Source organism: Alexandromys fortis, unplaced genomic scaffold (assembly GCF_014885135.2).
Source record: "Alexandromys fortis isolate MF-2015 unplaced genomic scaffold, M_Fortis_MF-2015_v1.1 scaffold_159, whole genome shotgun sequence".
Classification (NCBI taxonomy): Eukaryota; Metazoa; Chordata; class Mammalia; order Rodentia; family Cricetidae; genus Alexandromys; species Alexandromys fortis.
This window is the reverse complement of record NW_026068031.1, coordinates 2,964,795-3,035,821: the sequence shown is the minus strand read 5'-3', so window position 1 is coordinate 3,035,821 and position 71,027 is coordinate 2,964,795. Positions and strand designations below refer to the sequence as shown.

Below are 71,027 nucleotides of genomic sequence, written 5' to 3'. Positions count from 1 at the left end.
AAAAGCATGTGGAGGCTAGAAGGTCAGAAGTTGATGAGGTGACGTCAGGTCTCATGCTCAGTTTATCTCTATCTTGTTTTTGAGGCAAGTTGTCTCACTGAACCTGGTGCCGAGTGGCTAGGCTAGGCTGCTTGTCCGGGAGCTCTCTGGACCTGTCTCTACTTTAGCACTAGAGCTACAGATGTGTCTGTCACTAGGCCGTGTTCTCGATGTGGGTAGCAGGGACCTGAACTCCGCCCTTATGCAAGTACAGCAAGCATTTTTCTGAGCTCTCTCTCCAGCCCCAACACTAAAGAAGAACTAGATGTGGCCTTTGCCCTGGCTGCCCTTTTGAGCCTGGAGCGTTCCCATAGCTTTCCATAGTCTCAGTTGGTCACATCGCTCTTTCCCTGGCCAGAAACCTGGAGTTGTTCTGTCTCTTCTAGTTAACCACGAACTCTTGCATCCTTAGCCTCACTCACAGCTACCCCTCCTCAAATTTGACTTCCTCTCCATCCTTTCTGCCACTCCACATCCTTGTCCTCTCCCTCCCTCCCCATTAACATGCTATGGGTTCAGTGTGTGCCCCCTTATCATTCCCTGTCCGGAGCCTGGGAGCCCTCTCTTCTAGATCTTTACACAGTGGGTAGTGGGTTATTGTGAATTCTCAGCACACTGTCTTTTCCCTCCTACCTGACTATGTGCGGATCCCATTCTCCAGCTCACCCTATCAACCCTTCCCAGCTTCTATTAACCACAATATTCTACATTCAGAGCAGCCATTTTTGAGCTCCCATATATGAGATAGAGCATACAATATTTGATTTTCTGATTTATCTTGTCTGAATTATTTTATTTACACAGTTATAGGCATGAGCCTCCACACACAGCTATATAATACATTTTTTCATGTATTCATCTTTGGTTGATTTCTTACCTAATTTATTTTAACTAAAACCAAAGCCACAATAGTCAACCCCTCCACCTTTTCTCTAGACAAGGTCCCACTACGTAGCTCTGGTTGGCCTGGAGCTTATTATCTAGATGGGGCTGGCCTTGAACTCACAGCGGTCCACTAGTCTCTGCCTCTCTAATACTGAACTTAAGGATATACATTATATCCAGCCCAGTAGTCTCAGTCTTCTCCCCTCCAAAGTTTGGTTTTGTTTATGGGTCTGTATGTGCAAATTTCTCCAGAGGCCTGAAGAGGGTGTGGTTTCCTCTGTGGCTGGAGTTACAGGAAGCCGTGTGACTTTTGTGAGTTGTCTGCTATGGGTCCTGGGAACCAGACCTCAGTCCTCTGGAAGAGCAGCAAGTGCTCTTTATCTACTGAGCCCTCTCTCCAGCCCTCACCAATCATCTCTCAACAGGGCTCCTCTTCTTCACTCTGGCCCAGCTCTCACTCCTCCCTTTCTACTCTCTGCTGCCATCCAGAGTGCTCTAAAACACAGGCAAGGCCATGGTAAACCCTGATATGCCCGTTTTTGGCTCATCACTGCCAGCCTGTAGGTGTAGGAGGCCTTCTCACCACACCTGCTCTTTTCCAGCCACCGAACCTGCTGGCTTCCTCTCCCTACCACCATCCACGCCACTGCTTTCTTTCCTCTGCGAGGAATGAACACTTCTCCCTGTCTCACCTAAATGACCCCCATCTAACCTTGGAGACCCATCGCCCACGTCACCTCCTACAAGAGACTTTCCTAGTTCCCATCACCTCGGGCTAGAGGTTCCCTGCCCCCGACAGCTGCACAGCATCCTCCGTTCTATATAAACCTCGTGTTTGTTCGTCTGTACTGTACACTCCTCCTCGTAGCAGGTGCTACTTCCTGTCTATTTTTGTATCCTGAGAAATGGCCTGAAGTAACTGCCCAAGACACGTTTGTTGTGGAGGGCTGAGTGCGTCTCCAGCAGGTGCATCCCCCATTCCAGATTCTAGAAAGTATTTTCTTTTAAGTTTTGCCTACATGTATGCTTAGGCACACTTGTGTGCCTGGTACCCAAAAAGGCCAGAAGAGGGCGTTCGATCGTCTAGAACGGAGTTACAGACGGTTGTGAGTTACCATGTGGGTAACTCATGGATCTAACCCTGGTCCTCCAGCAGAGCATCTAGTTCTCTCTCTCTCTCTCTCTCTCTCTGTGTGTGTGTGTGTGTGTGTGTGTGTGTGTGTGTGTGTGTTTTGAGGATTCCTCTGTGTAGCCTTGGCTATCCTGAAACTAGCTCTGAAGACCAGGCTAGCCTTGAACTCTAACATTTGCCTGCCTCTGCCTCCTGAATGCTGGGATTAAAGGCGTGCACCACCATGCCCAGCTGCATCCAGTTCTTTTAATCACTGAGACATTTCTATGGCCCTAGAGAGTCTTTTCTTGACAGGGAGTTTCTATACAGTATAGTATAACACGCTCCCTTGCTCGTGACTTCTGTCATTCATTCATAAGGTTATCTGCTGAGTACCTACTATATACCAAGCAAGGGGATATGTGGATGAGCAAGACATACATAGTCCCCACTCCTCTGGAGCTCACAATCTGCTGAGGGAGAAAGACACTAATCAAGGAATCACACATATATAAATAGAGACTGTGATAAGCACCCCGAGAGGAAGAGCGTGGAGCAGCGGAGTGCAGATAACCAGGGAACCGAAGTCTAAGCTGAGGATGTAGGGACAGCCTCCCCGAGGAAGTGGCCTTTAAGCTGTGAGCTAAAGCATGAGAGCGGCGCTTCCCAGGAACGTGGCTGGGAAGTGGAGGAGTGATGAGAACAGGAGCTGGAAGGCATAAAGGCCCCGAGAAGGATGTCCTTGATATCTGCTGCTGCCTAAAGCACCCCCAAAGCACAGTGGCTCAGGCAACCGTGACCTAAACCACTCCCAAAGCACAGTGGCTCAGGCAACCGTCACCTCATCTACCCATGACTTTGCAGGGTCAGACACTTTGGCAGCCCTGACTGGGTGTGCTCATCCACTCCGTGTGGTACCCTACAGGGCTCACCTGGCAGCAGATGGGCAAACCCAGAGAGCCCGAGATGCTCTGTTCACACACCTGGCATCTTACTGATGACTGAGAGGATGGCCTTGGTTCTGTGACCTGGAGCCCCTGCTCACATCACACATGGCCTCTCTGGCACAGTGGCCACAAGCAGTCCAGCTACTAGAGGACAGCTCAAGGTGCCAGTGAGCAAAACGAAGGTGAGGGACGTGCAGCCTTCTCGAACCTAGTCTTGAAAGTCACACACCCACTACGGCCATGTCCTGTGCTTGAAGCAGCCTCAGCCCTCAGACCAGAGGAGGGGCATGGATGGAAGCTTGCTGTGGCAAGTATCAGAGTACTTGCTGCTAAATCGGGCAACCGATTTGTTCTTCTGTTGTTCCTTCTCTCTTTGTGATGTTGGGGATTAAACTCAGGTCCCGCGCCTCAGATCCTGTGCCCGTTAGACCAGCACTCTGTCACGGAGCTCCAGGGTCTCGTGTATCCCAGATGAGCCAAGGATCTTCTGAACTTCTGATCCTCCTGACTCCACCACCTCTGCAGAGCTTGGATTACAGCATTAGCACACCTGGTTCCTGCAGCTCTGGAGTGTCAAACCCAGAGCTTCACGCATCCCAGGCAAGTGCCTTGTGTACTAAAGCACATCAGCAGCCCCTTGATTTGATTGACTTTGAAGTTTTTACAATATTCAGTTTATTGGGGGTGGGAGGCAGGGATGCCCATACCATAACTCATGTATGGAGGTCAGCTGACAGCTTTTAGGAGTTGTTTCTCTCCTACTATGTAGGTCCCGGGATTGGACAGAGTTTATCAGACTTGGCAGTAAGTGCCATCTTGACATCCTACAGTTTCACTTTCAAGAGGAGGAGACTACAGTATGTTTGAGAGCTGTGCGAGGCAGGCGTGATGGTACATTCTCGTATTCCCAGTGCTCAGGAGGGAGCAGCCCAAGGCTAGGAGGGTAAGGCCAGCTTCAGCTACACAGTGAGTGTGTAAGGTCAGCTCGAACCATGCGAGATCTCCAGAAACCAACAACGAGAACAAAAGGCTGTCGTGAAGTGTGGGGCGCGGATGGAGACAATCGTGACGGCCATGATCAATTGTGTCAGGCACCGAGGTGAAACAAGCAAAAAGCTAGTTCGATTTTCCGCTACTCAGTCCACCTCGCCCTTGTTCCCACACCTGGCTTTCTCCCCTCTCTGGCAGATGTAGTGAGCCGCAGCTAATGAGAACAAGCTCACTTAGCGGCTCTCGGGCTTACAGGCCAGAATTCATCAGTGCAGCCTAAACCTTTTACAACAGCTGCCATAGTCACAGCCCTTAACAGTTGGCCACACGATTTAGGTGTTGCTGTTTGGAAGACGGTGCGGTTGGTGCCTACGAAAGATTTTACCTTTTCCCTGGAGTGTACTTGCTCCAGTTTAATCTTCTGCCTGACTAGGAAGTCCTGGCTTTTTTTTCTGGGTTTAAAGCGTCTCCCAGCTGGGCGGTGAAGGATCTCTGCGGGTTCGAGGCCAGCCAGGTCTACAAAGCAAATTCCAGGAGAGCCAGAGTGTTTCTCCTTTAGCACTGGGAGATGGTGGTTGATAGTTCAGGACCCTCGTGGTGGCTCTGTTCTTATTGGAATCCAGGCCTTTGAAGACACTCCAAATCTCTTCATCTTTTCTTTTCCTTTTTCTTTCTGTCTTTTGTGTGTGTGTGTGTGTGTGTGTGTGTGTGTGTGTGTGTTTGTGGTTTTTGAAACAGGGTTCCTCTGTTTAGTCCTTGCTGTCTTGGAACTCACTCTGTAGACCAGGCTGGCCTCAAGCTCAGAGACCCACCTGCCTTTGCCTCCCAAGTGCTGGAATTAAAGGAATGTGCCATCTTCAGCATGCTCCTTATCTTTTCTTAAAGCTCCAGGTCCCCCTCGAATCTCTTTTGAGTGTAGGAACTACAGGTCTGTGTCACCACATCTGGCTCTAATATGTTTTAAGATAAAGTTCAAAGAGCTGGCCCTGGTAGAACTTGGGAGATAAAGGCAAGAGGACAGCAAGCTTCATGCCAGATTTGGCAACATATCTAGGCCTGTCTCAAGAACAAGCAAGGGGGCTGGGAGGTGGATCAGTGGGGAAAGCTTGCGGCACAGGTGAGGACCTGAGTTCAAATCCCCAGAACTCAGAACTGTTATGTATGGCTGGATGCTGTGGCACATGTCTATAACCGCAGTATTCCTACAGGGCCGTGGGCGGTAGACACAGGAGAGTCCTGGAAACTCCAGGGTCAGCTAGTGTGATGTATACAACCACAAACAAGAAAATGACCATTTGCGAACAGGGTGAGAGCGAGGACTGACACCCAAGCTCGGCATGTCACCACACACAGATGGACACACATATACACACCAAAAACAGAAATAAATTTTAAAACAACAAAATTAAACATACAAAACATCTGCTCAGATTAAGATAAGTCAACTATAGCTGTCACCATCTTACATTGTTCTAGTAAAAGTTGTCTCTAGAAAACATTATATTGAGTGAGGTAATCCAGACCCAGAAAGACAATTATCACATGTACTCACTCATAAACAGTTTTTAAACATAAAACAAAGAAAACCAGCCTATAAATCATAGTCCTAGAGAACCTAGACAACAATGAGGACCCTAAGAACAATGAGGACCCTAGGAACTTCTGAACTTCCTGTCCCCGGGTCCCAATTGCTAGTGTTACAGGTGTGTGCCACAATGCCCAAAAGACTGAGGAGGGAGGAACAGAAAGTTCAGGGGTAAACTGGACAGCCCACTCTCAAAAGAGTGCTAGGTGGTGATGGCGCACACCTTTGATCTCAGCACAGGGGAGGCAGAGGCAGGTGAACCTCTGAGTTTGAGGCTAGTCTGGACTACAGAGTGAGTTCCATGACAGCCAAGGCTACACAGAGAAATCCTACCTCAAATTTAAAAAAATAAATAAGAATACAGAGCTGGGGGCGCAGCTCAGTGGTAGAGCTCTTGCCTGCTATACTTAAGGTTCACGCTCCAGTTACATGGGGGGAAAAAGTTAGGGCTAAGACTAGCTTAGTTGGTGATTTGCCTAGCATGCTCAAGGCCCCAAGTTTGATGCCAAGCACCCCATAAACTGGCTGCACCCTATCCTAGAACCATAACTAATGGAGGTAGAATCCTCTGTCTCACACTGTGAAGGCTGTGATCCTCTGCCCAAGGACACTGAGGCTCAGACAAACAGCAATACCTCGTGCAGGTCACCAACATCCAGTGAGGTGGTGGATTCCAAGTTTGTCCTCGGCTCTCGGCTCTCCTGAGGGCTGATCTGTCTCTGGTTTGCGCTTACCTCTGGAATGTTTTCCTACCAAGGAGCCAAGATGAAAAAGTGAGGTGCTCACTGAGCCCCTTCCTTGTCATGCCCTGAAGCAGCTGTGAACAGCTGGCAATGAACCAGCCCCTCACGCATCAGGAAAGGCCCCTGAAGCTCGGGCTCCCTTCTCTGAGTGTCTCCTTCCCCTGGGATCTTGGCATTGACCCTCAGTGGTTCTTCAGGGCCTTCGTGCCCCTCCACCCCGGCTTTCCTAGCTGTTGCTGGCAGTTTGATGTGACATTCACAGGCTGTCACAGCTGGAAGAGAAAGCCCTCCGCTGACACCACCCCCTATTGTTATGCTCCCATCAGAATTACAGAGTCAAATGAGCACTCAGAGCAGTTTGGTTCCTGGCACGTGGTTAAAAAGCTCAGTAAGTATGAGTTATTGTTCTTCTCCCAGTAGAATTCCGGGGAGCGAGGGAGCTGAGATGTCACAGTCAGCCCCTCCTAGCTCTCCCATACATTTTCTGAGTGAGTACAGCTACTGTTGGTTGCTTTGTGTGATCACAGGAGGCTGCAACTGGACTCTGGGGGATCCCTGGAGAGTTTCCTGTCCTTGGTCTGTGTTTGCAAAGCCCCAGCCACAGGTCTTGGCTAGTCCTCAGTCAGAAGACAACACCAAGGGCTTGGCATTCTCAGAGACGCCGCCTTCTCCCTAAAACTCTTCTTTCGGAGGATCCAGACTCACAACTCCACCTGTGTAATTTATAGGGACTTCAGAATCCCAGCCCTTCTTGTGCCTTTCCTCTGGAACAGATCATACACATCAGCACATGTGTGCACATATACATACACACTTACAGACTCATATGCAGATATGCAGGTACACTAGCAACCGCCCCAGAGTCTAGGAGGCACACACAGCCCATGTAAGACCAGGTAGCTGAGATGACCGAGAGAAGTGGCTTGATCTCCCACCCTGAGGACAAGAACACCAGGATGCAGACCTAAGCATCAGGCCCAAAGTCCCAGCCAGGCCAATGGCACAGAAGACTTGGTGACCTGTTAGCCTTTCTCCCAGTCAGAGTAGGGTCCCTGGGATGAGGCCATAAACTCTGCTAGTAGTTGGAGAGGTGGGTGGAGGAACAGACACAAGCTGTGTAAAGATCCATGACTCTGGGCCGCAACCACCCGCCAGGGACTTTTCAGAAGTTGAAATATAGGTAGGAATATGGGCAGGGAAAGGCTTTAATGTTGTGCTCAGCCACCAAATCCGGCAGGAGCTCATAACCTTCGATGGATTTTAGGTAGAAATACAAAGCCCGTAATTTTTTTCCTGATTGAAAAACAGTATATGCTCATTGTAAGTAAGTAGATAAACAAATGTGGGAAACAATAAGAAAACAAGAGCTCCTGGGCTTCCACTCCAGGGGCTAATCACGGCTGACATTTCGGTGGAGTGGGGATGGCTGCACGCACCGATTGCTTTTCTTCCTTCTCATTGGCATGGCAATGAGCATTTCCCCGAGTCATTATTCTTTGTGAGCCCGTTCGAAGGCCCTTGTACCGCTGGATTGTGTGCCATCATTTACTGAGCTCGTTTCCGACTCTTAGACAGTCAAATGACTTCTCGTTTTCCCACTGTGGAAAAATCACAAATCTTTGTGTGTGAAAGGTTGTAAAGCCTTGCTTGGGGCTGGGGGGCTGGGAGGAGAGCCCTCCGAGCGCTAGGAAGGAGGGAGTCCAGAAAAGGCCAGCTGTGGCCCAGACTGCAGAGGCTCAGCTGGTGTCAGCTTGACTAGAACGGGGAATGAGCTGAGGTCAGTTGCCTCTGCCTGCTTCCGGCTTGCAAATGCCCTTCCGGTCTCCAGGCTTCTCTCCATCCCCTTTGGGGGGAGGGGAGGGCATGAGAGGGAAGGGCAGAGACTGGCCAAGGTCTCCTGGTAAGGTAGAGGTTAGGGCAGGGGTGAGTTTGATGCTTATAGCTGCCCTAAATGCCCTGGGCTGCCCACTCCTCCTCAAGGCCCCTGCACACTTCAGCTGCATGAATAGTGACACCCTGGAGTTCCTAGGCCCAGGGGCTATCCATTAAGACCAACTGAGGGTCCTCCGGGAGCTCCCTTCTCGGTTCCCAGAGAGATGGGTAGGGATAAGGCACAGCTGAACCCGGGAAGTCCACGCTAACTTCATGGCTCTGCTGCCTGCCTGCCTGCCCCAAACAGATCTTGCCTTTCCCTCGCCTCTCTCAACCTGCCCAGTGGGCAATGGCAGGGAATGATGACGGTTACCTCACTGACCTCTGAGAATATTCACCTATCCCATACTTTGACAGGGTGTTCAAAGAGGGGCTCCCTCCTGAGGCTCCATGGGGCTATAGAATCATAAAATGTGGCCCTCTGTGGCCACTTCCTGCAACCCCTCGTGGCGAACCTAGGAAAACGGAGAGGCCAGAAGAAGTCTGTAGTCCAGGAATGGACTCCCAGGGAGGAAGGACGAGGCCCTGTCTTGTGATTGGAACCTGTCTCCCAGCCTAAGCTCCATGTCCCATCACTCCACTACGAAGGTTCTGTCACAGCTGGGTGACAGCCACGTGGAAGTCATAGCAGAGTGACATAAAAGCTGGGTCCTCAGGCACGTGGCAGCCCTGCAGCCCAGTCCACATGTGCTCTCTGTGCGTCAGGAGTTGGACCGCTGGACCACATGCCCCTGTCTGTTGTACTTTGTGGTTCTTTCTTAGACATTCCTTTTGCTTTGGGTCCAACGCAGCCACTCCCAGGGGCTCAGCACCATGGCAGCCTCTCTTCTTTCCTTTGTCCTCACGTAGGCATCGGCCCATGTCCTCCCCAGTGATGAGTCAGTCGGGGCAGCCGGGCAGCCTTTGGACATGCCCGCAGGGCCCTGCTCTCGTCCTGATGCCCCACTCTTCCATGTACTTCCTCTCTGTCCTCTAACCAGGCGTTGTTCCTGGAGCCATTTCATCTCAGGTGACTCCGGAACCATCTTTGTAGCATCCACCTAGGTCCCCTGGGGGCAGAAGTAGAAAAGGCTCTTTCCCAGGCATTGACTGAGAACACTTGATAGGGCCTGGTCCTGGGGTCCCACAAACTCAGCCCTGGGAGCAGGAATCTCTCCCTACACTTACTTCCCACCCGTCTTGAGCAGGGTGGCGGCTGGGAGGTCAGAAATGGCCCTAGTGGGTGAGGACAAGTTCCGCAACCCAGAAATCAGGATTGCAGCCTCCCTGGCTAGAGCTACGGCAGCTTAGTGGTAAAGAGCACTTGCTGTTCTTCCAGAGAACCCATCATCCACACGGTGACTCAGAGCCATCATAACTCCAGTTCCAGGGCATCTGACACACTCTTTTGGTCTCTGTGGGTACCAGGGAGGCATATGTTGTACATGCATATACGTATCATACACATATATAAGTCAAAAAAGATTTTAAAAAGGACAGCAGCCTCTACTCATCTATCATCTACGGGACCCTGTCACCTCAGCCTCTTTCTTCTTTGGGTCCTCATGGGATGGGCAAGGATTATCATCTGCTTTTGTTTGTGGGTTTTGATGACAGTTTCTCTGTGTAGCCCTAGCTGTCCTAGAACTCACTCTATAGACCAGGCTGGCCTCGAACTCACAAAGACCCACCTGCCTCTGCCTCCCGAGAACTGGGATCAAATACGTGCACCACCAGCAGCAGCATCTGATCTGACTGGATAGTGAAACTCGGTCGTGAAGCTCACCGGAGTTATCAAAGTCAAGGTGGGGTCCAAAATCTGCAGACCAAAATCCAGGGCAAGTCACACCCAAACCACCCTTATCGTCACAGAAGTCTCTGAGGCCGCTGCCCCTGCCCCCATATCTGTCCCTCCCTAATAGAGTGCCTGAATCTATCTGTTGGAGACACACTCCGCGGCTTTTCCTCTTTCTTCAGCCAGCCTCCCAGGCAGTGAGTAGACAGCTGGCTGAAGGCAGGAAGGCAGCCCTCTGGTGCATCCCTAATCCGTGCCTGGAGGGTGAGTGTACCTCCAGCTGGGGTGCACAGATGCAGGCCTCAGCACCCTTAGGTGCCTTAGGTCTTGCAGGAACTTTCCAGTTTCCCTTGAGGGCAGAGTAACCTAAAGCACACTTCCTAAAACTACATTGGGGGGAGGGGGAGAAAGTACCCTCCCCTGGCAAAAGCTGTAGTCTTAAACATAGCCTCTGTGCCAAGCTGAGCGCAGTCCTGCTTGACTTGAGAATAAACCCCTAGTCCTGTCTGCCACCAAGACCTGGTAGCATCACCTGTCCCCTTCCCTCCAACTCCACCACTGAGTTCCCAGTATCTCTGTAGTTCAGGCAGACCATGCACTTTATAGTCCTCCTGCCTGAGCCTCCCAAACAGCTGGGATTACAGGTCTGTATCATCAGGGAGTTCCCAGTATCCTCAGTTTACCAGATACTTGTCTACCGAGCCAGTTCCAGGACAGCCAGGGCTACACAGAGGAATCCTGTCTCAAAATAAATAAGTATTTAATTTTTTCATATAAAAAAAGCAAGCCAGGCAGTGGTGGTGTACGTCTTTAATCTCAGCACTCAGGCGGCCGAGGCAGGTGGATCTCTGTGAGTTCGATGCCAGCCTGGTCTACAGAGCAAGTTCCAGGATACACTCCAAAGCTACTGAGAAGCCCTGGCTCAAAAAAAAAAAAAAAAAAAAAAAAAAAAAAGACATTGTAGTGCTTTTGTAAATGGAACAGACTAGACCCTGTCCAGTCCACTCTGCATGCGAGCACCATTCATGCTGATGTTGTGGTCCCTTAGACCTTACCGGGACTACACATTTGGCCCTCGCTCGCTCCTCTGTCTGCACCTGGAGTCACACCAGCCCCCGCCCAGGCTCTCGTCCCCGCCATCCTTTGTCCAGCCACAGGATCTTTGCAGAGAGTCCTCCCTCGGTGTGAAATAAACTCTCTGGTGCTGCCACAAGATGCCCAGTCGGTTTAAGAGGAATAGAAGCTTGTTTTGACTTTTCAGAGGCTTCAGCCTAAGATCTACAGGCCCTGACACTTTGCCTGTGTGGGGAGGCTGCCAGCATGGCAGACAGCCTGCAGTAGAGAGAGCCGCTCCCCTTGTAGCGGTCAGGAGCCTGAGTGGACCCAAGAGACCAGCATCCCAGCAATCTGCTTCAAGCCACACCCCGGGACCTAAAACCTCCCACCAGCCTCCATCTCTTAAAGGTTTCCACCATCTTCCGTACACCAGAGGACTACTAAGCCTATAACACAGCCTTCCTAATGCTGCGACCTTTAATACAGTTCCTCGTGTTGTGGTGACCCCCAACCATAAAATTACTTTGTTCTTACTTCGTAACTATAATTTTGCTACTGCTATGATTCGTTACACAAATATCTGATACACAAGATATCAATACGCGACCACGGGGTCGCGACCCACAGGTTGAGAACCATGGCTTTAACACCCAGGCCTTTGCAAGGCATTCAGATCCAGCCTATGGGTTACCGTTTCCCCCACTTTGTTAACTGCCTTCTCCACGTCTCAACACAAAACCTTTCCTGCCTCCCTGTCAGGTCCGTGCGCTGCGCTTCTCCAGGATAGACACACTACTCTCTAGCTGTCTTCTGCATCTGGATTAAACTCCTGAAGACGAGCAGACACGCGTCTCCCTATCCCCTGACTTTTGCCTCTCTCTCGGCTGTATTCTTAGCATCCGGTACAGCGCCTGGCATATAGCGAGTACTGATTAATCATAGGCCAAGTTAGGAAATGAGAGGATCAGCTTTCTGAAGGGAACGCCACTACCACCCCCACTTCACAGACGGAGAAACTGAGGCACCGAGCAATAGCCAGCTCCAGGTCCCTCAGGTGACAGATGGCAAAGCAAGGCTAGGGTCAACTTAGAACACAAAGTTCACGTGTTTAACCACTCCAGGCCATGTATCCAGTGGCCTGGCCTCCATGACTACCTGTCTTGCTTGCTCTGACAGGCTCTGTGAGGACTGAGTGGCGGACCGGGACTCCCCTCCCTGGCAAAGGCAGACAGAACCATGGAGAGACTGAGTGAATTACAGAACCCACTGCTGCCAAGGAGCCCTGCCCACCTCCACAGTCCCTACCCCTACACGGAGGCCCCATCCAGCTGGTCCTGCCAAGAAAAGCTTTATTCCTACCTCCTAGGAGGTGCTGGTCCTGCTCGAAGCCACCAGCTCCTAGACCCAGGGTCGCTGCAGCTGGCCGTGGAGGCTTGGTATCGGCCTCGCTGCCTCCTGGGAAAGGACAAGGTCAAAGAGCCCAAAGCAGGCAGCTGTGAGACCAGCTTCACCGAGGCCAGGGAGCCCCCACTAGGGCCCACGGAACAGGGCTCAGAACCAGGCCAAACGGAGGAGGATGTCACCATCCACACTGTGTCCTATGGGGTCCAAGAAGAGCTGCAGGGCCAGGAGGATAGCCAGGAGGAAGAGGTAAGTAGAGTTTTTAAACTGTAAATTCTAGCTGGTTGGTGCTGGTGGTGCACGCCTTTAATCCCAACACTCGGGAGGCAGAGGTCAGCCTGGTCTATAGTGGGAGTTTCAAAGATAGACTCCAAGGCTACACAAAGAAACCCTGTCTCAAAAAATAAAATAAAATAAAATAAAATGTAGATTCTACGCTGGGCATGATGGGACATGCCTTTAATTCCAGTGCTCAGGAGGCAGAGGCAGGAAGATGAGGAATCTGATGTCAACATGGTCTATCTAGAGTCCTGCACACACAGTAAGATTAAGCTCAAAAAAGAAAGCACATTTGTGTCAAAGCACTTGAGAGGTACAGACAGAAGGTTCAGAAGTTCAAGGTCAGCTCTGGCTACTTGGCGAGTTCAAGGCTAGCATGGACTACAAGGTACTCTATAGCAGAAGAAGGAGGAGGAGGAGATGGAGGAGGAGAGGGGATAGCATTAGCTTGGGTTAACTATTTATCGACCCAAGTGATAAATAGCAACCATTGAAACAGCAACGATTAATCGCTTGAAAATACTTTATTTGGGTGGCTGATCAAGCTTCCTCTCTGCCTTTCTCCCACAAGGTATTATAGCCTGGTTTTCCGATATCGCTCTGTGCAATTTAATATGTTTTACAAGACGATTTATAAAGTGACAGGGTCTTTCGCTGTGAGCCCTTCCATCATTTGTTAACTTGATCGCCTGATCTTTGGGCATTGAGAAGGCCTCTCACCTTCCCGTCTTCGCTGGGCTCTCCCTTGTGATAAACATCTCTGGATTCAGAGACTTGCATTCTTCCACCGTGAGAAATAATTCCTAAAGTACTCTTCCCTGGGTCACTGCACAGGCTCTTGAAGCTGGGCGATGGTGGTAAAAACAAAACAAAACAAAAAAAAGAGCAGCTTCCACTCTCAACAGCAGAGAAGCTTGCTCTGTGTGTGCCCATTGGATATTGCCTGTTTGGTTGTTGCATTTTTTTTAAACTGCATTATTTATTTATTTACCTATTTATCTATCTATCTATGTATTTGCTGTATGTATGGTCACAGCCATAGATGTGGGAGTCAATTATCTCCTTCCTCCACGGGGACCCAGGGACTAGTGGCGGGCCAAAGAACCCTGCATTTCAACTCTTATCGGTCTGATGGGGTTTGCAAGACCCTGACTTTTGCCACCAAACCCCACTCTCTTGCAGAGTGACGGGACCTCAACAGAGAGCGAAAGCGAAGACACCTTTGTCACCCTGCCTCCCAGGGACCACCTGGGGCTCACCCTCTTCTCCATGCTCTGCTGTTTCTGGCCCCTGGGCATCGCTGCCTTCTACTTCTCCCAGGGGGTAAGTGTAGAGGGGTCTGGGTGGTGCCTCTCTGGCCTCTCACCTCTCTCAGCTGGAGGACTTGACACTCACCCGCAGGATGGGAAGGGCCTGGGGGACTGGGCTGTTTGGTTGGACGTGGGGAATGTTGCCTTATACCAGCCTTTTGTCTCCCTAGACCAGCAAGGCCATCTCCAAGGGAGACTTCCGCCTGGCCAGCACCACCTCCCGCCGGGCACTCTTCCTGGCTACACTCTCCATCGCTGTGGGGGCCGGTCTCTATGTGGCTGTGGTGGTGGCTCTGGCCGCTTACATGTCCCAGAATGGCCATGGCTAGTGGCTAGTAAGGACCCTCATCCTGGCTCTCCTGGCCTACCAGAGGGAGGTATAAGGCTTGAAACTGTGTACTCTATGGAGAGCCTTGACCCTGAAGAGAACCCGTGAAAACAGCGTGTTAAGGGGAGGCCTCTCATTCTGCAGTCTACACAGTCCTCTTGCTCACTGCTCGGCGTCCCAGAGTAGGCCGGTTGCGGACGGGAAGCAGGAGAGGCAGGGTTGTCCAACAGGCCTCGCCCAGCCTACTCTGCCCACTCCCCACAGGGCCTCTGTCCCACAGGCAGCTCAGATTCCACTTGCCATCTTTCCCACAGAGAAAGAGCAGCAGGTTCGAGGGAGGAAAAAGAATGCCCAAGGAGTGAAGGGTGTGGTCAGTGTTTGTAACCCATAGGGCTCTTCACTGTGTACATCTTGAGCAGCTACCCAGGCCCCCATCATGATGCCCAGGATCCTCCAACCAGGAAAGAAATACATGGACCCCCAGCCATTCCTTGCTCCTCCTGTCTCTGGGTACCATATATCTTCCCTTGTTGGTGCGGAAGATAGTCTGTAGTGTCTCCTAGGGTGGGGATGACCCGGGAGAACTCTGTCCTAAGGGCAGGTTGCTGGGGCTTTTCCGTGCCAGACAAAATCAAGTGTGGTGCCAGAGAGGATGGAGGCCTGGGATCCTGCAAGACCACATAGCCCCCCTCACTCACTGTACCCCAGTTCTTCTCTCTACCATCCCTTCTAGGCTCTGCTGGGAGGGCTCTGAGTTGGTGCCCCCCAGCAAGGGAGACTGGGGAAGGATATTGTTACTCCCCAGCTACTGAGTGCAAGACCCTGGACTCAGGCTTATGGGGAAAATGTGAGAAATGTAGACAGAAGAGGGACACACAGATGTGGGCTGTGCAGCAGTCAGCAGTGCTCAGGAGGAGGCATCTCCTGAGCAAAGTCTAGAAGGACCACCAGAATCCACCTAAGATTTGTTTCTATGTAACTCTCCATGCTGGCAGACAAGGACATGTTAGAGCCTCCCATGGAGGTTCCCAGGCTGTTCCGATTCGGCCTGGACTATCCAGCCTGGAATAATTTTTTTTGCAGCCATTTCTAAACCATCCATCAAAGGCAGGAAGGCCAAGCCTTTCTATCCACTCATGATATTTTCCCATCTTTGAATGACGGGGCAGTGGTGGTAATGGTCCCCCGAGCACCTTCACTGATAACTGCCACTCAGGACTGCTTTCAAGCCCCACCCCCACCCCAAGGCACTAAGGAATGACAGTTTCAGTGACTTTGAGAGCAAAGGACCCGGTCCAATGGGAAGGCAGGCCCGCTGGGATTCAGGCTGCAGGACTATTGTGCACGATCTGGGGAACCTGGCAGTTTCTGTGCTCTCATCCCACACCCTCCCCATCCCCCTCACTTCAGGTGTTGCCCACGCTCCACTCCCTGCACTGGCAGTTGACGTCCCGGTACTGTCTCTATTTATCCTGACAATAAATTTTTCTGTAACACCTGGTGCCATCTGGGCCTCTGGCTGTCCTGTGCCTGTACCCCATGCTGACCTTCACCATCCCATGTCTGTTGTCTGGATCTCCACGTGGGCCTCAAGAAAAGAGGCCCGAGGTCAAAGATACCCTAACACTGCTCGGCCTGGAGTGCCTGGGTTGTAGGTTGATGGATTGCATTTGATTGATGCAAGGCAAGGTGAGATAAGATGCAGGCCTGCAGAAAAAGCTCTCCTAGGTGCAAGAGCCTTGGAGGTAAGGAAGGGAACCAGCGTGACTACATGCTACACAGCTGCCTGGAGCTACAAAGGTAGAAAGAGTACAGCATGCCAATGGTCCCATTCCCCTGCTATCCCTTTTTGGCTCCCCCACATCTCTGGTCCCCAAAGCTGCCACTGGGAAATGTGGAGAGGAAGTTATCCGTGCCGCAGGTTCTAGCCTCGGCTCCAAATTCCCAATAGCCTCTCAGTCCTGGGCCCCTGGAAGAGGAGCTGGCCTGGTATCAAAGTCACCGTGTCTAGAAGGCCCTGAGGAAATACTTACGCATGCCCCACATCCTATGGATATCCACATATAAGACACAACTCTGTGTCTGTATACACAGCCTCGTGTACTGCATGAACGAGAGAACTTAGAAGAGAAATTAGCATGTAGGGTGTGTTTGTGGGAAGGTGGGGGGGGGTGTCTGGGAATAGTGAGAGGTCGGCAGTCTAGACCAACCCAGGGTAGAACCAGGGAGCTCTCCAGGGTCGACACAAGAAAGTGCAAATAGCCAGGTCTTGCTGTCCTCTCATCTGTCAGTCACTGGTTGTGGGCCACCCAGAAATGTGACCTTGAATGAGCCGGCTTTCTTCAGCTGAGGCCAGCCCCTATGTGGGCCATCTGAAGGTCCCTGGGGTGCCACGTCATCATACCCACCACACTAAGCAGATGTGCCAGCATTCGCCCAAATCCCTCTGCTCCCTCTGCCCCCTCAGCGTCTATCACTTGGTGACAGATGGCCAGAGACAAGTCAAGCTGAGTACTGGAGGTGATGCTGCTTCACTCAGAGCCTGGTAGGAATGGGTGGATACGTAGCTTTGATGTCTTGCCCCTTGGATGGGAGATGAGGCATATTGTCCGCTAGCTCCCGGCGGTCCCCAGTAGGACCTCTTCTTTTCCATTGCCGCAATCCATTGGTAGCTTGGCCCTCAGTGGCTCCCTTCCTCCCTCTCCTTCCCATTGCTCTACTGCATCGCCTGAAATGGCTCTCATTGGACGTTTCTCAATGTTAGCTCTGAGGGAACCCAAACCCAGACACACACACACCACATTCACATGCATATGTATGTGCACCATATGTGCACATATTTGCATGTACACGCACCTCCACATAGGCCCAGTCGTGCAACATGTCTGCATGTCTCACGTGAACCCTCAAGAGGCGAAGATGGAGGCCTGAAAACTCTCATCCATATCCGCCCACCCTGAGGCATCGTTCCTTCTCCAGGCTGGCACAAGGCCCCAAGCCTAACTAGGCTGTCTGCCCCACAACCCAGACTACACTCACTTCCTTCCCCGTCTTCCAGCAGGCTGTTCTGGGCCTTGAGAAGAAGGAAAAGGAACCACGTGACTTCCTGGGTCCTCCCTCCCTCTTTTTCTCCCACCCTCCCTCCCTTCTTTCCTTTCTCTCTTCCCTTCTCCCTAAAGACAGAGTCTCAATATGTCTCTCAAGCTGCCTCATATAGGCACACGGCACCCTTACCCGGTTTTAGTATTTTCAACCCTAGTCTTGGTGTCCCCTCCCCCAACACATCCTTTTCACTCCCATGCCTACCCTTATATACAAATTTAGGCTCTACCAAAGATAATGGGAAGAGAGGAGGGCCCTGGGGGCTTCCCACTCCCCCTGCTAGGAAGGGCCTGTTCCGTGGAACCTGCCCTTGTCCTCAAGTCCTTGGAGCATAGGCACCACATCCCTGTTCTGGAAGAGGTCTGCCTCTGGCATGCCTGGGGCGCTTTAGTCCTCCTGCTTCCTGGCTCTGCCTGTGCCTCCTGCCTGAGCCCCAGGGCTGTCGGTTCCTCCCCTTCAGGCTGGTTCCTCTGGCTGGCAGAGAGACTGGGGGGTGGGGAGGGGGGCTGGGGCAGTCCCCCGGGTAAAGGTGCCTGTGATGAGCTGCAGTGCCAGCACATCTGTGCAAATATTACCAATTATTTTCCTCACTATAAACACCCAGCAGGAAGGCAGGGAAGCAACCAACCCAAACTGTTCAAAATAGAAACAGAAATAGCTGCACAGGGAAGTCGGGGCAGCTGGCAGAGAATTCAGGGTCTCCCTCCCCAGTAAGAACACTACCTGTTCTTACTGCACCTCAATTCCATCTTGAGGTTTTCTGAGGGCCAGGAAGGACAAAGACAAGAAAGCCCTTGCTTAGTGGATGAGGTATCTGGCGGAGGCTGAGGGAGACTAAACAAAGAGGCAATGAGGATCCAGGGGCTAAGGCCACCTGGTCTGTGGTTGGCGGCTGCCAAGCAACTTCCTGCCCTAAGTGAGCCACAGAGCCACGGGTTCCATGTGGGAAAGAGGGAAAAGTATCTTTTTATTGTACCCCAGCCCAGGTGAGAAAGCCATTCCCTATCCCCACTGCCCCAGACCAGGCAGGAGGGTAGGGGACTGGGCCAAGTAAGAACAGTACCCGTCCTCATTCTACAAAAAGACATTTTTCTGAAGACTAGGAACCAGTTCCCAGGACCCCAGCAGCTTTCTCTAACCTGCCCTTTCTGTGAGCACGCTGGCGGACACCAGGTCTTCACGCAGTCATGCAGACTGTCAAAATGGCGACATACTTCTGTACCAGCTAATACTGGCTCTGTCCTTACAAATGTTTCCCTGGCTATAGACCCGGGACCCTAGTTCTCTCCCTACCCTGGAGATCAGGAGTTAGCAGGTAGCACAGTAGCCTCTGCTCCAAATGTATAGGTCCATGTCTGAGATGCCCTGATAGTTAGTTAGCCATCTACCTGTCCCTGGCCGCAAAGGCGCCATGGGTCTGTGTGCTCACAGTCTCTTCCTCCCTACAGCAGTTCCCCAGGGAGGAGCTGTAGGAAAGCCACACCTCCACAGACCAAGTATTCTTGCTGTTTTTAAAGTTCTCAGCCCGGGTCCCAGACTGGCCAGGCCTGAACCCCAATCCAAGGTGGGGTGAAGGGCAGTGCTGCCACAAGACACCAACCAAGTCTTCGAGGGCGTGAGTCTAGGAAGGTCCCCGAAGGAAGGAATCATAAGTGACCCTGCTGCAGATGATCGGGCTGTGGAAGAAACAACAGAACTCCAGCAAGGAGATGAGTTACCCAGTGTCGCAGGATGGGCTATGAACTAAGCCCTGGCCTCACTTCCCAGGCCCTGGTGCTGCTGACCTGAGCGGCTGATATTAGCCTTCCTGGAGGCAAAGAAAAGCCAGGGCCACCTGCTGCCACCTGCCTGAGCTACCGGTTTCTCCCAGTACAAAGGCTTCCCCCAGACAACCCCTCCCTAGGGCTGACAGCCTGGCCCTTTCTATTTCTGGTGGGTGAAGGCCCAGGGTGGGTGAGAGGTGACAACCTTGCTCCAGCCTGCTCCCAGGGGTTCTCACATCCCCTCTTGCACAAAGGGAGAGACTACTCTGGGCAGAGGAGTCCCCACAGAGAGACTCAGATGTTCAGAACAAAAATAAAAGGTGTTCATGCGGCCTCATTTGAATTTCCAACATCCCAGCCTCTGTCCCTGAAAACTCTCTCTCTCCCTCTCTGAAGAGCAAGGCTGGCTTCAAAGCCAGTTCCAGCTCTGCAGGGAAATGGCAGAAATTCCCAGAGAGGAGGGTCTCCCCAGGAGCATTCCAGAAGGAAACAGAGGGAGCATGGACCCTGTTTGCACCACAGTGAAATGCGGGTACATGGTATTCTGAGTACACAAAGGACCTCCCAACAAACTCTATTCCACAGAGGGAGCTGTTCCTATTCCCATACAGACAGGGAGACTGAGGCACAGCCTCTGGGAACCTATGGCAGCCATCACCCACTGTCTATATCCTGTCTGGCTGCTGTCACCCGACCCTGTCTGCGTTTCTGCTCTGAGGTTGGCAGGACCACAGAATAATGGAAAGCTGAAATCACAGCTTCTTGGAGACAGACTCCCAGCTCTAGTCACACCCCTCCTTCTGTGCATCCTTGGGCAATGCTTTCCCATCTGCAAAAATAGGGGTCCTGCCGGGCAGTGGTGGCACACACCCTTAATTCCAGCACCCAGGAGGCAGAGACAGGTGGATCTCTGGGAGTTCTGGTCTACAGAGCGAGATCCAAGACAGAGCTATACAGAGAAACCCTGTCTGGTGGGGGGTGGGAGATGGGAGCACGGTTTCTGGTAGTGTTTGTGAGTACAAGGAAGGCTGTGTGTTGCACATGAATGAACACCTATATGGCCCCTACAGCAGCATCCAGTGTTGTGCGGGATGGGATACACACTGTAATCAATCCCAGTACACTGGAAGCTAAGACAGGAGGATGGCTACAACTTGGAGTCCAAGCTGTCTACATGATGAGTTCCAGGGCAATCTAGACTCCAAATTAAAATAAAGGAAAAAGAAGTAAGTAAATGCTGTATGGAATTTCTTTGTTTGTTTATTTTTATTTTGTTTTTTGTTTATTTGAGACAGGGTTTCTCAGTGTAACTTTGGAGCCTGTCCTGGAACTCGCTCTGTAGACCAGGCTGGCCTCACACTCATGGAGATCTGCCTGCCTCTACTTTCCCAGTGCTGGGATTAAAGTGTGTGCCACCACTGCCCAACCTGTATGGAATTTCTTAACTTTTTGTTTGTTTGTTCTAGTTTTTCAAGACAGGATTTCTCTATGTAGCCCTGGCTGTCCTGACACTCACTCTGTAGACCAAGCTGGCCTTGAACTCAAGAGATTCACCTGCCTCTGCCTCCTGAGTGCTGGGACTAAAGACATACACCACCACTGTATGGCATTTTCATTTTAACTTTTTCTTTTAGGCACTGGGGGTGTAGCTCAATTGGCAGAGTGCTTGTGTAGCCCTGGGCTCCATCCCCCGTGGGGTTGGAGGAGGCATATGCCTGTAGTCCCAGCGCTCAGAAGATGGAGATAGGAGGATCTGAAGTTCAAGATTCTCCTTAGCTACATAGCTAGCAAGTTTGAGGACAACCTGAGCTACATGAGACCTTATCTCAAAAATATATACATATACATATACATATACATATACATATACATATACATATACATATACATATATCCCAACCCTCTCACCACCAGCAGACATTTCCCCAAATGGCCTCCATACTAGCGTTCTCCTTTCCCATCCCTTCCCTCCCATAGCCAGAGAAATTCAACTCAAACTCTAGTTGCCCAGATTCCTGCTGATCCCATTGGCAGCAAACTAAAGAGCAACCGCCTGGTTCCCTTCTTCCGGACCTTGCTCGCTCTGTCTCTCCCTGAGCCTAGAGTGCCCTGATCTGCCCCCATACTTCCTTGACTTGGTGCAAAAATCTCTTCGGCCGCACTCTCTGAAAACCCGCCCTTCCCCCACGCCAAGCTACCACCACATCTGTTCAAACCGGCGCGGCTGCCGACTACCCCGGCTACCCCGCAGCGTGGTTCTCCTGAAGGTGGGGCTTGTCTCTGAACTCAGCATCAGGTCTAGCTCCAGCCTGCCTTCCGTAGACACCGACTGCAGTCTCACCCACGGCCGTGTGAACCCTCCAGATCAGGCTCTTTCCACGCCACGTGGGATCTGAAAAGGAGCGTCTGGATGGGAAGGGTTTTTACAGTTCCCAGGAGGGTAAAGAGACCAGAGACAACAATGTGGACCCCTGGAATGCCCAGCCTGGGGAATCTGCACTCCTGACTTTCATCTGATGCCACAAAGGCCACCCCCTGGTGCTGTGAAGTCTGCACCCTGCAGGACACAAACAGAGACAAAGGAGTTAGAGTGACTGCTGGCCTCTCTTTGGTCTCCTGGACGATCCGGGATAAGGAGGTCCTCTACTCACAGCTCCGCCCCTGGGTCCTTCTGGGCCCCATTCTCCAAAGGAGTCAACTAGTGTGGTTGCCACCCACCGCTCCACATTCTTTTCTGAAACCAAGGCCAAAGCAGGAGCTTACCGCCTCCAACGACGTCTTACCTCAACCTCTGACTTGACCTTCTCCCAAGCGCCATTGCTTTCCATCTACTCAGATGCCTGAAGAAGCACCCTAACATGCCTCGCCACGGGCTACAACATGGATGAACCCCAAGGACACTGAGCTAGGAAAATCGGACATCTCAAAAAGACATCTGTGTGCTTACTTGTGTGAGGTTTCTGGAGTGCCGGACTCAGGGAAAGAATGTGGACTGGTGGCTGCCGGAGCCGTGGAGAGAAGGATGACAGAGAACTCATGTTTAATGAGGACAGCTCAGTTTGCAAGATGAAAAGCTGTGTGGATCAGTTGTATTGCAACATGAATATATTTAATATTGCTGAACTTTTACACTTAAAAAAATGGGCAATAGCTGGGAGTGGTGACGCACACCTTTATTCCCAGCGTTCGGGAGCGGAAGGCAGGCAGCACCGCTGTGAACTCTGAATTCTGTGAACTCTGTGAGTTCGAGACCAGCCTAGTCTACATAGTTCCAGGTCAGTCAGGACTATATAGAGAGACCCCGTCTCATAAGAGAGAGACAGAGAAAGAGAAAAGGATAAATCAGGGCTGGAGAGATGGTTCAACCGTTAAGAGCAATTAGCTGCTCTTGTAGAGAAACAGAGCTCAGTTCCCAGCACTCAAATCCAGGCATCTCCCAAATGTAACTCCAGCTCTAGGGAACTCTGCTGTAATTTTTTTTTTTTTTTTTTTGTTTTTTTGTTTTTTGAGACAGGGTTTCTCTGTGTCATCCTGGCTGTCCTGGAACTCGGTCTGTAGATCAGACTGACCTCAAACTCAGACTGCTGGGATTGAAGGCATAAGACACCATCAACTGGCATAAATATTTCTTTAAAGAAAGGTGTTCGTGGGCTGGAGAGATGGCTCAGCGGTTAAGAGCACTGCCTGCTCTTCCAAAGGTCTTGAGTTCAATTCCCAGCACAGCCACAGATGGTGGCTCACAACCATCTGTAATGAGGTCTGGTGCCCTCTTCTGGCCATCGGGCATACACACAGACAGAATATTGTATACATAATAAATAAATAAATATTAAAAAAAAAAAGAAAGAAAGGTGTTCATGGGGCTGGAGAGATGACTCAGCAATTAAGAGCACTGACTGCTCTTCCCAAGGACTTGGTTCAGTTCTCAGCACCCACATGGCAGCTTACACCCGTCTATAACTCCAGTTCTACGGGATCTGACACCCTCACACAGACATATGTGCAGGCAAAACACTAATGCACATAAAATAAAAATAAAAAAGAAAGGTTTGTTTACATGGATAAGGTCAGAAAAGCACTGACCCTGCAAGCACAGGCCCATAACCTCTGAAGCAAGAAACTGGAAAGTTCAAAGTTAGCTTGGACAGCTTAGTGAGGGCATTTCTCAAAAGAAAAAGCAAAGGGCCCTAGATACAGCTCAGTGGGTCAGAGTACCTAATACAAACAAGGCTGGCTCCATGCCCAGTATAGAGAAAAAAAAGACTGTAAATTTTGTGTGGTGTTTGTGTGTGTGTATGTGTGTGTATACTTGCATGTGTACCAGAAATTAATGCTTGTTTTTCTCAATTTGACTATAATGTCTGACCAACATGGCCCAGGAACCCTATGGGCTCAGCTTTCCCAGAGCAGGGATTACAGGCAGGTGTGCAAACACACCCAGCTTTTTATGTAGGTATTAGTGGATTTTTCTGTGGATTTATGTGGATAGTATGTGGCTGGAATTCAGGTCCTCAAGTCTGAACAACAAGCACTTTGCCAGTTGAGCCACCTCCCTAGCCCCTTGTTTTTAACTTTTGTTGTTATTGTTTGTTTGTTTTTGTTTTGTTTTGTTTTGTTTTGTTTTTTTTGAGTATTTCTCTGTAACAGCTCTGGCTGTTCTGGAACTCCCTCTGTAGACCAGGCTGCCCTCAAACTCACAGAGATCTGCCTGCCTCTACCTCTGGAGTGCTGGGACTAAAGGTGTGTGTCATCTTGCCTGGCCTCAAAAATCATTTTAATTAATGAGTGGTTGGGAAAGGGAAACTCTCCTGCTTCTCTCCCCGGCCTCCATTTAGTTTAAACAAACTTTTCTTTTTTTCTTTTTCTTTTTTAAAGTGTGCGTTGGTGTTTTGCCTGCATGTATATCTGTGTGAAGGTGTTGGATGCCCTGGAACTGGAGTTACAGACAGCTGTATGCTGCCATGTGGATGTTGGAAATTGAACGCAGGTTCTCTGGAAGAGCAGCCAGTGCTCTTAACTGCTGAGTTATCTCTCAGGCCCGCAACAAACTTTTCCTAAGGCAACCGCAGTAGTCAACTTTCCCTGAGTGAGGCTCTCCAAGGGTGCCCATTTCTCTTAGATTAAAAAAAACCACACTCCCCGGAAGTTCTCACCAGAGCAATCAGGAAGAGAAAGAAATGACAGGCATCCAAACTAGAAAGGAAGAGGTCAAACTATCGATTTTTGCAGGAAACTGAAGAACAGCAACAAGCTGTCAGAACAGATGAGCAAGCTCAGCAAAACTGCAGGATACAAGATCAACATATGATCAGGACTAACTGAAAAACATCCTCCAGAAGGCATGGGTATGCTTGTGCCTACTCTAATCCCAGTACGGAGAGGCTGAGACAGGAGGATTGCTGCTACTCAGGGAGACCCTACCCCGGCTGCATTGGCTGGTTTTTTTTTTTTTTTTTTTTTTTTTTAACAGGCGTCAAAGTCAGAAAGACAGCAGACAGAGCACAGGGGTAAAGGAGGAGATCCCCCGGATGTGGGGGTGGCTGAGAGGGGGAGTTTTGCATAAGGTGAGAAGGAGGAGGAGGTGCCCTGAGGTGACTTCAGATTTGGCACCTGGGACTTTGCTCATCACTCATCAATGACATTTGAGAGTTGCTTCAGGAGAGGGAAAGGGTGAAGATCTTAGCTGCTAGAGGGGGAGGCAGTAGGTGGGACTTCCAGGCAGGATGGGGCGGATTCCAGGCACTGACAGAGGCCCAAGGGGAAAGAGCCGCTAGGGTCAAAAGCCCTGGGTGGGCAGGGTGTGATAGTGGGGGCAGGAAATATCTAGCAGGAAACTCACTCACGCGCGTGCGCGTGCGCACACACACACACACACAAACACACACACACACACACACACACACACACACACACACACACACACGAACGCACACCCCCTGCAGCTAGAACCCAGGAGTTTGGGAGAAAGCAGCAAGAAGGTATTTCGTTTCCACTTTTGAGACAGGGTCTCATTTGAGCCAGACTGACCTCAGACTCACTCTGTAGCCTGATTCTATTGCCTCTACTCTCCAGGTGCCAGCACTGCCGGGTTGAACTGCCATGCCCAGCTCTGCCTACGTGATTTTTTTTTTTTAAAGATTTACTTCTTTATTAAGCATACAATGTACTGCTGGCAAGGAAGGCACCAGGTCTCATTACAGATGGTTGTGAGCCACCATGTGGTTGCTGGGAATCGAACTCAGGACCTCTGGAAGAGCAGCCAGTGCTCTTCCCCTCTGAGCCATCTCTCCAGCCCTGCCTACGTGATTTTCTACACAGCTTCCCGGCAGGCTCACAGCCTGCGAGTCGCCCCAGATTATAAACCCTGCAGCCACAGTCCACTGAGGCTTATGGACAGGGTCCAGACTCCTTACCTGCGCTGCCACATTCCCTGCCCTCTAACACACATTTTTCAAAGCCAAATATCATCTTCCCTATGTTCTGGGTGGTTTTGAACCCATAATGCCCTTCCTCTTCACCATCTGAAAATCTACCTCCCTCCCCTGGGAATCTTTAATTCTATTAAGCAAATTTAATTTAATTTTAATTAAGTCTTCCACCTGACACAGACTTCTAAGGTAAATGCTGTCATCCGCTATCACAGTTGGTGTGTCTGAGCCACTCAGTGGGTACCCAGACGTGACAGAGCCAGAGGACCAGTGGACCCATAGCTGGTCCCTGGTCATTAAAAAAATCCAAGTGGCAGCTAGTTAGGGAAGAAGCCTGGGGAGCTTCTGTTTCCCGGTATCCCCCCAAATATCCAGACAGAGCTTTTAGAAAGTGAGTGTCAGGGTGGATGCCAACTCTCAGCTTGAAGGAACTATGTCATTGGGAGACAAAACCCCTAGACATGGCAGTGAGGGGGTTTCCTAATTAGGTTAACTGAGATGGGAAAACCCACCCTGGCTGTGGGCAGCATCATGCCATAGGCTGAGGTCCGGACTAGATAAAAAGGCTAAATCAAGCTGAGCACCAGCCTTCATCTGTCTCAGCCAATCAGCTACTGACAATGTGAGCTCCGCTGATGACTTCTTTCCCCGTGATGGACTGGCAGTACCTCCAACTGTGAGCCAAAATACGTCCTCAGTCCTTGAGTGGCTTCTGTCAGGGATTTTGACGGTGTAAAGAGAGAAGTAACAAAGACAGGGACCTTTATTGGATGTTGGGCCATGTCCCCACCTAGTAGGAACATTAAACATGTGCTCATGCTCTTTAGTTTGGGGATAGAAGTCTCAGACAGGGGAGAATGAGGCATGGGCCTGGGTAGGGGCCCTAGGAGTGCAGGTGCTGTGTGTGTGTGTGTGTGTGTGTGTGTGTGTATGTGTGTGTGAGAGAGAGAAAGAGAGAGAGAGGGAGAGCTCCATCTCCAGCCCCAACAGATGTATTTGAAATTGAGTTGGAAATGTAACAAATAATTGACATAGACCATCTAAAAATAGACGAATTATGAAGATTTTATTTTTAATTGTGTCTATGTGTTTGTGGGTTTCTTGTTTGTTTTGTTGTTTTGTTTGTTTGATTAGTTGGTTGAGGTTTTTTGCAGGGGGGGGGGTGTTTTTTTTTTGTTTTTGTTTTTGTTTTTGTTTTTGTTTTTTTGAGAAAGGGTTTTTCTATGTAGCCCTGGCTGCCCTGGAACTTGTGTTGTAGATCAAGCTGGCCTTGAACTCAGAGATCCTCCTGCCTCTGCCTCCCAAGTGCTGGAACTAAGGGCTTTTGCCACCACATCCTGCTCTTCTGCATTTCTTTAAAAAAAATAATAATTTATTTTTATTTTATTTGCCTTGGTTTTTGCCTGCATGTATGTCTGTGTGAGGGTGTCAGATCTTGGAGTTACAGACAGTTGTGAGCTGCCATGTGGGTGCTGAAAATTGAACCCGGATCCTCTGGAAGAGCAGCCAGTGCTCTTAACTGATGAGCCATCTCTCTAGTCCATCTTCTGCATTTTATTTATTGACTTATTTATTGTCAGTTGATACATAAAAGTGTTCAGGTTTTTTATTTTGATATTGGTTTAGGAGACACAAAGTCTCATGTAGCTCAGGCTGGCTTCAAATTTCTGTGAAGCTGAGGCCAACGTCAGACCCTCCTCCAAGTTAGGGTTACAGGCAGACACTGCCATCTCCCCCTGGTTTTTTGTTGTTGTTTGTATAAAGTATAATCAGTCTAGTTTTTCTTTTGTTGTTCACACTTTTAGTGTCAAATCTGAGAATGTATCACCACATCTGTGGTTGTAGTTTTATAATCTTAGCTTTTACAGTTAGGTTATTGATCCATTTTGAGTATATATATATATATATATATATATATATATATATATGGATTGTGGTAGGAGTCCCAGTCGAGTCTTAGCAAGTAACTGTCCGGGTTAAAAAAACAAAAACAAAAGCATCATTTATCAAAACAAACAAACAAAGCAAAACAAAAAGAACCAAACTCTATTCTTCCTCTTGGAATGCTCTCATGACCCTTGTAAAAAACCTACTGGTTGTAGAGATACTCAAGGTTTGCTTTTAGAATCTCTTTTTATTTAAATGCATTATCATTGTTATTTATGTGTAGGGGTGAATCACAGGCAGGCTTGGTACCCTCCAAGGCCAGAATCAGGCATTGAATCCCTGGAACTAGAGTTTCAGATTGTTGTGAGGCACCCTGTGGATGGTAGAGATTGAACCCGGGACCTCTGGAAGAGCAGTCACTGCTCCTGACCACTAAGCCATCTCTCCAGCCTCTATTTTTGGAATCTGGATTCTCTTCCATTTACCTAGGATTTTTTTTAAAGTTATTTTTAAGTCGTTCCATAGTTTGTGTGTTTGTTTCCTTGAGGTCAGGTCTCCCTGTGGATCTGGGACTCACAGTCACCCTGCCGGGCCTCCAAGCTGCCGGGCCTCCAAGTGCTGGGACAACAGGTGAGTCCCACCACACACAGACTCCTTCATAGCTTCAAAGGGGAAAACCTTTTTTTCCAGTCTTAGCCTAGGCTGACCTCTAACTTAAGTAGCCAAGGATAACCCGAGGAACTCCTGCCCCTCCCCCCTCCCTCTTCTGAGTGCTGGGATTCCAGGTGTGCCGCCACACACCTGGTGATTTTCGTCCCTCATCACTACGCGCTCTTCGGTGGGTAAATCCTTAACCAGCTGCAGAAACTGACTTCTGGGTAGTTTATCTTTTGAATGTTGTTTTACTTGGATTGGTTTTTAAAATTCACTCTTCAGATTGTTCCGTGCTGGTATGGAAACGCAATTACACGGGTGTATTGATCTTTGTGTCAGTTTGGTTTTTTATTTTCTGTTGTGATGGAAATACCTGAGCAAAACAATTTAGGGAGGAAAGTTTAATTTGTTTGATTTTTGGTTGTTGGTTTTCGGGGGGTTTTTGCTTGTTTGTTTTGTTTTTTTGTTTTTGAGACAAGGTTTCCCTGGGTAGCCCTGACTGTCCCGGAACTCACTCTGTAGACCAGCTTGGCCCCGAACTCAGAGATCCTCCTGCCTCTGCCTCCCAAGTGCTGGGACTAACAGTACATGCCACCACGGCCCACCACTGCCTGGTTCATTTGTTTGTTTTATTTATTTATTTATTTTGACTTTGAGAGAGGATGTCGTGTAACCCAGGCTGGTCTTTAATTCACTATGCAGCCCAGGCTGGCTGGGAATGTCTGATTCTCCTCTCTCCACCTCCCAAGTGCTGGGGTTACACTTGGGAGCCGCCAGCACAGTTAAGAGACTGTAGGTTTTCCCACACTGCCGTCTGTCCCTAGGGCCTTGGCATTCTCGGCAAACACTACACTGCACTGCTAAACACCATTCTTAGCCCTAAAATGTTCCTTTGTCTTTTTAAGGAATTTACTTATTTGTATTTTATGTGTGCGAGAGTTTGCCTATCTACATGCCATGAATGTGTGCCAGCCAGGTATGTGCCTTAGGGGGCAGAAGAGGGTGTCAGATTCCCTGGCACGGGAGCTACAGTTGGTTGTCACCTATCCTCCGTGGATTCTGGGAATCAGATCCGGGTCCTCTGCGAGAGCAGTACATGTTCTTTACGGCTGAACCATCTCTTCAGCACCCCCTCCCCATACTTTCTTCTTAGCTTTTTATTTTTAAACCTACAAAAAATAATTGTAGGGGCTGGAGAGATGGCTCAGCAGTTAAGAGCACTGACTGCTCTTCTAGGGGACCTAGGTTCAATTCCCAGCACTCACATGGCAGCTCACAACTGTCTGTGACTCCAAGATCTGATGCCCTCACACAGACAAGCATGCAGGCAAAACACCGGCACATAAAATGAAAATAAATAATTAAAAAAAATTTTAAAGTACACTGAATTCCAATATTCCCTTTACCTAGTTTCCTCTGCTGTTAATGAATCATTGAGGTGTGTGGTAAAAACAGCAGAATCCTGTCAGCCAGCCTGTGGGACTTACCCATATTTCACCAAGGTTCTCCTAAAGTCCTTTTTCCTTTGTGCATCGAATCCAGGGTCCACACCCTACCAAGCTGTCTAGTGTCTATAGACCCCTTTAATCTGTGAAAGTTTCTCAGTTTTATTTTACATGATCTTGACATTTTCATTTTGTTTTTGAGACAAAGTCTCACTATGTAGCCTTGGTTTCCGGGAACTCACTCTGTAGACCAGGCTGGCCTCGAACTCACAGAAATCCACCTGCCTCTGTCTTCTTGGTGCTAGGACTAAAGGTGTGCACCACCATGCCCAGCTTGGCTGGTGTTTTCTCAGGATTCAATTGAGAACATAAATCTCTGGCAAGAATTCTACACAGCAGGCTGAAGAGATGTTCACGGGCTGTTCTTCCAGAGGACTGGGATTTGATTCCCAACACCCACAGGGCAGCTCACAGTCATCTGTAGCTCTGGTTCCAAGGGATCTAACACCCTCTTCTGGCCTCTATGGGCACTGCACCCATGTGGTGCATGGACATACATGCAGGCAAAACACACATACATATAAAATAATACAATAAAAAATAACCTTTAAGTAAATTGGAGGGATCGTTCAGTGGTTACATGCACTCATTATATTCACACATATGCAAATAATTAAAAAAAAACAATTAGGGGCTGGAGAGATGGCTGAGCTGTTAAGAACACTTGTTGGTCTGACAGAGAACCTCCCTGGCTTCAATTCCTAGCACCTACATGGTAGTACACGACCATCTGTAAGTCCATTTCAGAGGCTCTGACAGCTTCTTTCTGGCCTCCGAAAGCACTGCACACACGTAGGGCACAGACACACATGCAGGCCAAACATAAAAATAAATGAATTTTAAAAATTAAAATAGTTTTTAATTAAAAGGGGTTAAACTGGCGGTGGGCGGTGCATAGCTCCGCTCAGCGATAAAGTTCTTGCCTAATGTACACCACCCAGGACTGAGGGCCTAGTTATTAAAGGAAAAATGAGGACGGGGGAAGGAGGGAGGCAAGAAGGAGGCAGGGAGGGAGGAGAGAAGGACCTGTCTAGTGTGTATGCGGGGGAGATTAGCTGGGAGTTCATCCCGGTCTAACGCGACGATGAAACGAAAGGCTGGAGTCTATATTTAGAAGGTAAGAATCATAGCCACGTTAATTAGACCCTGCAGATTGTGATTTTAATTGGTGTGCAGTCGGCCTGGACAGCGCCAGGTTTGAAAGCACCCTGGTGATTATGTTTGTCTACAGGTGAGGCACAGGACAGCCCATCACTTGTTCGACACCATCCTCAGGGAAAGTGCCCAGTGTCTCTCAGGCAACCGGAGACAGAAACGGAGGTAGTGGGAGACACGGTCCCCTGCCTTCCTCCCAGCTCTCAACCACAGCTCCCACAGGGAGAAGTCAGTGTGATCAGTCAGTGAACACTGAATAATTGTTCAAGTCTGCCTGAAGCCTCCCGTGGAGCATCACCCCCACCGTGTGTGTGTGTGTGTGTGTGTGTGTGTGTGTGTGTGTGTGTGTGTTTTCACGGTAATGGGATAACAATATATATATACATATATATATGTATGTATGTGTATATGTATATTTATGCTCCATGCTGGCTGGGAATGGCTTGGTTGGTGAAGTGCTGGCTGCACAAACATAGGACAAGATTCTGGATCCCCAGGACCCATGTAAAGAGCCAGATATGTTGCATGTGTCACCAGTGCTGGAGGGGAGGATGACGTCAGAGCAGATCGTCAGGATTCCCTGTTCAGACAGACAGACTCACGGAAACGTTGACCTCCGGGCTCACGGAGAGACTGTGACTCGGCCTGGAGAGATGACTCAGCGGTGAAGATGGTCTACTCTTCCAGACGACTTGAGCTCAGTCCCCAGCACAGATGTCTCAGGCACCGCCTCTAGCTCTAGTTCCAGGGGATCCAATGTCTGGCCTCTATGTCCCACCCCCAAATGCATAAATAAAAATAAATCTTTAAAAAGCTATTGCTGCAGGAACTGGAAAGATGGCTCAGTGGTTAAGGACACGTGTTCTTGAAGAGGACCTGGCTTCAATTTCCAGCATCCACATGGTGACACATACCCATCTGTCACTCCGGCTCCAGGGGGTTTGACTCCCTCCTTGGACCTGGTACCCATGTGGTTTGCATACATATACACAGGGAAAACCATCATACACATCAAAATAAGTAAAATGACAAATAAATATTTTATCATTTATTTATTTATTTTTAATGGTTTTCAAGGAAGGGTTTCTCTGTGCGCCCTGGCTGTCCTTAAACTTGCTCTGTAGACCAGGCTGGCCTCAGACTCAGAGATCTACCTGCCTCTGCCTCCGGAGTGCTGGAATTAAAGGTGTGTGCCACCACCACCTGGCTCACAAATAAATATTCTTAAAACATATTATTTCAACGAGGCCCAGTGGTGCATGCCTCTAGTCTCAACACTCCAAATCATCACTGTAAGTTGGAAACTAGCCTGGTCTACATAGTCAGTTCCAACGTATCCAAGGCAACACAGCGAAACCCCACCTCCAAAAAAAAAATTGTGTTCTCTGAAATTCAAATGCGATGGGAAATTATATGACAGCTTCCTCTTTTTTCACACGATGACAACACTATTTCCAAAACCTGGGTGGGTTTGACCCAAAGGTGCTGGACTCACAGGGAGTGTCCTCTTCTTTCTCCTGCTCGCCTTCCTCTGTCCCGTCTGGTGAAGACCAGACCAGCACCCAGGAACAGGCTGCCTGTCACGCTACTGACTGCCCTGCAGAACAGCTCACACAGTACTCTAGCCCAGAGCTGGAAGGAAACACTTCTCCTACCCCAAACCTTCCTGGTTCTCTGTTCAGTACAGATGTTCAAGCACTTACTCGTCACCGAGCACTGTGTAGGCAGCAGGATACGTCACCATGTTCCTGCCTTCTAGATGCTTGGACCCCAAGTCACCAGGATGACTGCTTCGGGCGGAGATGCAGCAAAGGAGAGGTGTGGTGGCAATGGGGCAACTCGGGAGGGCTAGGCCTCAGTGGGTGGCATGGCTTTGCCTGGAAGCATTGACAAGGGAAGTCTTTCATATCCAGCTGGTTTGTAAAGTTCGTCAGTTCTTATGGTATGAATGCATCGTGGCTAGAACTGGAGAGATGGCTCAGTGTCTTAAGAGCACTTGCTGCTCTGCAAGAGGACCTGGCTGAGCAACCATGGTGCATGCTTTTAACCCCAGCACTCAGGAGGCAGAGGCAGGTAAATCTCTGTGTGTTCAAAGCCAGCCTGGTCTACCTGGCCAGTTCCAGGCCAGCCAGAGATGCATAATAGAGAGACCCTGTTTCAAACAAACAAAGAGGGCCTGGGTTGGACCCTCAGCACCCACATAGTGGCTCACAACCATCTGTAATTCCGTTTCCAGGAGGTCCACTGCCTTCTTCCAGCCTCTTCAGGCACCAGGCAGACGCATGGTGCAGATCCATGCAGGCAAGACAACCATGCACATAAAATAAATACATCATGGCCAACATGGCTACTTTAGAAAGCTGACATTTTGAATGGTTTGCAGCCTGTAAGTACTGGAGTCAAATCTCTATACAACAGTCTCACCCTCATGGGGTTTTCCACCAGGCCTTACATTCTCAGTTCCTTCCTTCCTTGGTTCCCCCAATCAGCACACTGCTTATGGGTTTTATTTTTAGTGCTGGGGACCAAACTGTGAGCCTTGTGTTGGACAAGCGCTCTACACCAGCCTTTGCCATGAGTTTTAGTTTTTATTTTATGGTTATGGATATTTTGTCTTCTTGTATGTCTGTGGCTATTATATGACGGCCAAGGCCATAAGAAGGCTTCAGATCATCTGGCATTGGAGTCACAGATGGTTGTGAGCTGCCATGCCGATGCTGGGAATCAAACCCAGGTCCTCTGGAAGCAGACAGTGCTCTTAACCATGGAGCCTCTCCACCTCCCATCCCCTACAAAGTTTTTGGAAACCTATCCCAACTCCCAGCAGAGGCAGGCTTGTTTCTACACCAGTCAAGAGCCCTGATCTCATTACAGATGGTTGTGAACCAAATATGTGGTTGCTTGGAATTGAACTCAGGACCTCTGGAAGAGCAACCGATGCTCTTAACTTCTGAGCCACCTCTCCAGCCCCTCTTTCTCCAATCTTTATGCAGCGACCTCCGGTCAGGACTCCTTTGTATTCATTTTTTTCTGGGACTAATTATTATTTTTATTTATTATTATATTATTATTTATTACTAATAGGGCACACATGTGGTGGGCGGAGAACAACTTTGTAGGATCAGTTCTCTTCTTACACCTTCTTGTGGGTTCTGGGGCTCAAACTCAGGTTTGTAGGTCAAGTGTCTTTACCCACTGAGCTGTTCCAGCTGGGTGTGGGTATGCAGGTTTATTCCTTTCATCTCTATGTGTGGGAGGCAGAGGCAGACGGATCTCTCTGAATTTCAGGCCAGTCTGGTCTATATAGGAAGTTCCAGGTCTACACTGTGAAACCTTGGATGAAAAACAAAAACAAACAAACAAAAAACCACTGAGTCATTTCCTTGCCCTGGTGTTTTTTTTTTTTTTTTTTTTAATTTTTCGAGACAGGGTTTCTCCGTAGCTTGTAGCTTTTGGTTCCTGTCCTGGAACTAGCTCTTGTAGACCAGGCTGGCCTCGAACTCACAGAGATCCGCCTGCCTCTGCCTCCCGAGTGCTGGGATTAAAGGCGTGCTCCACCACCGCCCGGCCACACTGGCCCTGTTTTTAAGACAGGCTGGCTTTATCCTGTCTGGCTTTATCCTAGGTTGGCTTTAAAGTGCCACGTGGCTGAAGATGACCTTGACCTCCTGACCCTCTAGCCCCTAACCCTGAGTCCTGGAGTCGTGGGAGTTCACCACCACATCCAGTTTATACGGACCTGAAGAGCAAACCTAGGGCCTTGCACACGCTCAGCCAGCAGCCCACCAACCGAGCCATAGCCAGGGTCCTACCCCTACTTGGTAACCACGGATGGAACGAATGAGGCACCTTAGAGCCCACAGACACCAGCATCCTTTCTGTCCTCACAAAGCTGAGCTCTGAAGATCAGTGCAAACCCACGGCATCTGACATGGATACAGTCATACAACCTAGTCGTGTCCCCAATTCTGACTTCCGCCAAAATCAAGGAACGTAGAAATGATCAAAACTCACAAGTCACAGAAGGCAGAGGCTCAGCTCTGATCCAGGCTGGCCTGGGGAGTTTGGGAAGGGAACCCAAAGTCACTCATTTCTGTCCAGGATCTCCGTCACTCCCAACTCCCACAACCTGGCTTTTTCTCCTCCCACCCACCCCCAAATACCAATGGCGGCTAATGTCTGGAACCATGGTGGAAGCACTGGGGAAGACCTTGGTGTGTGGCCTTTCTACCTTCAGCCACCCCAGTGGTCACCCCAGGCAGAATGACGACTTTCTGAACATCCCCTGAGTCTCCTCCTAGCAGCCTTCGATGCCCCCAGCCCTCTGCTCAGCTCTGAGCCAGAGTTAAGCGGATTTCGTGCTATTTCCAAAGTCATCTTCCGTGGAAAAATTTTTTTACACCATTAAACCTACTTTTTGCTGCTCTTCATTTCCCTAAAAGCTCCACTCCTCCTCGTTCATGAGGTAAATAGCAATCGGAACACTTAGGAACCTGCTTGGACACCCCTACAGGTGACCCTGACATCAGTAGCTCGGGTGACTTGCTGGGAGAAGTGGGGCAGACAGCATGCAGTGCTGCGGTGGGCTCCTCTCTCTGCATGCACTAAGCCTGGTTTCTGAGCCTCCTGATCCTTCCCAAGGACCGCTGTGCCAGAGCTGTCCCTCGGATTAGCAGCCTTCCTATGTACACAGCACACTGAAGTCAGGCTTGAGCAGGCGTCAAACTCAGTGTTTTGCATGTACCAAACCAGCACTCTACCGCTAAGCTACACCCCAGTGTCCCACCTCCCCCGCCCCAGCCTCCCGAGCAGCTATAGGTTGGGATGATCAGGATGAATCCAGAAACCAGGCAAAACCTTCACCTGCTTCCTGGTGAACTCACTCAGTTTGCACATTTCATATAGAAACCTATGGGCTGGGGAGATGGCTCAGTAGTTAAGAACACTGACTCCTCTTCCAGAGGACCTGGGTTCGATTCCCAGTACTCACATGGCAGCTCACAAGTGTCTGTAACTCCACTTCTGGGAATATGGTTCCCTTATACAGACATACATGCAGGTAAAACACCAACGCAAGAAAGGAGAGAAACCTATGTGATGTGCCAACCACAGAGGCTTATGCCAACAACTTTGGAGAAATTGAAGCTAGTGACCCCTCCAGAGGTCCCTGGATGAGAATGGATTATATCTGCCAGCTTCTAGACCGTATAGGAGTGGTATAAGACCTTTGCTCAGTGGAGAGGGCAGGATGGACTAAAGAAAGGATTCTCTGGGTATCTGGCAAAGCCTGTGCTGCTCCCACAGACATGGAATGGAGAAGTAGAAGAGAATATACCAGGCTAGCCCCTGGCCAGCTCAACCGATAGCTGGATGCTATAGAGCAGATTACCCAGAGAAGAGGGACTTAGCGGGACTGAGCAGGAACAGCTGAGTGGCAGCTGGTGAGGTGGAGGCACAACTGAGCCTTCCAGGCAGGGAAGTTAGCGGCCACTCAGGGCCTGAGAGCCACCATTAATCCCAAGAAAGGTTTTCTCAGCCTTTGATTTTCTTTTGAAATGGAGTATCCTTATCTATGTAGCCCAGGCTTGCCTCCTCCTCTGCTTCGCAGAGGCTGAGATTACAGGCATATACCACCACACCTGGCTCGTTCTCAAAGAGAACTATTTGAGCCGCAAATCGTGTGCCATGACAGACAAGATAATCTCCGTGAAAAGACTGATTTCCTCAGCGGGAAATGCGGAAATAAAAGGGAAAATTAATCCCGTTAATCTTTAGGCTGATTTTTAAATTACATTTATTTGTTTGTTTATTGGTGTGGTTGTAGGCGTGTGTCACATCATTTGCGTGGAGACCAGAAGACAACTTGTCGGGGTCAGTTCTCTCTATCATGTGGGTCCCAGGGACCAGACTCAGACCCTCAGATTTAACAGCAAATGCCCTGACGGAGCCATCTCACCTGACGTAGGGTCAAAGTTTCTTCAGACAGAGTCTCACTACATAGCCCTGCCGGCATGCAACCTACAGAGATCCCCTTGAAGGTGGGCCTCAAACTCGATCCACCTGCCTCTGCCTCGGGAGTGATGGGGGAAAATTTTTTTTTTTTCGAGACAGGGTTTCTCTGTGGTTTTGGAGCCTCTCCTGGAACTAGCTCTTGTAGACCAGGCTGGTCTCAAACTCACAGAGATCCGCCTGCCTCTGCCTCCCAAGTGCTGGGATTAAAGGCATGCGCCACCACTGCCCGGCTGGGGGAAACTTTTATATTTAAAATATTCTTTCTGGGTGACTGGAGAGATGGTCCAGCAGTTAGGAGCACTAGCTGCTTTTCCAAAGGATGGGGTTCTGATTCCCAGCACCAATGTGGTGGTTCACAACTGTCTATAACTCTAGTCCAAAGGGACCTGACAGCCTCTTCTGGCCTCTGCGGGGGATCAGGCGGACATGTGGTACATAGACATACATGCAGACAAAACACCCAAACACGTAAAACAATAAATTTAAATAAACAAAATAAAACTTTCCCTTAGAGCCACATAGAATGTTGCACTAGGTTTTCTTTTTCTTCTTCATAAGTATCCAGTCAGGGTGGAAAGTGGCACCAATGAGCCACAAGTAATTTCAACAAATGCCATGAAGCCTGGTGAGGTTGGTGGTGCATGGCTTTAGTCCCAGCACCTGGGAGCAAAGGCAGTCAGGGATCCCCGAGTTCAAGGCCAGCTGGGTCTGCATAGTTAAGTTCCAGGACAAGCAGGGCTGTACAGTGAGACTGAGCGTGGCTTAGGTCCCTTTGCCTTTCTAGGCAGATTAGAAAAGGAACGGTTCTTCAGTACCTTAGTAAACCGAGCCCTGCAGGCACAGTCATTTCCCAATGACGCCCACACCTTATTTGCATTCCCCCCCAACAGAAGTTAAAATTTCTGCTGTAAGTTTAAGGATCCATGCTGGGCTTGGATAAAATGGTCTTCCCATCTCAGGACCCTAGTGTGTCTTACTGGAGAGTAGCCCCCGAGCAAGCGCCTCAGGCATTTGCCCACCCTCCACAACTCGAGAACTCAGACTCCGAGCGGCTCCTAACTCATCTCTTAGTATGGGGAGCTGGATGATGCCTACTATACCGTGAGTGTGGCTGTGATCCTGTCTTCTAATTGGAAAGGAGACACATCTAAGGTGGAAATTAGTAGATCTGGGTGGGACTCTGGAATCCACATTCCTGACAAGCCCCTCCCCCTTTCCTCCAGGTAGCAATCCCCGGGTGTGTTTTGCATCGCCCACACTGGGTACATGGTTATCCATTGAGCTGCATCCAAAATTCCATGTTTTTTAGGTCTCACTAGGAGACTCTACTCCCAGCCTCAAGGGGCCTGCTCTGGTGCCTAGTGTAGGCAAGAAAATGTAGAGTTTCGGCCATTTCAGAAGGGACCTTGAGGCTATTCATGGCCAAAATGGATTGCACTGGACTGCCACCTGCTGGCTAAAGGTTGGTACTGCAAGTTAGATTAAATTCCTCCAATCCAATCCTTTCACCAAATCCTCAGCTGTAGCAGGGCTTCCGTGGACACCCCAGACCTCAGTCAAGAGCGTAAAATCAACAAACATTAACAGGACCCTTGGGTGAGTCCTGTGGGAAGAGAGAGAAGCATACGGGAGAAAGAAGAGCCATTCGGGTGAGGAATAAGCTCGGTGGTAGACAGGGGCTGAACTCTGGGGGCCCTTACTAGTTTGGAATTTGAGTGGAGGCAGAGTCGATTTGGAAAACAAAACAATATAAAGGCACGCTGCTGCCGGCACAGATTAACAGGGTGGATGTAAAGACGGAGGGAAAACTGGCCTATGAGAAGTATTAAGTATTTCTGATTAGGTTTGCAAAAATCAGATCTCACAGGATTAACAGTAAGAAAAACCCATGTCATTCTTTCTCTTTTCAAATATTAGCACATACTGTGTGCCTAGAATTAATCTACCATCTATAGAATTCAGTGCTGTTAGCAAAAGAAAAAAAAATGGTTTTTCAATCTTATGGGGGCATCCAAACAAGAAAGCAACAGTAGAAATAAGAACCTACCAGAGAACGCAAAAGGGTGATGTTATATGTTATAGTGACTCAGAGATGCAGTGTCTGCTGTGTAGCTAACAGGGAAAAGCATTGGAATTGGAATTGACTGCCGTGGTGGACGCCTGTAATCCCAGCGTTCTGGATGCTGAGGTCAGAAGGGGCCTGGGTTTGCACAGCTTTAATCCGGTACCTGGGGGTGTGTGTGTGCAAAAGCAGGCAGATCTCTGTTGAGTTCAAAGCCAGCCTGGTCTACAGAACCATGGTTACACAGTGAGACGGTGTCTAAAACTAACAGACTTTAAAAGGGGGAAGATAGGGGTGAAGGGAAGATGAGGAGAGGAAGGAGCAAGGAGGAAGAGGGAGGGGGAAGAGCATTTCAGACCAAAGGGGCAAGCGTGGGAAGTACCGGAGCAGAACAGAGAAGCCACACTCACATCAGAGGCAGTCAGACAGGAACACAGCAGGGAGCACAAGCATAGTGAAGAGGGGGGAAGAGAGGTGGGGGCCACTTTATAAGGCCTTTCTCAAGGGAGGAACTTTGTGAAGAAAAGGAAGCCACAGACACGGGACAGCAGGAAGATCTAATTTCATCAAAATCCCTCTGAAAATCGGGCCATATGGAAAGGGAAGGAGGGAAGTTGTGTTGAGCAGAAAGAAGGGAAGATTCAGAATAGAATTTGGATTTTTTTTTGGGGGGGGGGCAAGGTTTCTCTGTAGCTTTGGAGCCTGTCCTGGAACTAGCTCTGTAGACCAGGCTGGTCTCGAACTCACAGCAATCCACCTGCCTCTGCCTCCTGATTAAAGCTGCGCGCCAAAACCGCCCAGCAGAATTTGGATTTTAAGAAAGGGTCTGATGATGTAACTCAGTAATGGATTCCATTCCCAGCACCACAGTCGGCAGGACTTCATGATGGATTGGATGTAGGGTATAAGGAAAAGTCAGGTTCACATAAGTGACAGCAGCTACAAGAAACTGAGAGGACCAAAGAGAATCTCTCACTCATGCCCAAGAGACAAAAGCCCTCATCTGCCTTAGGCCCAGCCTGCCTGGCATACCTAGTATGTGGAGAGGGACGTATTTTATTCAGCCAGACCAAACTGTCACTTCTAGATCCAGTTCCTAAGAGTCCCACCAGCTGTGGTCCCAAGCATGCACTCTCAGAAGATAGAAATAGTGTTCCAACCCCTTAAACTGAAGGGGAACCTGGAAACAGGCAGTCACAACTTTTTTTTTTAAATATTTTTTATGGTTTTATTATTTAACTTTATTTTATGTGCATTGGTGTGAAGGTGTCAGATCCCCTGCAACTGGATCTTCAGACAGTTGTGAGCTGCCATGTGGGTGCTGGGAATTGAACCTGGATCCTCTGGAAGAGCAGTCAGTGCTCTTAACCACTGAGCCATCTTTCCAGCCCCCAGGCAGTCACATCTTAGCAGAACAAATCCCAGAGACCTCAGGCAGCTTGAGAGCAAGACATCACTTTATTTTTTTGGTTTTCCAACTTTGCCGTTGGACAAAGAAAATTCAGTCTCCCATCAGCTTTGTAACCCTATGGCTCCTGGCCCAAGATGTGACTCAGTGTTTGAGGAGGCTTGGCTCCAAGACAGGTCCCCAACAGTGAGCCAGGCTGGCAGCAACCGGCAGAGACCCCCAGCAGAGGGAGCAGAGCAGGCCCTTCTCTAGGGTTTCCAGTGCCTAGGGGCCTTCCCTGGCTTAGAGGCCACCGTGGTTTTATTCTATGAAGTCCAGCTGATGATCATGAAGAGCCTGGCACCTTTTCCACCGGCGGCATGAGACAAAGCCACACACCAGCCTCACGTTCAAATCCCTTGTTTCTTTGGAAGACATCTTTGAGAAAAAGGGACCACACCCTAAAAAAAAAAAAAAAAAATAAAGACATATTGTGCCTCATCGGAGAGAATGGCCATGCTGTGATACTCTTTGTGGGACCAGGAAGAGCTACAGGCAGCCGTGGCACAACCACCAGCAAGGGGGTCCTGCCCAACCCACCTTAATGGGAAAAAAAAAACTAAACGCAATAAAAATATATGACCAGCCAACAACCAAGAGTCAATTGATACTCCTGTAGCTTTCATTAGAATAGGTGGTCGATTTCCTCCTCCCCACCCAAGCCAGGAAATAATGGAAGACAGAGCGAAGGGCATCCAGGCCAAGCCAGGAGACACCTTAAGTCTCCCCTTCTCAGGCTCTGTGTCACCTCTCTGTCAGCCATCAACAAGCGTGAGGCCTTCAAAGAGTGCCCGCTTCCACATATAGTAAGTGGAGCGGGCAGTGAGGGGGAAGCGAGCTTGGAACTCCTTGTAGGAGGGGAAAGTCTTGGACTGGAAGCGTCTCTGCAGGAACAGCTTGGCTTGGGCCTTGAACCTTGTGGTGCTCAGCATGTCCATCACTAGCACCTGGCCATCCCTGCCACCTGCTGCTGCCGCCGCCGCCGCCGCCACAGTCTGGCCTGACAGGGACCCACTGTGGGGTTGGCCCTGGGTCATAGCTGTCTCCTGGATGACCCCCTCTCTAGAAGGCCCTCTCTGGGCATCTTCTGGGGAGGTTTCTGAAGAAGCGACCACTGGCAGTGTCTCCACCTGATGACCAATCACAGATGTTACATTCTCAACAGCTTCCATCTGCCATTCATCTGGCTTCTGCCGATATTTTGGCTTCTGCCTCCTTCGGCCCAAAGAGGAGGCCTGCATCCTGGGCAATCCCCGGGAAAGACTTTTCCATACCCAAAAAGTGGAGGGTAGCAGGCTAGGGTAGCGGAGGCGGAAGCGACAGAAAGGCAGGTGCCCACTGAGTACCTGCTTGCGGGCAGCCCTGCGTAGTCGCCTCTGCCAACGAGACAGGGGCATCCTTGTGGGTAGGAGCCGCTGGGAAGTTGGAGGGCCTCCAGCTGCTGCTTTCCCGGTCCCCTCTTCTCTCACCTCACCCTTGGAAGAGAGCAGGGCCCCGTCCCCAACATCTATTGGGGGTAGAGACTCAGTGGTTTCAAGAACTGGAGCCAGCTTGAAACTGGGGCTCCTCCTGAGGGCCTTCCGCCTCCAGTTATAGTAGGTGGACCTCGAGATGCCAGGGAACCTGCATTTGAAGCAGCGATAGGGTACCAGTTTGTTCAGAGAGATGCAATGTTCCAGGTACGACTTGGCGCGCTGCATTAAGACCATGCTAGGGCTTGACATAGCCGCTGCCGCTGGGGAGCACCCCAGCCCCTCGGCAGCCTTCTTCCCTGGCAGACTCTCCAGCTCTGGCACAGCCAGGGCCTCCTTGGGTGGAGCAGCCGGGACCAGAGCTGAATAGGCACCAGAGCCCAGCAGCTCGTGCTTCCAGGCATAGTAGGTAGAACGGGAGATCTCAGGGAATCTCTGCAGGAACTGCTGCAATGGCACAAGGCCCCCACGGTAGAAGCTGTCCTGCAGGAAGTGCTTGGCAGAGAAGCGGGTGGCCACCTTCTGCCGGTGCTCCTGGGTCTGCCGCCGCCAGCGGTAGAAGGTGCTCTTCGTGATGCTGGAGCGGTCACAGAGGTGGGAGTAACTAAGGCCAGGTTCATGGTTGAGCAGTTCCAGGGTTTTGGCTGGTGGTAGCAGAGGACCTAGGATCGGAGGAGTGGGGTCCAAGGTAGCGGCACCGTCAGCCTCCACCTCTTCCAGCCCAACCACGGGGGCAAAATACTGATGCCGGAAGAGGTGGTTAGTGAGGGGCTGGCCAGCCCACATGATGTGCAACATGGAGGTCACCTGGGTGCAGGGGCGTGGCCTGATAACGCGGTTAAAATAGGGTCGGATCTTGACATTGCGCATGGGGTAGATGGAGTAGATATTGCGCTGAAGGATGGACGCGAGGGCATACAGGTGCCACACGTTGGAGAAGCTGGTGGGGAAGCACGTAGCCTTGACATCGGCATCAAAGATGGCTTCCAGTGTGGCAGAGGACAGGTTGGTCATCTCAGGGGACTCCTCGGAGCACAGGGAGTAGCGCACAGCCTGCAGCATCACCTTGGAGTCGATCATGCCCTGGAGGTAATAGTGCCGGTGCAGCAGCATCTCCACCACGGTGCGGGCCCGCAGCTCCAGGCTGAGGCCCGTGTGCCCCCACAACAACATGCTGGCTGCTTCGAACAACAGGCTCCCCTCCCCCTTGCACACCAGGGGCAGCATGTTCTGCGGAGCATCCTCTGGATACAGGCTCATGGCCACAGAGTCCACCTCCAGCACCTGGGGCCCAAGGCCACCCTTCTGACAGACCGGGAGGGTGAAGGAAGATAAGACCTGTTTGGCCTCCAGGGCGGCACTGATGAGACCTTCCAGGCCCTCGGACTCCACTGCCTCCTGCAGATCCCGCAACACCTGCTGCACCAGCTGATCCCGAGAGGGCATCCTGACAGGGCAAAGGAGAAGGGGCAGAGGTCAAAACAAGATGACTGTGATACCCAACAATAGCAGGTGCCCTGTGCGCTCCTGTACCTTCTCCCTAGAGCAATGGTTCTTAACCTGTGGGGGTTGTGACCCTTTTGGGAGTCAAACAAGTCTTCCACAGGGGTCGCCTATGACCATGGAAATACAGATATCTCCATTATGACTCAAAACAGTAGCAAAATTAGTGATGAAGTATCAATGAAAATAATTTCACAGTTGGAGGTCACCGTGACATTAACGGTCGCGGCACTGGGAAGGCTGAGAACCACTGTCCTAGACGTAGTGTCCTTAGTCCCCCAGAAGAGACAGCAGCTAATTCTGCCTTGGCTTTGTCTAGTCACTCAGTGGTTCCGAGGAAAAGCACAGTCTCTGGAGCTTGGCTTTGAATCCTGGTTCTGATGTGAGTTTGAAAAAGCACACTTAAACTTCTGGCTTCTGCCTTCCCCCCACATAACATGGGGATTCCTACCTTAGAAAACCTATGAGCTCAACTAATATAATGAAAGTAAAATAACACATGCAATCCCAGGACTGGGAAAGGCAGGAGGATCATGAATTCAAGGCCAGCCTGGGCTACCTAGCCAGATTCTATGTAAAACAGACAGGCACAGACACTTATCCCCTAGCACAGAAGCAGACACACAGCAAAGCAGCAGGGGATGGTGGTTCCTATGCATCATCATTTAATACATGCATCGTATACAGCAGGTGCATAAACTTCACCTCAACCGGGCATGGTTGTGAATGCCCTTAATACTAGCACTCATCTGGAAGGTAGAGGCAGCCAGATCTCTGCAAGTTCCAGGCCATTAGGGCTACAGAGTCAAGTCCTGTCTCAAAATAAATATATAAACAAATTATCTTTGTAGTGGTTCAAGACTTATGATCACACGAGAGGCAAACCTAAAACAATGATTCCCAAACTATAGTCCCAGGTCCCTCAAATTATTTTGAGAATAATACTTAGACATACCATAATTATTTTACACAATAACATAATTTGCCTTCTTTTTGAGGCAGGGTTTCTCTGTGTAGCCCTGGCTGTCTTGGAACTCACTCTGTAGACCAGGCTGGCCTCGAACTCACAGAGATCGGCTGCCTCTGCCTCCTGTATGCTGGGATTAAAGGCACATGGCACCACCACCCAGCAAGAGTTTGCCTTCTTATCTGATTTGAATAAAACCATGTTATTGTATGATTTGGAGCGACAGCTTCTTCCTATATTCCCAGCACGCTGGAGACTAACACAAAATGAGTACCATGAGGTTGAAGCCAGCGCAGACTACAAAGTGAATTCTAAGCCAGTTTGGGCTACAGTGTGGAAACCAATCTTTTCTATAAAGAGAACAGCATCTAATTATACCAGAAGTCCCATTCTTCCCCCTGACGTCCCAAGAATGCCCTTGGAGGTAGGGCCTTTTGTCACACTGAGCAGGAAGAACGTCTCCTCTAGACTATTATGGTTCAGAGGTCTATGATGAATTAGCTGCTTTCAGCGTGGGACATTCTTATGTAGACAAGGCTTGCCTCAGACTCAGTCGGCCTCCTGCCTCTGCCTCAGTGCAGGGATTGGAAGTGTGCACCACGCCCTATAGAGCAATTTTTTAAAGCATAGTTGGGAGTTTATTAAGGTTTTATGTCATGGCACACGGCTCTAATCTCAGCTCTTGGGAGGTAGAGGCAAGCGGATCTCTGAGTTTGAGGCCAATCTGGTCTACAGAGTGAGTTCCAGGACAGCCATGACTACAGAGAAACTCTATGATCTTGGGGGGAAAAAAGAAAAAGGGAGGAAGGAAGGAAGGAAGGAAGGAAGGAAGGAAGAAAGAAAGGAAGGAAGGAAGAGTTTTGGCTGGGTGGTGGTGTCACACACCTTTAATTCCATCAATTGGGAGGCAGAGGCAGGTGGATCTCTGTGGGTTAGAGGCCAACCTGGTCTACAAAGTAAGTTCCAGGACAGCCAGGGCTGTTACAGAGAAATCCTGGTCTGAAAAACTAAAAAAAGAGTTTTACTATAATATAAATTTAAGGACAAATCAGAGAAAGGCTTGGGAAAATGGCCTGCCCAAGAGGGCTGGCCAGAATACTACTTTTAGTAAGAGATTTACTGACATTTTTTTTAATTACTCACCAACCAAGCTTTATTTCGGATCATGAAAAATTTATTTATTTATTTAGTGGTTTTCAAGACAGGGCTTTCCTATAGCTTTGAAGCCTGTCCTGGAACTAGCTTTCGTAGACCAGGCTATCCTCAAACTCACAGAGATCCACCTGCCTCTGCCTCCCGAGTGCTTGGACTAAAGGTGTGCCACCACCCAACTACAAAAAATTTTATATGAAATAAAGATCAGGACTTTATTGAAAAGACTGCCGTATTACAATTAACAATACTCATTTCCAAGATTGAAATGTGAAGACCCCTTGTAAGGTGCATGGAAGATCTCAGCCACTATTACTTTGCTTTAAACAATACCTTAGCGTGTCTTCCATCACCCAACAGCAATGAATTCAGGTTACCTAGAAACATACATTCAAGAGTAGTTTAGAATATATCCGATTTCCTGGCACCACACAGACTCAGATGTTACTTGTTCAAGTCAGAATCTGAGACCAATTAAATGGTGACGGCTTTGGCAATAACAAGAGCATGCTCTCCACAGCTAGGAAGTGACTGCCACAGCTGGTAAGGCCCAAGGATACACGGAACTGCCAATTGCCACAGTAAGGTGTGGCAGCACAGGTCTGTAACCCCAGCTCTGCAAAGCTGAAACAAGTTGGGTTTAGGGTCCAAGGTCACCTCTAATCCTAGCACTCAGGAGGCAAAGGCAGGTACCTCTGTGAGTTTGCAGCCAGCTTGGTCTACAGAGACAAAGTGAATTCCAGGACAGCCAGAACTGTTAAATGAAGAAACCCTGTCTCAAAAACAATAATATAAACATAAATAAAAGAATTAAAGTCTGATTTTCCTAATTTCTCCCCCAACAGCGTATGAAGACAGACTGATGAGGATCTACCAAACTGGTATTGCAGAGGTCTGAAAATAAAGAAATTAAATGATTCTTCCTTTTTCTTTTGACTATGGAAATCTGTTTTAAATTAGTGCTAGAGATCAAACCCAGAACCTTGAACATACCAGTGGTGAATTCCACCACTGAGCCTTGGCCAGCCTCGGAAAAGTTACTTTTCACATCAGTGGTTATCTGTTACTATTTCGTTTTTACTTTGCTTTTAATTCAATATTAAGAGTTGAACCCAGGGCCTCGAACATGCAAGACTGGAGTCCTCAACTCCTTGGCTTTAAGTTTGAATATAGTATACATTGAGATATCATTATAAACAAAGTCTCTAAGTTCCTCATTTAAAGAGCTAAGGGAGATCTTGAAACTTAAACGTTGGGAACTGCTGTCCTGGAATATATGGTCTTTCACAGGGGCAACAAGGAGGACCCCACGGTGTGGAAGATTGTTGAATGGGGACTGTTTGTATTCTAAACCTGAGAACAGCACAGTAGAGTAGGAATGACTGGGATAGCTCAGTGCACTTGTCTAGCATGAGGGAGACCTTATGCTCAATCCCCAGTACTGCGAGAGAGAAAACAGATGGGGGCCGGGCGGACACGGATGATAGCTGAGTTGGTACAGTGTTGGCCTGAGCTCAGAGTATAAGACTCCATGTTAAAAAGTCAGGGGAGTGGCTCATACCCTTACAGTCAGAAAAATCCCTGAGGCTTGCTGGCCAGCCAAGCTAGCTGAATGGGGAGGGGGGGTCTCCAGGTTCAAGAGAACCAATCCCCGCAAGGAAGAGGAAGACACCCCACATCATTAAACTTACAACACACAGAGCGACAGACACACGTGCACACACACAGACACACTCACACACATACACAGATAGACACACACACACACAAACATACAGCCAAGCCTGATGATACCAGATCTGGACTGAATTCCTGCAACCCACCTGGTAGAAAAAGACTCTGGGAACTGTCTTCTGACCTCCACATGTGTGCTATAGCACATAGGCCCACTACATACAAAATAAATAAGTTAATGTATAATAATTTTTAAAAAGTAATCCAGGGCTTCATTTCTATGGAGCGATACCTTACTCAGCCTGGGGGGAGGGGAGGCTGGTGATGGCCATCACTCAAGGTAGGGATGGGATAGACTTAATTGACTTCCCAGAGGAGGCCTTACCCTCTCTGAGGAGTGGATGGGGGAAGGTGAGGGGAGCAGGAGAGGAGGGAGAGGGAACTGGGATTGGCATGTAATGAATGAATGAATGAATGATTCTGGGACCAACAATTTAGAACATTTGTTGTTCTCACCAATGACCCAGGTTCAATTCTTAGCATCCACATGGCATTCCATAACCTCTATAACTCCATAACAGGTCCAGGGAATCCAACACCCTCTTCTGACTTCCACAGGCACCAGGCACGCATGTGGTGGTACAGACATACGTTCAAGCAAAACACTCATACATATACTTGGAAAACCAAACCCCCAAAAAAAAAAAAAAAAAAAGAAAAAGTCCTTGATTTTTGCTCTTCTGTTTTGAGACAGGGTTTCTCTGTGTAGCCAGGGCTGTCCTGGAACTCACTCTGTAGACCAGGCTGGCCTTGAACTCAGAGATCCGCCTGCCTCTGCCTGGGATTAAAAGTGTGCACCGCCACCACACTGCACAGGTCCCTCGTTTTAAAAAGGGTGTGTGCAAGGGATTTCAGGGGCTAGAATTCAGCCAAGAGAGCTTATCCAGCATGCAAGAAGCCCCGATTCCATGCCTACCACCATATAGCATAAACGTGTGTGCTGGTGCGGGCCTCCAATTCCTGAACAGCAACCCCTGCGCTCACCTATACTTCCAGCACGAGGGAGGCAGAGGAGGCAGGAGGATCAATTCCCAAGATTTTCCTTGGCTACGTGTCCAGCTTGACGTTGGTCTAGAATATTTCAGATACTATCTCAAAAAGAAAGAAAAGGGTTGGTAGTACTGTTAGCCCCAATTCACAGGCGGAGAAAGGGAGGCAATTGGCAGCAGCCTCATTAGTCTAAAATGCCACAAGTGAACGAGTTAGTTAGCCAGGTGCTGTACTCTCCCATTTAACCAGCCAGTCTCCCTTCTAATACAGGTCAGTCACCCTAACTTCAGGAAATCGCCAAGCTGAGGCATTCCGTTGTGGAGAGCTTTTAAATTAGAAAAGAGATGTTTTCTTCTCTGGCTTCGCAGATCTGGTTCTTAGAGTCTAACACAATCGCTTTAATTAGTCCCCACCTACAAAGCACTTGCTTCAGCTCGTCAAGAGGTGCACCGGAAGGTAAATTGTAATTGGGTAAAGGTGGGAGAAGGGAATTTTGAAGCACCGAAGAGATTGCCGGAATTTTGCTTGACGGCAAGAAAGAACCTTCCACGTGGTGACAATGAAAATTACCCTTAGTTAACATTATGGGGGGGGGGAGTCTTCAAAGTGTGCATATTAAGAAAAATTTCATAAGAATTATACCCCCACTGAGTGGTAGAGGCACTCACCTTTAATCCCAGCACTCGGGAGGCAGAGGCAAGCAGATCTTTGAGTTGAAACTAGCCTGGTCTACAAAGAGTTCCAGGACAGCCAGGACTACACAGAAAAAACCTGTCTGGGGAGAGGACACCCGTGTATATTAGGAACAATCTGGTATAAACTCACCAGATTTCTACCTATACACTGTTATTTAACCCACATCAGGGTGGGAGAGTTGCTTTTTAGCTGCCACCGTGACACACGTGCCCATAAATACATATCAGACACACAACACACATACATATGTAAGAATAAATTCAAAAAATTTAAATCTTACCAAAAGTTGCACAGAGAAACCCTGTCTTGAAACACAAAAACAAAAATTTAAATCTATGCCGGTGGCACACGGCTTTAATCCCAGCACTCAGTACAGAGGGCAGAGTCTCAGAAGACCAAAAGAACTCCCCATCCCCCCCCAAAAAAATATGACTTTTCTTTGGACTTGGGAGATAAATTACATACCAATCCTTAGTAGAAAAACACATAACGCGTGCAATAAAAAGAAACTGAACTCCCCAAACGAGTTCGAAAGACAAAGCTTTTTTCACTGTCAGAAAAATCATCCCAAGAAACAGGATAATGTTCCCTGTTTTTTTTTCTTTTTTTTTTTTTACATGATGTCACTTCTTAAGCGGTGTTATACAGCTGCATGCAAATGACTGCTTTGAGATACTTTGCAAACAAAATTAGGAAAATAGCTGCCACTTACTGACTCGGCACTAAATGCATTTAACTTAGGTAATTCAACCCAAGTCTCGAAAAGAACAATTTAAAGCCTGTCGCTGATTCTTCCTGCTCCCACGCCGTGGAAGTGGATCGTGAGGTTCCCCGGGGTGATCACAAGTCCCTGTGGGCTTTTCTGGGGGTGAACATTTGATTCCAGGTTTTCAGAGGTAATTTTATTGCTCTATGAGTCTCACTTTCCTCCACGCGGCTACAACTCTAAGTCACACCTACCCGGACCACGGGCATCAATATTCCCAGCTCACACCTGGAGAAGGGGAGGCTCAGCGGGGGTTAAATTAAGAAAGAACATACAGCTATCAAAAGCTGACTCCAGTGCTCTCCTAACTGCTGCAATCCTATCACACAAAAGTTTCCTAAAGCATTCCTATAAATGATCCAGAGAACTTGGCATTTGGAGATGCGCCCAGTCACTTTGTAGACAAGGAAACGAAGGTAGAGAGCAAAGCCGACTTGCCTGAATTCCTCCAGTGGGGTCCAGCACAGCGTCCGGAGAGGCACACTTCCTCTGCACAGACCTACCCCTCCCCACCCTACCGGCTCCTATCCAACAGCATCTTCCCAGGCCTGTTCACACCTGACACCACCCTATCTCTTTCCTCCGTTCCCCATCTCCCAGAGAGGAAGATGTAAGCAGTCAATAACCCGCTTCTGGCTTCCTCAAAGGTGTGCCGAGAGCTGGGTCTAGTGGCACAAGCCTGGAATTCCAGCACTCCCAAGGCTCGAGTTCAAGTCCAGTCTGGTCTACGTAAGGAGACCCTGCTTCTAAAATGAAAAAGTTTACAAGCAGCTTCATACGAAACAGGACTGGACCACCAGGAGACAGGGTGGGAAGGGCGGGAGATTCAGGAGGAAGCCCTTAAGTAGCTAACTGGTGATGGGGTTCAGGTGCGGCCCTCTGGCAATGGCGCCCTTCCTGGAGGGTAGGCCGGGCCAACAACATAACCGCTGCCAGGGGCACTGAAGGAATGAGTCCAGCCCACGGCTGGCCTCCCTGAATCCCCACATAGCGCCTGGACAGGGTCTGAGAAAGTACTAAGCCAGAGAGGCCACCCCTGCCTCCGTGATACAGGCTTCGAGTTGGAAGGAGGTAGGAAGGTTTCTCCGCAACATCTTAATGCCTGGAGAGGACCTGGAGCCACAGACGGGATACGTGGACGGGGGCTGCACACTCGATTCCTCGCCTTTACCAGGGCCGGCTTCCCTGTCGCCTTCTTGCAAGCAGATAGGGAGCCGCAGAACCAGGTTCCGGCTCCGATTCCCCTGTATTTTAGGAGGGGTAAGTCAGGGTTCTGTGAAGAACCAGGAAGGGAAAACTAACTCCTTCCCGACCAACTGTATCCTGAGCTCCAAGGAGCCCAACTGGGAATCCAGAGCTCTCTGGGAGACCTCCCCTTTGCTCCCTGTCCCTCTCAAAAGCACGCCCTGCAATCTGTAATCTACTAACCCCCAAGCATGTGGGCCCACAGACTACTGGAGTTTGATCCCAGCCAGCCTGGCTTCAATGTCCAGGCTGTGTGATCAAGGGACTCAGCCATCTTGGTTCTTTTCCTGTGTCAAGGAGACCAAACTAAACTATCGCAGGTTTCCTGGGACTCGCTGGTAGGCCCTTTAGATACTGACTTCTCAAAAAAAAAAAAAAAAAAAAAAAAAAAGCCAGCCACCACAAAGGGTAGCTAACGGGTGCACCTGAGGCCAACAGAGTGCAGAGCCTCAGGGGCTAGCTACCAAGTTCAGTAGCTTCCCTGGACCCTGTGTCTGGAAGTGAAGAAGAGCGAGGGCAGTCTGCACAGTGAAGTGACACTGGTCACCAGGCACCCTTTGGGGTAGTAGAGTAGAGAGCTGGCCCACCTGGGGCTGCAGAAACCAGGGACCTAACCTGAGAAGCTCCGCAGTCCGGGGAGGGGCTGAGGCCGTACCATTGTGTCTGCCGGGTGGGGAGGGAAGATAGGCTAGTCGGTGGGGGGTGGGGAAGGGGCTGGAGGCGTGGGGGTAGGGAGAATTTAAACAATGCCTAGCGTCCCTGTCCACCACACTTCCGTAGCATCTTCACCGGCGGATCTTAGATCAGAACCCTTTAGTATCCTGAAGGCAACTCCTAGGTGCCTAGGACACCAAGTTGAATGAGGAACCGGCCCCTTCTTAGTTTGGGGGGGGGGGAAGAATCCTATTTTACTGACCTCGAGGGTGGTCCAGAGCCCTGGGGAGCATCCACTCTTCTCTCCATCTTCCGGCCTGGGTCATTTAGGCCACCCTACCGGAGAGGCCTTCCTGGAGAGCGTCGCTCTCTGAGCCGCACTCACCTCAGTCCCATATCTGTAGTGGACCATGGAGCGTGGACGGCCTACAGCCAACTGGCTGGTGGGGAAGTGGTTTAAGCCACTCCCCCCCAGGAAATCGCCCACCTCCAGGGCTCTGGTCCTAAGATGAAAGAAGTGCAAATTCGGGGGTCACTTCCAATGGTAAAGTGATAGTAGCTATTGTCTTATCCACTGTCCCCCGCTGGGAGTGTTAAAATGCCCTGACCTAGCTCTGTAACAGACCCCTCTCGGCCCAGGGAAAACTTAAAAGAAAATAAGAAAGATTTCCAAAGAGTTTGGGGAGGGGGGAGGGGAGCAGAGGGGGAGGAAAAGGTGACTTAGATTTAGATAGAGGGAAGAGAAAAGTTTGCAGTTAAGCTTGGGTTGGGGGGGTGACCCCTTGGTGTCACCCCAAAAGAGCCATGGATGATTGAGTAGAGAAAGACTTCGGTGTTTTCCGAACCCCTGAAATGCAGCTTGCCTAAGTAGGCCCTACGATCTAGAACAGGCAGGCAGGGAAACAGCTCCCTGCCCCCATCTTGTTGTAGGCCTGGTTCTCACAGGTCTTCTCCACTCCGCTTCTCAAGCTTGGGGCTCAACACCTCTTCTTCCCAAAGCTTGCCTGGGCTTGAACTGCATCTGGCAAGGGCTGGGGGTGGGGGTGGCGGTGAGGGGGGGGCTATCCCTGCACACCTAAACTCTGGGCCCACAGGAAGGAGGAACTGTACTGTACCAGGGGCTCTAATCCCTCCCTGCGGTGCACCTAGGGCCCTAGGGGATTTTTAAATAATCCCAAAGGATCCAGTCCCAAGGCCTGTCTAGTTTTTGGCAGTGGGGGAGGTGAAAGGCCCCAATGGCTGTCTTTGGAAGTGGCTCCCCTCCAGGAGTTTTTCCTGCCTGGTTTTAACCCTTTAGAGTGCTGTGAGTAGCTGACTTCTTTCCCAAGCCCCCATGTCTACCTCTCTCCCTTCAGTGTGCTCTTGTCCGTCAGGGTCCATTATACCCAAGTCATTGCTATCACTTTTCCCGGTCCCAATTATGGGTTCTCTTATCACTGAAAAATCCCTCTCTAGACTTCCATTCCGCTGAAGGGCTGTCTGCTAGCTGTTACCAGCGCTACCCACTGTGATGGTAATGGCCTGCGGCAGTGGATTAGCCTCGTCTCTCCTTCTTGGATTTGAATGCCAGCCTTGGGGGCAAATGGTTAACCCTTAGAACGCTGATTTATTGGTCACTGGGGCCTATTATTTGATGTCTTGATCAACTGAAAGTATTTCGGATTCTGCATGGCACCAACAGAGTATATTTGAACTCTGAAGCCCTCTGGTGATTTGAAATTGCTTTTTATGTTCTTAATTTAAGTTTGCAGTATTTTTAAAGTTTGAGATAATAGTGGGAGTCTCTTAGAAGGAGATAGAAAACTTTTTTTTAACATATCTTCCTGTGTTGTTTGACATTTTATAAGGGGCTGTATTAGTGTTGCTATCTTTTTTTTTCCTGAAGCAATGAGGATAATTGAAAAATCTTTAAAAGGCTAATGGAATCTTTTAAAGTGTTTTTTTTTTTTTTTAAGACGTGGTAGAAAAAAGAGCTTGGGGGCTGTTCTATTACAAAAATGTTACTTCTAAAAGAAAAAAACTACATGTAATTTCATTATCACAGCTATTGTGAACATCTTGGTATATTCTATTCTTAATCTAGGTTCTTTCCCTTATGATTATGCAACTTAAACATTCTTTTTTAAAAAGATTCAAGTGGCACAGAGTAAAAAAAAAATGGAATAAGAGCCCATCGGGATGACTTAGCCAGAAAAGGGCATCAGGCCTGTACATATAAGTTCAGTCCCTGAGAGCCACGTGGTGAAAGGAGAGAAAGATTACAGATTACAACAACAAATTGTCTTCTAACCTCCACACGTGTGCTACACGCAACACACACACACACAAATAAGTGTAATAAATAAAATCAATTTTTAAAAATAGAAGAAGTTGAGCAGATTCTTGTCTGACACTCGATCACCACTGTGTTCCCGTCTGAGGAAGATTTCTCTGGTTGGATATTTTCATTCTTTGTTAAGGATTTAATTTTTTTTTTCAATATTGGTAATTCAACCTAGGGATTCCTTTGTGGTAGGCAAGAGCTCTGGGCAAAGCTGTAGCCCCAGTCTCTCTTCACTTTTTGAGACAGGATCTCACTACATTGCCCAAACTGATCTTGAACTCACTCCGTAACCCAGGCAAGACCTTAAACTTTTCTTCTTTCTGCTTCAACCTCCCAAGTAGCTGGGATCACACACCGACACGATCAGGTGCGGCTAAGATTTTATTGTTAGGATCAAATGCGCTATATACATGTGTAATATATAAATAATATATCATGATACGTATAAAATTTACATAATAGAGGCAGGGAGGTAGCACAACACTTCCAAGCTCTAGCCCTACAAATCCTCCCAACCTGATCCCAGAACCTATGTAGAACACTGGTGTGGTGGCCAGCGATCCGGGAATAGGCCTTGTGAGAACAGAAACAATAGAGGCCCTGCCTAGGCTATTGCGGGCGGACTGTAACAGAGTGGAAGGCAGAAGTGATGGCAGAGAGTTGTCCTCTGACCTCCACACGCGTGCGCACACACATACGATAAATAAAGAACGGACATAAAGAAGCTGAGAAATGGCTCATTGATCCAGAATGTTCCTTGCTAGCCCAGCGGCGGTGGCGCACACCTTTAATCCCAGCACTCAGGAGGCAGGGGCAGGTGAATCTCCAAGGTCAGCCTGCTCTACAGAGCCAGTTCCGGGACAGCCGAGGCTACACAGTGAATCCTACAACAAAATTGAATGCTTCCTATTCTTTCAGAGGACCTGGGTTCAATTCCCAGTACCTGAATTATCAGATGGTTCACAACCACCCGTCGTAGTCCAACTCAGGGCTCTGACACTCTCTTCTGGACCCCTCAAGCAAGTACATAAGTGGCAGGTACTAACACAAACACACATGAATACACATAAAATTTAAATACATATAATATTCAGAATACTGATACAGGTTGACTCAAAACTTTATGGAAAGATTTAGAATTGAAAGGTTAACCCAGTCCTCTGATGATAGTTTCTTTCTAAAGAAATACCACCTGTCCCAACTAGCTTTTAGTCAATTTGACACAAGCTAGAGCCCTTCCTTTAGGAAGAGGGAACCTCAGTTGAGAAAATGCAGCAATAGATTGGCCTGTGGGCAAGCCTGTGCTGCTTTTTCTTCACCGATGACTGATGTGGGCAGGTCCAGTTCACTGTGGGTGGTGCCACCCTGCGCTGCTGGTCCTGGGTGCTATAAGAAAGCAGGCTGAGCAAGCGATGGGGAGCAAGCCAGTAAGCAGCACCCTCCATGGCCTCTGCATCAGTTCTTGCGTCCAGGTTCTGGCACGATTTCCTGCGTGCTTCTCTCTGTGATGGACTGTTACCTAGAAGTATAAGATAAAATATAAAATAAACCCTTTTCTCCCCCAAATTGCTTTTGGTCTTTTTTTTTTTTCTTTTTGATCGTGGTTTTTATCACAACAATAGAAGCCCAAATTAAGACATCTCCCAATACTGTTACTTTATTGTTCCAGATTTAGATTTAAAAAGCAAGGCAGTGGTTGGGGAGGTGTAGCTCAATTAGTAGAGCGCTTGCCTCAGATGCACCAGGTCTGGGAGGTGCAGGTATGCGCTGGAGACAAAAAGTTCCTTAGACACTGTCTCAGAAAACAAAAACCATGTCAGAAGGAGGAGGGCATCTAGAGGGAGGCAGAGAGAGTGGGGGGGGGATGGAGGGGGAGCAGGTGGAAGAGTAGATAGAGAGGCTTTCTCATTTCTTTAAAGCACGATGTACCTCGCTTTTGTAAACTTATCTGTAACTTTGGAGCCTGTCCTGGAACTAGCTCAGTAGACCAGAGATCCGCCCCTCTCTACCCATCACCCCACCCCGAGTGCTGGGAGTGCTGGGATTAAAGGTATGCACCACCAAGCAGGGCATGGTTGCACATGCCTTAAATCCCAGCACTCCAGAGGCAGAGACAGGCCGAACTCTGACTCTGAAGCTATTTCGGTCTACATAACAAGTTCTAGGACAGCCAGGACTATATAGGGAGAGATCCCATCTCAAAACAAGAACAACAAAAGCTTACCGGCTCAACTGGTAAAGAGACTCCCTATGGGGCTGGAGAGATGGCTCAGAGGTTAAGAGCACTGCCTGCTCTTCCAAAGGTCCTGAGTTCAATTCCCAGCAACCACATGGTGGCTCACAACCATCTGTAATGAGGCCTGGTGCCCTCTTCTGGCCTGTAGGCATACACACAGATAGAATATTATATATATAACAAATAAATAAATATATATATAAAAAAAGAGACTTCCTATGCAAGCCTGGGAACCTGAACTGCAGCCTCTTAACCAACAATACAAGGAGAGAAGCAACTCCACAAAGTTGTATTCTGAGCTGTCCGTGCTTGTCGTAGCAGGCTCACAAACATAAGCACGTCACGCACAGGCACGTATTCTATATTCTCTTGGCTCGCGTGGTGGCAGGAGCAAGAGTCTGCTAGCTCATGTCGAGACAAAGTGAGGAGAGAAGACAGAAGTATTATTCAGAACGCTGTATCTAAAACACAATCATTCTGAGTTAAGGATATTCCTCAGTTGGTAGATTGCTTGTCTAGCATGCACTGGTCCACGAGTTCAATCCCCAGTACCACATCAACCAGGGATGGTGGCCATGGCTGTAACCCCAGCATGGGAAGGTAGCAGCAGGAAGTATGAGGTTAGAGACCCTAGGTCTGAAAACAAAGAAACAAACAAAAATTCCAAAAACAGGCAAACAAATGAACAAAACAACTTATTTTGGGTGAGAACTGTTAATTAGTAATTAATTAATAATATTAAGTTTACTAACAAGGGAGGTGGTGCCTAAACTCCTCAAACTCCAGAGGCTGAAGTGGGAGGATTGCACGGCAAGTTCCAGACCAATTTTAGCAGTGGAGTGAGACCCTACCTCAAAAAACAGAGACAGACAGACAGACAGGAAGACAGACAGACAGGAAGACAGAGAGAGAGATTTTCTTATTTTAGATTTGCTTCTGTTTTGAGACCGATAGAGCTGGGGAAGGCCCTTCCCTTCCGATGCCCCCAAAATTACCTGCAAGAGTTTGGATTACAGGTGAGCATCACACAGGTGTATGAGCTGCTAATGATCAAAATGAGATTGTACTCATGTTAGGCAAGAACTCTACGAATGAAGCCACATCCCCAAACTTAACATTTCTTTTTTTCTCACAAATGCTTATTAACATTGACATTTTCATAATGGATCTACTTTTTTTCCTTTAAAATAAAATTTCGTGTAACCATGGCTGTCCTTGAACTCACTATGAGGTCTCCCTCCACCTTCCAAATTTGGAATACAGGTTTATGTTACCGTGCGCAGCTTCCTACGCTCCTACTCCTAGTCTTCAAAATCTGGTGTGTTTTTGCTCCATTTTGTTTTTGTTTTTGTGTTTGAGACAAGACTCCTAGCTCTGGTTGTTCTGAAACCTAAGATCCTCTGCCTCTACCCCCAGAGTTCAGAGATTATAGACCTATACCTCTGTCTGACTATGCAGTCACAGTTCATAAGTTAATGGCATCTGTTATCACAGATGCACACTCTGTATGAACTAGGCATGAATCAGTCTGCCTCTTGAAGTATTACTGATCATGGTTAAGATTGTTTTTCAAGCCAGGCAGTGGTGGCACAGCCTTTAATTCCAGCACTTGGGAAACAGAGAGAGCAGATCTCTGAGTTTGAGGCCAGCCTGGTCTACAGAGTTCTAGGACAGCCAGGGTCACACAAAGAAACTCTATGTCTAAAACAAACAAACAACAACAACAACAAATTGTGTTCACATTTTGCTATTAAACTATGCTAAAGTGAATTACAGGGAAATAGCTCTATTTTTTTTTTTTTTTTTTTTTGTATGTTTTGTTTTGTTTTGGTTTGATTTTTCAGTTTTTCAGACAAGTTTCTCTGTGTAACAGCCCAGGCTATTCTGGAACTCCCTTTATAGATCAGGCTAGCCTTGAACTCACAGAGACCCGCCTGTCTCTGCCTCCCAAGTGCTGGAATTAAAGGTGTACTACACCACCACCCAATGGCTTTTGTTGTTGTTGTTTTGAGACAGTCTAACTCTATAGCCCAGGCTATCCCAGAACTTTATTGCTTAACTCAGGCTGGCCTCACACTCACAGCCATCTTTCTGCCTCAGCCTCCTGAGTTCTGGGATGGTAGGCATACATTACAACCATGCCCAACAAAAATGTCTTGCATTTTTTGTCAATCCAATAGGCAGAAAATGTGTTCCTTTGTCCCTCAGATCAAGGACATCTTGGGTTACATGGGACAGACTCTTCCTCAAAAAACTTAAATAAAATAAAACCATACACACACACACATACACACAAACACACACACAAAGAGCTCAACAGTAGACTATGTTCAACTCCCTAAACAACCCTCCTCCCAAAAAAAGAGGTCAGGTGTGGTAGTGCACACCTGTAAGTCTGAGCACTTGGAAGGCTAAGGCAGGATTTCCATGAGTTCTAGGCCAGCCTGAGTTATATAACAACAGCCTTTCTCAAACACATACAAAAAAAAAAAAAAAAAAAAAAAAAAAAAAAAAAATCAAACAAAAAAAAAAAAAAAAAAAAAAAAAAAAAAAAAAAGGTATCACAAAAATAAAGCAGGACCTGAGGCTCTGGTCATAAAGTTATTAAACACGAAAAACTCCCGGATTCCCAGCAGTAATTAAACTGGTGTCTATAAGCAGACATCTTTAGTAAATACGTACCTGGTTTTGAACAAAATCCAGAATGAGGTGGTAGAGAAATCAGCTCTACTCTATCACTTATAAAGGGACACGCAGAAAAAAGCTTTCTTTAAATATTGAGCAAAACTAGGGAATGAGCTGTCTGCAGCTACGGCTTCCCGTGGACAGGTTGAAGGGGAGGTCACAGTTCACCTGTTCTTACTGCAGCTACCAAAACCACAGGTGTGCTGAGTGAAGGACTTACTGCACACCAACAAGCGTTACACAGCCCCAGGGCAGAGTAGAAGGACAGCATCGGTCCCTGTTTTGCCCTGAGCAAGCTCTCACACCCACAGGAGTCAGTTCCACTCGGCCACTGTGAGTGGGAACCAGGCCGCTAGTGATATGTGTAGGCCAAGGCTGGCACCCAGATGTCCAGTGTGTCCTGCTGATAAGCTAATCCTCTTCCCTGCTCACTGCCTTTTCTTTGTTTATGTATGTATATGTATGTGTACCTGTGTGTGGATACATGCACGTGAGTGCGGGTGTGGGGGGGGGGGGCTGCTGAGGAGCCAGGAAAGGATGTTGGATCCCCTGGAGCTGGAGTTAGAGGTGGTTGTGAGCTACCTGGTTAGAGTATGAGTGTTGGGAACTGAACCCGGGTCCTCTGCAAGAACAAGAAGTATTTTTAACCACTGAGCAATCTCTTGGGCCCCCAGTTTTTTGGTTTTTTGTTTTGTTTTGTTTTCTTAAGACATGTTCTCACTATGTATCCCTTACTAGCCTAGAACTGGCTTTACAGACCAGACTGGCTCCGAACTTGTATTGATCCCCCTGCCTTTGTTTGTCTCCTGAGTGTGGGATTACAGGTGATTGCTGCTAAATCTGGCCCCATACAGATTTAAAGACTTCATCCCTTTGTTACTGGACTTGGTGATAAGGGACTGTCTGAAAAATAAAAGAAAGGAAAAAGAAACGAAAAGAAGAAAAGGAAAACAAAAAATTTCTCCATTTTTCCTTTGCATTACTTCAGCCATTCAGTGATTTACTAAAAAAAATCTGTATTATGTAATGTAACCCATCTTTCTTTTCACCACTGATTTATTAAGATAGTCATCCACTCATTTCTTTCTAGATATTAACAGAGCAGGCATTTGAGGGGCCTAATGTTGCAAAGGTAAGTAAGTCTGAGACCACCACACCAACACTCTTAAAGCAGAAAAAAGTCTTTACTTCTAGCAGGCTGCTGCACCAGGAACTCGACCCAAATCACGAAACCCTGGGCCTTACAGCCCTTTGTCTTTTATGTGCAAAAACCCACATACTAGTTGTCACGCTTCAGTTAGCAAGAAACATAACTACAGAAACCAAAAAGCAAGGCTAGTACATTGAGAGACTTTCCTGGGACTGTGGACTAGGTCTCTGATGGGTTAGGTCTTTGTTTCTATTTTGGCAGATGTTGGGGCCTATGTGCTGGAGTTTAAGGTCAGGATGGAGCCCCTAACATGCCGTCAGTTGTGCTAAGGTCTGGGACCTGTTACACCTGATATGTGTATGGTCCCAGGCTAGACAGCTCCACAATGATGTATGTGTGATCATATGTAGACATGACTCTAGGCCTTAGCCCACAGGTCATGTAGCCAAGAATAGCTATGAATGCAACCCAGCACAAAACTGTAAACTTACTTAAGGCATTATAAAATATCTTGCATGTGTGTGTGTGTATGTGCAGATGGCTTCAGAGTCTAGAAAAGGGGATTAGACCCCCTAGAACTGGAATTACAGATGTTTGTGAGCCATTTGATATGGTTACTGAGAACCAAATTCAAGTTCTCTAGGAGAATATTTTTTTACGATACTTTACATTTTATTTTTCAATTTTTAAAATTATGTGTATGTGTATGAGTGTGTGTACATGAGTATAGGCGCCCACAGAGGCTGGAAAAGTGTATCAGAACCCCTGGAGCTGGAGTTAGAGGTAGATAGAGCTGACTCACGTGTGCTCAGAATCAGACTTGGGTCCTCTGCAAGAGCAGTATGCACCAAACCTGCATCTGAGCATGGAGAGCAGCCTCTCCAGCCCCTTGGTGATTAAGATTTTGTTTGTTTGTTTGCTTGTTTTTGTTTTTTCGAGACAGGGTTTCTCTGTAACTTTGGAACCTGTCCTAGAACTCACTCTGTAGACCAGGCTGGCCTCAAACTCACAGATATCCACCTGCCTCAGCCTCCTAAGTGCTGGGATTAAAGGTATGTGCCACCACCAGCCGGCAAGTTTTTTATAATTCAATTGAGAGGTTCTCTTTCTTTCTTTCTTTCTTTCTTTCTTTCTCTCTCTCTCTCTCTCTCTCTCTCTCTCTCTCTCTCTTTCTTTCTTCTTTTTAATTGAGAGGTTCTTAATTGTAAGAAAGAATTGTCGATGGTTACATCATGTCGCAATACCAGATGGCTCCCCAGACGACACTGTCTTCCTTGGTGCCATTCTGGCAGCTGCTTATTTTTGCATCTATGGCACTGGGAAACTCCTGGTTTCCTTTTCTTTATTCCTGATTCTGCTTCCTTCTTTCTCTCCCACTTCCCCTTCCCTTTTACCCCTCTTTTCTTCCACCCAGGATTTGAGGCTTCATTGCACTATCGGAGAGACCTTCAGAATCACCAAGAGGCTTGGAGGGATGGCTCAGCTGTTAAGAGGGCTTACCGCTCTTCCAGTGGACCGGTGGTCAGTTCCCAGCACCCACTTGTTGGCTCACAGCCATCTGTAATTCTAGTTCTAGGGACCTAGCGCCCTCTTCTGGCTCCCCCAGGAACCAGGCATGCAATACACAGACATACATGCAAACAAAACACTCATGCATATAAAATAAAAATAGATATCAAGGCCGGGCGGTGGTGGCGCACACCTTTAATCCCAGCACTCGGGAGGCAGAGGCAGGTGGATCTCTAGGAGTTCGAGGCCAGCCTGGTCTACAAGAGCTAGTTCCGGGACAGGCACCAAAGCTACAGAGAAACCCTGTCTCGAAAAACCAAAACCAACAACAACAACAACAACAACAACAACAACAACAACAAAAATAGATATCAAACTCTCAAAAATAAAAGACTACTAAGAGGTGGATGATCCATTAGTCCACACTTGGGAGAGTCAGCCAAATTTGATGGGGTCTTGGCTTCCTCAGTTCCCTATTATGAGACCTCAGGCAAGTCTGTTACTCTGTCATCCACTAAAATAGGACAATTGTATCCTGTTTACAGAGCCAATGAAGTGTCTACTGCAACCAATACTATTGTTTGGCTCTAAAGAAGCTCTGACGACCAGGAAATCTCAACCCAAGGCAGATAGGCAGTCTACTGAACAGTGTGGAAGATGCACAGAGTAATGTCCTCTCAGGGCGAACGGGTTTTAAGCAAGGTGTAGGGAAGAGATGGGGAGGGGGAGGGAGTATGCAGAAGGATCAACTGACAGTGTTTGGACGAGCCATAGAGAAATCTGATACTTGATATACTAGTCAAAAATAAAATTTAAAAAAATCATAATTAGAATGAAAAAACTAGCCTGTGTGTGTGTGTGTGTGTGTGTGTGTGTGTGTGTGTGTGTGTGTGTGAATAAAGCTGCTCTCAGAAGCCATAAGTAGTTAAATGAAAACCCAAGTGTCAGGGGGTAGGCTACTGCTCCATGAATTGCTGGCCAGGAAAGTCCCTCAGGCCCCCATAACAATATAGGCAATTGCTACTACCGCTGTGGCACATAAGAATTGGATGGTAAACCGGGCAGTGGTGGCGCACGCCTTTAATCCCAGCACTTGGGAGGCAGAGGCAGGCGGATCTCTGTGAGTTCGAGACCAGCCTGGTCTACAAGAGCTAGTTCCAGGACAGGCTCCAAAACCCCAGAGAAACCCTGTCTCGAAAAAAAAAAATTGGATGGTAAGACTATTTATTATCAAAAAGATACCGCATAATACCTCGGTCAGAGGAAACAGTGAGATTAAACCGAACTGAGCTGACAGCTTCCTTCCTGCTGGCTAGCCCTGATACTGAGGCGCAGGCAGGCTGTAGAGAAGGTCATCAGAACTCTTACTCACCTGCGGCCTTTTCCTGCTATGGTGCTAACCAACCCGACCAGGTGGGCTCACCAGTACAATGATGGCAAGTCTATACTGGAGCAACCAAATGCTTTCCGGTCGCAACTGATCTCAGCTCCATGAAGGAAAATTCATGTCTGACTCTAAAGTCAGAAGCCCATGGCTGAGAAGGGCACAACTCTAGAGGGGCAGTGCCTGCTGTTGCTTCTCTAGATGAGCATGCTATGTGTAGTAGGAGAGTGTGTGTATCCAGGGTAAACATTAGGATGAAGTAGCTGTTGTCTGGGAGTACGTAGACCTTGAAGAAATCATTGGAGGAAACAGTGCTGGCTCCCTGTCATTTATAGAGCGTTGCCGTTTTTTTTTTTTTTTTTTTTTTTTTTTTTTTTTTTTTTTTTTTTTAATACTGTCCCGGCAAACCTGGAATGTCTTGCATTATTGAATACTTCAAACAGTGCACAATGAGGGCTAAAACTGCAGGGGTGTGTTGTTTTCCTTCACGAAACATATAGATTGGAACAGGGGCTTTGATATGACGAACTTGTTTTATTCAAAAAGCAACTCTTGTGTAACAATCAATCAATGTGCTTTTCTGCACGGTTGTCACGGTTCAGGCCATCAGAAACCATTCCTCCCTGCTGCCTCAGAGCCTGATTGCGTTCTGGAGAGACCATCTCCCTTTGATCGTCTTGTGACTCAGAACACCGACATATGCCCGTCAATTTGCCTTCCAAATGATTGTGTTTATGCTCACAGAACAGTCCTGCCGCTGACTTGTCAGAGAAGCTTGCTTTTTGTAGTGATCTGAGGTGACTGCTGAGACTCAGGTGATGGAAGTATGTAGAATAAATAACTGTTGGATGCCCAAATATAACTGGGACGTCTATGCCACTCCTCCCAAGGCTTTGGAAACATCATGGAAGAAGGAGTTGAAAGGGATCAGAGGAATCAGGGTGAAGGGTGGAGGAAGCCTGTGTCCTGGGCATGATGTAACTTTTTTCTCCTTCCTTCCTCCCTCCCTCCCTCCCTCCCTCCCTCCCTCCCTCTCTCTCTCTCTCTCTCTCTCTTTCTCTCTCTCTCTCTCTCTGTTCTTTCTTACTTTCTTCTGAGACAGGGTCTCTATGTAGACCAGGCTGGCCTGGAATTCACAGAGCTCCACCTACAATGCAGGTACCACCAGGCCAGGCCACTGTTTTGTTCTTGAACTCACAGCAACTTTGCCAAGATTGGGCCTGTCAACACCCAGTCACAAACGGGGAAAAGGGAGTCCATGGGGTTGTTGTGGGATATTTGTACACTGTGCGAAGATACATTGCTGTGATTGGTTTAATAAAGAACTGATGGCCAATAGCTAAGCAGGAGGTATAGGTGGGACTTCCAGGCAGAGAGAGGATTTATGCCCAGTAAAGGATGATGGGAAAAGGAAGGATATTTTTCTTCAGTGGTATGGCCACTGGTAAGGGGCCCATGCTCCTATAAAAAACTCTTATCTACACTCCTGGAAATAACCCTAAAGAAACTCAGTGGGACATATACACACACATGTGCACATGTGCACACATACACACACGCATGCACACACCCGCACACATATGCACACACACATAAGCACGAAGTGGCTGGTTGGGCAGAAGAGGGTAATTAGCAGGGGTGGGGGAGGGCCAGAGATGGTGACTAAGAGAGGGGATGAGTATTGATAAGTAAAAATAACTCTGCCAGTATGCTAAGCCAATCAAACTCATTAAATGCTAGGTTTTAATCTGAGCAAAGCATTCCAGGGTGCTCCCAGGGAAAGAGGGGAACCATGAGGGGAAGTCTCAGGCTGCAGCTACTGCTTGGTGGGCTTTCTTTGGGAGGGGTCTGGAGAGCTACTGCTTGGTCCGCTGAAGGCGGGGTTTAGAATACAGCTCCAAGCTGAAGATGCCCAATAAATATGATGGAAATACATTGTATACATGGATGAAAGCATCATACTGAAATCCAGTATTGTATATAACTAATATATGCTAATTCAAACCATTTTAAAGAGTTAATGTAATTTCTAGTAGCCAGCACAGGAAAGTACACAGTATAACTACATAAGAACTACTGTTATTTTATATTCCCAAGAAAAGAACAAATGGTTCTGCATCCACCCCGATCTCCAGTCTTTCCTAGACACAGTGTGGAGAATGTCGGAGTTGGCATCTCTGGAGCTATTCACCACTCCAGTCTGGCATCATGAATGCCTCTAAAGCCATTTGATTTTGCAAAAAATTTTAATATAGACTTTTTTGTTTTGTTAATAGTGTTTCTCTGGGCAACAGCTCTGGCTATTCTGGAACTTGCTTCACAAACCAGGCTGGCCTCGAACTCTCAAGAGATCTGTCTCTGCCTCCCTAGTGCTGGGATTAAAGACGCGTGCCACCACCACCCAGCTGAATATAGATCTTTAAAGTATTTTTAAAAATTGTTTCCTTTTATTTTATGGGTGTTTTGCCTGCATGTATCTGTTCACCACGTGTGTGCAGTGTCTGTGGGAGGTAAAGGAAGGTGTCTGATCCTTTGGGGACTGGAGTTACACATGATGGTTAGCTGCCAGGTGACTGCTGGAAGCTAAACCCAGGTCCTCTGCTAACGCCCTATGTGCTCTAAACTGCTGAACCCTCCCTCCTGCCCCCAATCTTTGGTCTTTAAAGTATCTTAACATATCCTAAAGAGCTAATGACAAATGTGTTAATAGTAATAACAGTAGGTTGGCTACATAAGAAAATGCCCTACCTCGCAGTCATACATGTATTTAGAGTTGAATCGTCTCCACCGATTTCTTTAAATTTTATTACTTTATGTATGTGAGTCTTTTGCCTGCATGTGTGTATATGCTCCACATGCTTGCTTGGTGCCTTTGTAAGTTGGAGGAAGTTGTCAGATACCCTGGGATGGGAGGTGCATGAGCCCCCATGTGGATGCTGGGACTGAGTTAAGTGCTCAGTGTTCTTCTTCTCTGAGTCAGCTCTCCAACCCAGCCCACCTGAATCTGAGCGGTTAGTACCAAGAAGATAAAAAATGACAAAGGTGGGCTCAAGAGATGGCTCAGAGGTTAAGAGCACTGCTCTCTTCTGGCCTGAGAACACTGTATCCATAATAAACAAATAAGTCTTTTATTAATATATAATTTCTAAGAATTAAACTATAATTACAGCATTTTCCTCCGTTCGTTTCTCTCTGCTACCCGTTCCATTCGTTCCTCCCTCACCCCTTCTCACATTCATGGCCTGGGCGCTGGAGAGATGGCTCAGTGGTTAAGAGCACTGGCTGCTCTTCCAGAGGACCTGAGTTGAATTCCCAGCGACCACATGGTGGCTCATAACCATCTGTAATGAGATCTGGTGCCCTCTTCTGTCCCACAGGGATACGTGCAGGCAGAATATTGTATATATAATAAATATAATAAATAAATAAATCTTTTTAAAAAAATAATGGCTTGTTCCGTAATCAATACAACTTGCTGAATCCACTTAGGATTCACATGGTTTCAGAGCTGACCACTTGGCCTTGGGTAACCTATTAAGGGTCTCACCCTGGGGATAACCCACTAACTTTCTCTTTCTTATAAGTCCTCAGCTCCAGGCAGCTCTTTGTCTAAGGGTAGAGCACTGTGACATTTCCTCTCCTGTAATAGCACGGCTCTTGGCGTCCCTGTTCAGGTCCTGCGGCTATAGTTGTAGCTTCCCTGTCATCTCTAGAAGACACAGCCTACAGCAGGCTTACCAGTCCTCTGGCTCTCACCACCTTTCCATCCCCTCTTCCAACCTCCCTGGGTCTTAGGTTCAGGAATAAATACAATTAAAGGTAGTTTTTCGCCTCACGGTAGTGCTGCATGCCTTTAATCCCAGCACTCAGGAAGCAGAGGATTTGAGTCCAGTCTGGTCTACAGAGTGGATTCTAGGACTGGGCTACACATAAAAACCCTATCTCAAAACCAAAAAACAAGCAACAAACAAATAAGAAAAAAAAAAACACAAAAAATTAAAATAGCATAGTACTAGCTTTAGAATTGAAAAACCATGGGGTGTTTGTTTGTTTTGCTATTTGAGAAGATCTCTTTGTGGCCCTGTTTTTCCTAGAAATTGCCATGTAGACCAGGTTGGCCTCAGAGATCCACCTACCGCTGCCTCCAGAGTGCTGGGATTAAAGGCCAAGTAACCACATTCGGTTTGAACACAAACTTAAATCTCTGCTCTAAACTAGGTGTGGTGGGCTTCTCTGTCACCCTGGGGAACGGGGAGGCTGAAGAACCAGGGAGTCAAAGCCAGCCTCGGGCTACATGAATATCAGGAACAAATTAAACTCTTGGAGCTTTAATTGCCTCATCTGGGAAAATGGTCCGCTGTACTAATAATCACCTCCTCAGATTCTGATAAAGATTAGATATGGAAGGACAGGTGGGACTGGGCAGAGGGCAAATGGGCTTGCCCAGGAAGTGGGAGGAGGTGGAAAGGGAGGTGGAGGGAGGGACAGAAGACTCTCAAGTTGTCCTCTGTCCTTGAGGAGGAGTGGGCTGTGTTGTGTTCTTCCTCCCAACACATACAAATTAAGAAAAAAAAGTAAAGAAAATAACTTTTAGATTAAATAATAAAATAATAAAAGCATTTATACAGTGACTGTCACAGAGAAAAGGCTGAGTTTGCGAAATAGTTATTCTTTTTGTTTGTTTGTTTGTTTGTTTTTTGAGACAGGGTTTCTCTGTATAGCTTTGGAGCCTGTCCTGGAACTAGCTCTTGTAGACCAGGCTGGCCTCTAACTCACAGAGATCCACCTGCCATCTGCCTCCTGAGTGCTGGGATTAAAGGCGTGCACCACCACCACCCAGGCCAAACTAGTTATTCTTAAATCAAACAAGCTTGCTGTGACTGGGGGGCACACCTCCCATCCCAGCACTCCAAATAAGGCAGAGGCAGCAGGCAAAACATCACTGGGGGTTCCAGGTCAGTCAGGGTTAATAGCAAGATTTTTCTCAAAAAAACTCACAAATAAATACGAGGAACTCACAGAGATGTGTGTCTGTCACCAGGAACCTTTTCCTGGGTTATGTTTCGAACCTCCAGTGAGGGTGGCTATGAGAACGGCAAGGTGACACCTCTGTCTACTGTCACAATCTAGTCCATAGTACCGCACACTCTTCCAAGGTGGGGGATTGAAGAGGCAAGGGGTGGGTGGCCTGAGGGGTATGCCCGGCACATCTGAGCCGACTGTATTTCTCCCATCTCTCTTTCTGTTGTTGTGTGTGTGTTTTTAAATTACACAGTCAGCAAAGCATCCCTATTGCTTATGAGCAAGCAGGGCTCTGTTGGAGCATTTAGCCACTTTGGCCACCCGAGTGTGTCACCCTTGCAGGTTTGGAAAGTAGTGTTTCTGCAAACGTTTCTCGGGTTCACGTTCATAAGAAGTTGCATTTCTCCCAAGCAGTTGGTTTATTGTGGACTGTTGGTTTTTAATTTTTATTTTTTATCAGTGTGTGTGTGTGTGTTTGTGTGTGTGTGTGTTAGCAGAACCAACAGATTTATGAAAGGACAGTAAAAAAGAACTCCCAGGAGGGGGTCCAAGAGATGACTAACTCCCCTTTTTCAGTTCCAAGGGTTGGTGATGTGCAAACATGAGAATTGCTGCCTTAAGCCTTTGGTACAGGGCTGCCCCTCCTATCCCTACAAGACTACTTTTATACATTGGCCCACAACTTCAGAGTCAAAAGTGCTCTGGGAAGACCTTAAAAGACAGAGTTAACCAGCTCTCTTTTTCTCTTAAGGGGGAGCTAGTCCAATGGGCCAGGACTTGCAGGAGAGGGAGGCAGAATTGTGGCAGCAGATCCAAGCCGGGAGGGGGTGGGGGAAGGAAGACACAACACGGACACGGGACTCCCCAGGGCGTCTCCCAGAACTGTAGGATGACTGTCCTTTTCCCAGCCTGCCCTGGGACTGGTGGTGAGCATATTTCAGAGGTTAGGAAGGGCCAGACTAGGCCAGCCTTGAGGACCAGGCAGAGGTGGGACGATGTTGACCACAGATCTGGGAACATCAGAGAACAGGCAACCAGCACTGGCTGGAGGGATGTGGACAAGACATCTGTCCTCAGTCTTGCACTCTAGATATGGAAGACCTGCGTTTCCATCTTGGTGGTGCTGCTGACCTACAGACATCGAAGAGACCAGAACTGAGCCACTTCCTCGACGGGACCATACTTTTTCCAGCTTGGGCTGATATGAGAAGGAGAAGAAGGAACAAATTCCAAAGCTCTTACCCTGACAGAACAGCAAGAGCTCAATGTATAGGTTATATTTATCAGCGGTTAGAGGAATCAGTGGGAAAGGTAGGGCTCAGTGTTACCCCTCTAGTCCTGTGTTGCCCCACACAAAAGCTCAGCACCTGCAGTCTTAAGCTATGAATGCACACAGGAAGAGGATCCTAGGGTCTCCAGGCCCTGGGTGGAGACAAGGCGGTAAGAAGTGTAAACGGTGTGGTGGGGGCTCGGCTCCAGCTGTCTGACACTCCCCGGAGCTGGCAGAGGCCGAGGAAGAAGCTCTAGACTCTGGGCGCCTTTTGTCTCAGGGCTTGGCTATGTAAAAGGTGGGGGAAGGGGCAAGAATTCTTGGAACTTGTCCATTCACTGGAGCCCCCGCTGCCGGCAGGTGCGACCGTGGGGGAGGGCCCTGCAGACAGGCCTGCGAGGTCTAGAAATGAGGACGGAGTCTCAGCAGGCCCTGGACCGGACAAACAGACTCCACAGCTTCTCGCCTCCCAGCCTGTGAACTTCCAGGCCAGCCAGACTCCATCCTGCAACAAACTGAACCCCCTACCCTTCAAGTGTATGTGTGAGCACTCGCAAGAGAGCATGCATATGACATGCATAGGATGCCCATCAGCACGCGTATGGAAGGAAGTGTGAAAGGTCAGCTTTGTGGATAGAGTTCTCCTTCTGCCTCTTATGGGTCCTGGAAATTGAAATCTGACTTTCAAGCTTTGAGGGGTGTCTTTACCAGCTGAAACACCCCATTAGCCCCTGTGCCACGTTTTCTGAGACAGAAATACGGCTATTTTCTCTCACTGAACCTGGAGCTTGCTGTTTGGGCTAGATTGGCTGGCCATTTATCCTCCAGGTTCCATCCGTCCTGTCCTCCCTTGCCTTCCCCTCCCCGTAGCTTTCCCCCTTACGGGCTAACAGGATAGTGGAGCAGCCTACATACATAGCTTGTGCATGGCTACAGACTGACGATTTAGAGCATCCTGGGCATTTCACATCCATGAATAGAAAGGGGGCTGTGTACGGGCATTTTTCCTTGTATTTTCTCTTCTCTGTGGATCCTTTGCAATGGGGTGTTCTTTTAGGGAGATTGTCCCTGCCAGTAAGGCGGCCTTTTTTATTTTTATTTTTTAAAAATCTATTTATTATGTATACAGTGTTTTGCCTACATATATCCCCTGCAAGTCAGATCTCAAAAGGGCACCAGATCTCATCACCGATAGCTACGAGCCACCATGTGGTTGCTGGGAATTGAACTCAGGACCCCTGGAAGAACAGGCAGTGCTCTTAACCTCAGAGCCATCTCTTTAGCCCCCTTTCATTTTTAATCAATTTATTATTGTTATTTTTTCAAGGCAGGGTTTCTCTGTGTAGCTTTGGAGCTTGTCCTGGAACTAGCTCTTGTAGACCAGAGTGGCCTTGAACGCAGGGACATCCGCCTGCCTCTGCCCCCCGTTGTGCCACCACCCCGGCCCTCATTTTTATTTTTAATTTTATGTGTCTGAGTGTTTTGCTTGCTTGTGTGTCTGTGCACCCTGTGCGTCCACTGCCCACAGAGTTCAGAAGAGGGTGTCAGAACCCCAGGAACTGTGGTGAGCCACCCATTGTGGGTGCCAGAACCCACACTGTGATTCTCTGCAAGAGCAGAAAACACTCTGACCCACTGAGACACATCTTCTGCCCTGGTTTGGTTTTCTGAGCTAGGATCTCAAGCAGCTCAGGCTGTCCTTGAACTCTCAGGTAGCAGAGGATCCTCCTGCCTCCACCTTCTGAGTTCTTTAATTTTAGGTGTTCCTCTCCACACAGTTCATTTTACTTACTTGATTTTGCTTTGTTTGCCATGCTGAACATCAAGCTCAGGGCTTTGTGCATGCCTGGCAAGGCCCCTACTGCTGAGTTTAT

The 71,027-nt window shown here is 48.4% G+C and overlaps 2 protein-coding genes and 1 non-coding gene across 3 annotated transcripts; 1 reads left to right on the top strand and 2 right to left on the bottom strand.

The window, feature by feature from the left end:
• Window positions 1-12,298: 12,298 nt before the first annotated feature.
• On the top strand, window positions 12,299-14,381 carry Syndig1l (synapse differentiation inducing 1 like). Its single transcript, XM_050164513.1, has 3 exons — window positions 12,299-12,712; window positions 13,925-14,065; window positions 14,223-14,381. The coding sequence occupies exons 1-3, from the start codon at window positions 12,299-12,301 to the stop codon at window positions 14,379-14,381; spliced, it is 714 nt and encodes a 237-aa protein (XP_050020470.1).
• A 26,222-nt stretch (window positions 14,382-40,603) lies between these two features.
• On the bottom strand, window positions 40,604-43,313 carry Vrtn (vertebrae development associated). The gene has a single exon (XM_050164490.1). It carries the CDS (start codon window positions 43,311-43,313, stop codon window positions 41,151-41,153), a length of 2,163 nt encoding a protein of 720 aa, XP_050020447.1. The 3' UTR covers window positions 40,604-41,150.
• Window positions 43,314-45,928: 2,615 nt separating this feature from the next.
• Window positions 45,929-46,055, bottom strand: LOC126515191 (small nucleolar RNA SNORA24). The gene has a single exon (XR_007595771.1). It is a non-coding gene; the product is annotated as a small nucleolar RNA SNORA24 (small nucleolar RNA).
• Window positions 46,056-71,027: the final 24,972 nt, after the last annotated feature.

Excerpts from the sequence above, each read along its gene's own strand:
- Vrtn (XM_050164490.1), bottom strand. The coding sequence starts at position 43,313 with ATGCCCTCTCGGGATCAGCTGGTGCAGCAGGTGTTGCGGGATCTGCAG.
- Syndig1l (XM_050164513.1), top strand. The coding sequence starts at position 12,299 with ATGGAGAGACTGAGTGAATTACAGAACCCACTGCTGCCAAGGAGCCCT. Across the intron at positions 12,713-13,924 it reads AGGATAGCCAGGAGGAAGAG|AGTGACGGGACCTCAACAGA; the intron begins GTAAGTAGAGTT and ends ACTCTCTTGCAG. Across the intron at positions 14,066-14,222 it reads CCTTCTACTTCTCCCAGGGG|ACCAGCAAGGCCATCTCCAA; the intron begins GTAAGTGTAGAG and ends TTGTCTCCCTAG.